Source organism: Choloepus didactylus, chromosome 21 (genome assembly GCF_015220235.1).
Source record: "Choloepus didactylus isolate mChoDid1 chromosome 21, mChoDid1.pri, whole genome shotgun sequence".
Classification (NCBI taxonomy): domain Eukaryota; kingdom Metazoa; phylum Chordata; class Mammalia; order Pilosa; family Megalonychidae; genus Choloepus; species Choloepus didactylus.
This window is the reverse complement of record NC_051327.1, coordinates 22,478,895-22,550,816: the sequence shown is the minus strand read 5'-3', so window position 1 is coordinate 22,550,816 and position 71,922 is coordinate 22,478,895. Positions and strand designations below refer to the sequence as shown.

Here is a 71,922-nt window from a genome sequence, read left to right as displayed (position 1 = left end):
TTTAGGTCTCCGAGTTGGAGCTGCATGGAGTACATGTTTTCCATCCCGGGCTGGTCCCACAGCGCCTAGAGCGGCGGCCCTGGCCTGTTCTGGAGCCCTTCTGCTGCAGATCCCGAGAGGCGGTCCCCTCTGCCCCCAGGCGACAGGGAGCGCAAGTGTGGCCCGAGTCCGCAGGGGTGGTTGCTGCGGGCTCCGCGGGGCATCTCCTGCGGGGCATCTCCTGCGGGGTGTGGGTTTCGTGACCAGTTGAGGGAGAGGGGCAGCGGGCCGACCTGGCCACTCACCGCGTCTCTCTCCTCCCGCTGCTGTGCCTCGGCAGGGCGGGGAGGAGGCCCATGGTGTCAGGCTTGGCCCAGGCGAGTGGGGGACTGTTTGTCTCTCCCGAAGACCAGCCCCCTTTCCTGACAGATTTGTTTCCATCCCGTGACCTGGCACTTCCCTGCCCATCCAGGTCCCTGAAGTCCCCTTGGGCCTCCCCTGGGCCTCTGCTGAGGGAGGAATCGCTTGTAGCATCACCCCTACCCCCACCCCCAGCTTCTCTCCATCCTTCCTTTGCAGCCTGCTGTAGGCTCCGGACTAAGAAAGGGTGGAAGGATGTGAGGTGATTATTTCGGGGATCTCCCGGCCTCTTGAAGAACAGTACCTGGGTTCGCTCACGAGCATCTCTTCTGTGCCTGTGTCAGATATTGGAGAATAAAGTGTGGGCTCCGTCCTCGGCTGGAATCCTGTGGAGACGTTGGTCGCGTTAACACATGAGGGCAGCCAAGATACAGGTGCCCAGATGGTCACCCCTGCTGGACGGGCGGGAACCCAGGGGAGGGAAGGTCAGTTCCTTCAAATTAAAATAAGGTGTGTCTGGTGACGGGGCCAAAATGGTCTTCTGGGATAGGAAGATGGCGTATGCAAAGGCTGAGGGGCGGAAAGAGCTGTAAATACTTTAGTCTTGCCAGGCTTAGCGTTAGGAAGGAGCCTCCAGGAGCTGCGGCTCCAACCAGGACCAGTTGAAGGGACGGAGGGCTTGAGAGCTACCGTGAGGATTATAGTTTGGGTTTTAGAAAGTACTGGCAGCGAGTGAAAGCTGATGAGGGCTAAACTGAGGTAGTGGGGAAAGGACTGGGGGAATGGATCTCAGATACATAAAGTCAAAGCACGGGCTTTGGTGAGGATGGTGGGACTCTGGGTGGGTCTGATGGAGAAAGAAGGCAGTGGAGACAGATCCCAGTATAGACTCCAAGGCCTTGGTGAAGAGGGGCAAGCCACAGTGAGGGTCGTAATGGATGCAGAGTTGGAGGATCTCCAGATGAGACAGGCTTTGGTTGGCGATGTAATGAACTGGTACTGTATCCAGAAGTTTAAAAACTTGATGAGGCCAAATGTTCCTTTTTTTCCATTATGACTTGCACTTGGGTCTTAATGAAGGAGGTTTTTCCTACTTCAGGTCCATAATTCATTTTTTAAACACTTTATTTCAAAATAATTTCAAACTTACAGGACAGATGCAAAAATAATACAAAACCCATACAGAGATGGTGACATACCCCTACCCAGGTACCAAGACCCACCAGCTTTTAATGTTTTGCCACAATGTGCCTTTTCCCCCTTCTATCTATCTGAACATTTCCTAAACATTTGGGAGTACGTTGTAGGCATTATGCTCCCTGAACGTGTAATACTTCAATGAACATTTCGTAAGAACGGGATGTTCGTTTCTGTAACCATCTTCAGTGTATGTAAAAGTTAAAAAACTTGGTATATAAAGCTTTTAGTCTGTATTCCAGCTTTTTCCATATGTCCCAATAATGTCCTTTTAGGCCTTTTCTCCTCAATTATTAGATCTATTCCAGGATCATATATTGCATTTAATTGTCATTGTCTCTTAAGCCACTCTTTTGTTTTTTTTTTAAATTGTAGAAGCTTGTATACAACATAAAGTTTCCTATTTCAGTCCTTCTCAAGCACACCGTTCAGTGGGATTATTCACATTCACACTGTTGTACTGCCCTCACCACTGTATATTACTGGATCTTTTCCGTCCCAAACAGAAACCCCACATCTGTTTTGTGTTAACTCCCCATTCCTCTTCCCCCAAACCCCGTTTCCACCCCTGGTAACCTGTACTCTACTTTTTGTCTCTTTCAATTTGCATATTCTAGCTGTTTCATGTAAGTGGAATCATTCAATATCTGTCCCTTTGTGTCTGACTGATTTTGCTAAAGATGATATCCATAAGGTTCACCCATTAACCTTAAAGACGAAGTATCAGGACTTCCTTTTTAAGGGTGAATAATATTCCACTATATTTACAAAGCACATTTTGTTTATCCATTCATCTGCTGATGGACATCTGTTTGCTTCCACCTTTTGGTTATTCTGAGTCATGCTCCTGCAAGCATCAGTGTAGAAATATCTGTCCACGTCCCTGCTTTCAATTCTGCTGAAAAGTGGGATTGCCAGGTGTTCTGGTTTGCTAAAGCTGCTGTTGTGCAAAATATAAGAAATGGATTGGCTTTTATAAAGGGGATATATTAGGTTACAAATTTACAGTTCTGAGGCCATAAAAGTGTCCAAATTAAGGCATCAACAAGAGGATACCTTCACTGAAGGAAGGTCAATTGTGTCTGGACACCTTTGTCACCTGGGAAGGCACGTGGCTGGTGTCTGCTGGTCCTTTGCTCCTGGATTCTGATTTCAAAGTGGTTTTCTCCAAAATGTCTCTGGGCTTCTGTCTTTCTTAGCTTCTCTCTCTTAGCTCCTGTGTATCCTTGCTTGTTCTCCCAGGGCGTTTCTCTCTAAGTGTCTGGGGGTCCTCTCTTAGCTTCTCCAGAGTAAACCCTGGGCTTCATCTCTTAACTTAGCATCTCCAAATGTCATTCTGTCTGCATCTCCAAGCATCTAGGTCTGTGTTGGCCCCAGAGCTCTCTTAAGGACTTCAGTAAACTAATCAAGACCCATCCTTCATGGGCAGGGTCACACCTCCATGGAAATAATCTAATCAAAAGGTCTTACCCACAGTTGAGTGGGTCACCTATCCATTGAAACAGCCTAATCATAAGATCCCACTCACAATAAGTCTGAACCCACAAGATTGGATTAAAAGAACATGGCTTTTGTGGGGGACAGAATATATTCAAACCAGCATGCCTGGTCACATGATAGTTTCATGTTTAACTTTTTGAGGAGCCATCAAACTGTATTCCGCAGGGCTGTACCATTTTACATCCCTACCAACAATGTACAGAGGTTCCTATTTCTCCACATCCTTGTCAGCACTTAACTATTTTCTGTTTTTTAATTAGTAGTCATTCTTGTGGGTACAGAGTGGTATCTAGTGGTATTGATTTGCATTTCCCTAATGTCTAATGATGTTGAGCATCTTTTCGTGTGCTTATTGGCCATTTGTATATCTTCTTGGGAGAAAAGTTTATTCAAGTCCTTTGCCCATTTTTTAATTGGGTTGTTTTCCTTATCCTTGTTGAGTTGTAGGGGTTCCTTATGTGTTCTGGATATTAAACTCTTATCAGACATGTGGTTTCCAAATATTTTCTCCCATTCTGTTGGTTATATTTTCACTTTCTTGATAACATCCTTAGATGCATAAAAGTTTTTAATTTTCATAAAGTCCAATTTATCTATTGTTTGTTTTGCTTGTGCTTTTGGTGTAAATTCCAAGTATCCATTGCCTAATACATAGTCCTGAAGATATTTCCCTATGTTTTCTTCTAAGCGTTTGGTAGTTTTAGCTCTTACATTTAGTTCTTTGATCCATTTTGAGTTAATTTTTATATACAGTTTGAAGTAGTAGTCCACTTTCATTCTGTTGCATGTAGATATCCAGTTGTTCTGAACCATTTGTTAAAGTATTCTTTCCTTATTGAATGGACTTGATTTTCTTCTCCAAAATCAATTGGCCATGTTTCTTCACTCTCAATTTTATTCTGTTTTTGAGCTCTGAATTTTCTGTCCCTGTGCTAGTATCACATGGTTTTCATTACCGTAGCTTTGTAATACATTTTGAAATCAGGAAGTGAGTCCTCCAACTTTGTCCTTTTTCAAGATGGTTTTGGCTCTTCGGGGTCCCTTGCCCTTCCATATGAATTAGATGACTAACTTTTCCATTTCTTTGAAGAAGACTGTGGGAATTTTGATTTGGATTATGTTAAATCTGTAAATCTCTTTGGGTAGTGTTGATATCTTCATGATATTAAGTTTTCCAATCCATGAGTTTGGAATATCTTTCCATTTATTTAGGTATTTTAAATTTATTTCAGTAATGATTTGTAGTTTTCTAAGTATTTTTATCAAAAAGGAGTGCTGAATTTTGTCAAATGTGTTTTCTGTGTCTATGGATATGATCGTGTTTGTTTTGTTTTGTTTTTCTTTCATTCTGTTAACATGGTGTTTTACACGGATTGAATTTCTAATGTTGAACCACCTTTGCAATCCTGGGATCAATCCCACTTGATCATAGTGTATAACCCTTTCGATGTGTAGTTGGATTCCATTTGCTAGTTGTAGCAACCCATGGCCTGAGGAAAACAGGCCTGCAGATCTTTGGTGCACAGCAGTCTGCATGACCTAGGCAGCTAAATGTTTAACCTATTGTCTTTCTAAGCCAGTAAAGAGAAAAAGGGTAAATTGACCTTAAAATGTAACTATGCAAGCAGGCAGGAAGTGAGAGGCTCTTAGTCTCACAAAAAGAGCAAAATGTAATTGTTCAAGTGTCATTCTAGTCCTTCCTGCACCACCCCCCAGGTCAGAATGACCTCTTCCTGCATCTATGCTCCCCCCAGCCTTAGGAAGGCCTTTTGTCTTAAACCCTTATAAAAGGCTTTCTGTCCTTTTTGCATGGCTCGGTTGTCTTCTCTGCAAGTGCGATGCCTACCCAGCCTGAGAGAGCCCCATGATCTCCCCACGACTTCTCACCCTATAAGTAAGCCCTGAATAAAGGTTCATGTATCAGAAAATGCTTGTTGTCATCTTTGGTCTTTGGACTGGCATGGCCCTCTTGGGCTGCAACACTAGTATTTTGTTGAGGATTTTTGCATCTCTATTTCTAAGGGATATTGGTCTATAATTTTCTTTCCTTGTTTATATCTCTACTTGACTTTGGTATTAGGATGATGCTGGTTGTAAAAAGTGAATTGGGAAGTCTTCCTCCTCTTCAATTTTTCTGGAAGGGTTTGAGCAGGATTGGTGTTCATTCTGCTTTGAATGTCTGATAATATTCTCCAGCAAGGACATCTGTTTCTGGACTTATTTTTGTTGTCGTGAGGTTTTTGATTATTGATTCTATTGTTATTGGTCTGTTGAGATCTTCTATTCTTGAGTCAGTGTAGGCAGCTTGTGTGTTTTGGGGATTTTGTCAGTTACCTACGTTGTCTAATTTGTTGTCAAACAATTGTTCTGTTAAAATCCTTTTTATTTCTGTAAGGTTGGTAGCCATCTCCCCTTTTTCATTTCTGATATATTTTTAGTTGCATCTTTCTCCTTTTTTCTTTGTCAGACTAGGGAAAGATTTATCAGTTTTTGATCTTTTCAAAAAACCAAGTTTTGGTTTCATCGATTCTCTCTATTGTTTTTCTATTCTATTTCATTCACCTCTACTCTAATCTTTATTGTTTCCTTCCTTCTGCTCACCTTGAGCCTGGCTTGCTTTTCTTTTACTAGTTCTTCCAGGTGTGAGATTAGGTCTCTGACTGGAGATATTTTTTTCTTTTTTAATGTCAGCATTTAGAGCTAAAATTTCCCCCTCATCACAATCTTTGCTGCATCCAATACGTTTTGGTATGTTGTATTCTCGTTTTTTTTTTTGTCCAAAGATATTTCCTAATTTCCCTTGCAGTTTCTTCTTTGATCATTGGTTGTTTCTTTGACCATTATTGTTTCATTTCCACATATTTCTGAATTTCCTGGTTCTCTGTCATTGATTTCTAGCATCATTCCCTTGTGGTTGGAGAAATACTTCATGTGATTTCAGTATTTTAAAATTTATTCACAGTTGTTTCATGACTTAACATATGGTCGATCCTATGGAAGGATCCATGAGCACTTGAGAAGAATGCATAGTCTGCTGTTGTTGGGTGAAATGTTCTGTGTATGTCTAGTATGTCTAGTTGCGGTCGCAGTTGATTCGTCTGGGGGGGGGGTGGCGGCCGGTAGCTAAATCCTAGGCTCCCAGGCTTGCTCTGAGGGTACCGGCGGCGGGGGCTCTTTCCCGGAGGCGAAGGCGAGGCGGGGGACTTGGCCAGGTCCCCGGCGGGGGGGCGTGCAAGGTGTGGAGGGCGGCGAGAAGGAACAGGCAGGACACGGTTCTTTGAGGGTGAAGAAGCTAAGAGAGCGTTTATTAGGGGTGAGCACAGGTTATATAGGCTGGCATAGAGGGCGGGGGTTGTTACAAGTCAATACTGAGGGGATAAAGGCTAGGATTGGTTCTGAGAGGGTGCGGAGGTTAGGATTGGTTCTAAGAGAGCACGGAGGTTGTTTGAAAAGGGGCGGGAGTTCCTCTGGCAACGGTGTCTGGCAACAATGTATGCGCACTGGTGGTGATGGGAGTTGCACTGGCAACGGGGAGTGTCCGGGCAAGATAAGGGGGTGGGGAAAAGGCGGTTCCTCCGGCAAGCCTCCCCTAACGGTGGTATTTTGGGTGAGGAAATGGGGCCTGCCTCCGGCCTCACTTTCTCAGGCCTGGGGGGCAGTGGAGGGCGCTGTCGCCCGTGCCCACCACCCTCCCCAGGGGCTGATCAGGTCCCCCAGCCCAGGCCCGCCAAGTCAAAGCACGTAATCAGTGTCCCGCACTAGTTGGTTTATAGTATTGTTCAAATCCTTTATTTCCTTGTTGATCTTCTGTCTAGATGTTCTGTGCATCATTACTATAGTCTCCTACTTTAAATGGAGCATCTTCTCCTCTTTTCAAACCTTTCAGTGTTCGCTTCATATATTTTGGGGCTCTGTTGTTAGGTGCATATATGTTTGTGATGGTTATATCTTCTTGATGAATTGACCCTTTTATCAATATAGAGTGCCCTTATTTGTCCCTTTTAACAGTTTTGACTAAAAGTCTATTTTGTATTAGTATAGCCACTCTGCTTGCTTTCAATTGCTATTTGCATGGAGAATTTTTTCTGTCCTTTCACTTTCAACCTACTTATGTCTTTGGATTCCAGATGAGTTTCTTATAAACAGCCCATAGTTGGGTCATGTTTTTTTTAATCCAGTCTGCTGACCTCTGCATTTTGCCTGGAAAGTAACTACTGATAATGCAGGACTTTCTTCTGCAAATTTGCTACTTATTTTTCATAAGTCTTATACATTTTTGTCCCTCAATTCTTCCATTACTGCCTATTTTTGCATTTAGTTGATTTTTGTAGTGAACCCTTTAGAATCCCGTATTATTTCCTTCCGTGCATATTTTTCTGATATTTTCTTTGTGGTTAACATGGAGCTTAAATTTAACATCCTAAATCTACAATAATCTCTTTTTTCACTGTTTTTAATTGTCAAGATCATAAAATATCTCAAATGCATTTTAGAATTAAAAAAATAACAGAAACCTTTGGATGTATCATCCAGATTGCACAAATATTAAAAGTTTTCTTCATTTGCTTCAGATGTTTTAAAGAACTAAAACTATAAAAATACTGTTGAATCCCTCTTTGCAACTGTCCCTCTTCCATTTCCCTTCCTTTCGCTCCAGAGATTAACAACTCACCTGAAATTGGTATATATCCTTCCTAACCATGTTTCTGTTTACTTACTAGATATGAATGTGACCATAAACAATATAGAGGGTTGTTTAATGTGTTTATAACCATTGCCTAAGTTTTCTTTGGGACTGTCTTTTTCTTCTTAATTTTTAGGATTTTTTTTCTTATGATATCAATCACGGTTTTCCAGAGAAAGAGATCCAATAGGATATATGTATATATATATATATGTAATTAAGAGATTTGTTTTAAGAAATTGGCTTACACGTTTATAGGGGCTGGCAAACCCATTATCTGTAGGGAAAGCTGGCAGCATAAGAGCTGCTACAAGAGTTGACATTGTAGTCTAGAGGCAGAATTTTTTCTTTTCTGGGATCCTCAGTTTTTGCTCTTATAGCCCATCCACATTATCAAGGGTAATCTCCTCTTTTAATTAAAGTCAACTGACTGTAGATGTTAATCAGCAATATCTAGACCAGGGTTTGACAAAACAACTGGGCACCATAGCCTAGCCAAGTTGACATGTCAAATTAACCACCACCCGTATATTCTGGATACAATCCATTTTGATATATAACATTGCAAATATCTTTAATAGAATTTTATAAAATTTCTAAGAAAGCATTTGGGGCTGGTGTGTCCTTGATGAGTATATTTTTGAGTGTGGATCCATTTCATTTAATCAGTCTTGCCTGAAGTTTGTTTATTTTATTAGTGTTAAATACAAACCAGTTTATTAGTTTTAATCTTTTTCAAATATTGATTTTGAGTTTCTCCTTTTAACTTTTTATTTTGGCACAATTTTAGACTTAAAGAAAAATTATAAGAATACTGCAAAAAGTTTCTAAATACTCTTCATCTAGATTCCCCCCAAATTAGCACTTGATCGCATTTGCTGTATTCTTTTCTCTCTCTGTTTCTCTCTCTTGCTACACACAGACAGGAAAACACATACACATTAGCTTTTCCTGGACTATTTTGAAATTAAGTTGTACTTAATCCCCAATACTTTAGTGTGTATTTCCTCAATAAAAGGGCATTCTCTTATACAACCATAGTATAATGATTAAAATCAGGAAATTAGTATTGATACAACACCATAGTCTAACACACAAATCTTACTCATATTTCACTAGCTGTTCCAATAATATCCTTTCTAGTAAAAGGAAGTCTCGTTTTGTGCATCGTATTTCTTTTCATGTCTCTTGAGTCTTGAACAGTCTTTCTTTATCTTTCATAACATTGACATTTTTAAAGAGTTCAGGCCAGTTATTTTGTAGAACGTGAATTCTCAGTTTTGCTTTGTTTGTTTCATTACAATTGGATTCAAGTAATAAATTTTTGGCAGGATTTTGTTTTTCTTTTATCTGCTCTATTATTTCTTTGGTTTCTTTTTAAATTTCTGTTCATAATTGTTCCTTTTCTTTTACTCTTTGTATTTACTCTTTTTTTTCTCTGATAGCCTCCTGATTTAAAAGGGTTGAATGTCATTAATTTCAGTCTTACTTAATATGTATCTTATGGTTATAGTTTTTCTTTACTTGTTTGTAAGTCTCCTACAGTTCTGCTATATAGCATTTTTGTACTCATTGTTCTAAATACTTTTGTATTCTTTTTATTATTTTCTAACTTAGATTTTAAAGTGTCAGAGTGGGGTCTATGTGATACTAATTTTTTTGTTATTTGTTTTTTAAGCTTATTTGTCAATTTTTATAAATATTCCAAATATGCTTAGAAAGAACATATATTCTCTAATTATTGAGTGCATTCTTCTGTATATATTTAATAGATAAAGCTTTCAAGTTATTATTCATAGCTTATATATCCTTACATGTTTATACTCCAGATCTTAGTTTCTAAAAATGGGTATTTCACTTTTTACTATGACTGAAGATGTCAATTTATCTTTCTCATTGTGTCAGTTTTTTGTTTTATATACATTTGAGTGCATATACATTATATACATTCATTGGTGCACACAGGTTTAAGATTGAATTGGCTTCTATTAATAGCTTTATTTCTCTACAGTAGGTTGTTTTTATTTCTTTGTGGCTGTCTAGTGTTTTTTGTTACATGGTAGACATTGTGTGTAGGAAGTGAAGACTGAGCATATGGCAGGACTCTCCTGCTAGGCTGTTAATGTGTGTGGGTGAGGAGGGGAGGGGGGTTGGTTGGGACAAGTCTCCTCAGGGGTTGAACTGGTCTGGGCTTTGTGGTTGCCATGGTTACCTTCAGTGCCCCACTCGCTTCATTTTTCTCTGGCATTACTTGGTGCTTAGGGTGGGCTGCTTGACAGAGGGGTTTTCCTCCGTGTTACCGTTGCCTCCTCAGCTTTTGGCCTTCCCCTCTGGTCTTCTCCTAGTGTTGATTGCTATAGCTTGCTGCAGCAAGTGGAGAGGGAGGGGTGCTCTTTTTTGTCCCAGACTTGGGTGGATCCTGGGTCCCTGGGTCTGGGGGTGGGGTTGCCTTCTCAGTGATCCGGTGCCTCCACCAATGGTTAGATACAGTGACAAGTCTGAACCCAGGATGTACACCTGCCCCTCTCCCGCAGTAAGTGGATTTTCTCCTTGTCGTTTACTCCAGATACAGTAGGTGTTGCCCGTGCTCTGGAAGCAACAGGGCTTGCTGCCCTCTGCCAGCTGCGTAAGGCTTTTGTTCCTCGGAGGCACGTTCAGATGGGGCTCCATGTGTTTCCCATGAGAGCAGCCACTCTCCGTCTGCAGACCTGCGCTGTCGAGCGAGTCTTTCTCCAGTCTCCTGGCCCACCCTCATCTTTCCTGTGAGTGTCCAGTGGAGTCTGATTTCGGTTTCTGTTGCTTTGTAACGAATCACCACAGACTTAGCAGCTTCTGTATCACTCACTGGTAGCTCACAGTTCTGCATGTCAGAGGCCCGGGGGGCAGGGCTGGACGCTGTGCTCACATCACACGGCCACGGTCAGCGTGAACACCAGGCTCGGCTCCCTTCTGGAGGCCCTGGGAAGGAATCTACTGCCAAGCGCATTCAGGTTAGTGGAAGAATCCCATCTCTTGCAATTTTAGGACCGACGTCCCTGATTCCTTACTGGCTCCTGGCTGGGGGCCTCTCTTACTGCTCTAAAGCCACCTGCTTTCCTTTTCATGTGCCCCCTCCATTTTCAAAGCCAGGAATGATGGAATCCTTCTTATGTTTCTGGTCTTTCTGACATCCCCTTCTGCCTCTAGCCAAAGAAAACTGTCTACCTTTAAAGGGCTCACGCGACTATTAGGTTGGGCCTGCCTCCCTCTCTTCAGGTCGGCCGATACAGCCTTAATTACGTCTTCAAAGGCCCATTTGCCATGGGACATAACGTATTCCAGGGTGTGATGTCCATCATATTCACAGTCCCGGGGTTTAGGCGGGAAACCTTGGGGGGCCATTTTAGGATTCGGCCTCCACAGGGTGTGTGGAGAGGAGCCCCGAGTGCGTGCGACTTCCTCTTGTGTCTGGGGCTGCCAGGGTTCTGTGCTCTCACACGCGCTTGTGCTTTGCCTTCAGCAATTGTTGAATATCTTAGGTGGGCCCTTCTTACCTGTTTTGGTTCAGGTGACCTGTGCTCATGCCCCATCTCTTCTTGGAGGTGTCTGTGGTTGCCCCCAAGCCTCAGCTCTCTGATGATTTTGTGGATTATGTGGCTTTTTCTTATTTTTTAGAAAAATAAGCGTCCTAGGCAGACGCTGGCTCTTCTTCCTTTGAATTTTAAAATTCAGTGACTCACTTCTAGATGTTCTTGGTGTTTCTTTTTCAGGTCGAGTTGTTTAACGATGTCCTGTTACTGCCTGTCATTTCTGTTTCTGGAGGCTTGTTGATCATTTTATTCCTCCTCATTTTGTAGTCTGTTTCAGATTCTTTTATTATCTCAAGTTATTAGAGCTTTCTGACTCCCTCACAGCAAATCTTTTCTGGTATGTATTTTGTTGTGAGCTCATCTTCAGCAGACATGTTTTTTCTGTAAGTCCCACATGCCCCTGGGTGCTGGAGGTGTCCAAGAGAATGCCTCATTTTGCATTTGCTTCTATGGATGCCACCAGGGTTTCAGAGATTGGTACTTTCTGGTAGGACAATTCAGACTCCACACCCATACAGCACAGACTTCTGGTTTCAGTTCTACTGAGAGGTCTGTTTTCTTGTTTCTCTGCTCTGAATTCTGGGCAGAGTCAGGCTTCATTGCTCCTTCTCAAGTCCAGTGTCAGTTTACTGCCTTTTGACAAGGAAGTGGACATTCTAGCATGGAGACCTTATCCAATTTAGTTCTAGCCTCCTATCTTGGGAGACACCTCCTTCCACCCCCAGAACTGGGCTGTGTGTTAAAACATTTATATGTATGTGTAAATAAAGGTATTTATTTAAGATTTCTGCATCCAGCCAAATGCCTTTTCTCCTTCCACTTTTCTACTCATTAAAGAGCTACCAATTTGAGTCACACAGGAAGCAATCCGAGTATATTCAGTCTGGTTATAACTATTAATCATACTCTTGTAACTATGGAGACCAATCAGAGATAAAGTATCCCACCGATGCTTTCACGTGAGCCTCATCCTGTCTTTATTTCTTCCTAGGTTTTTGTAGTGTGTTTGCCGAGGCTTAGGATCAGACTTTGTCACTAAGGCGGCTCAGTCCTTTCTGCATATTCAAGCTTGTTTCTACCTCCAGAAAGTATCTAAAGCTGGTGCCGAGCCTCCAACTGAAGGTAAGTTCCCAGCAAGAGAGCGGGCTCTCGAGTCCTCGAGTCGCAGGCATCTCGGAACAGCATCATCCTTGTAAAGCAGATGACCTGGGGAGCAGGAGCCACTCTGGAAAGAGGCCCTGCTCTGGGGCCTCTTGACGTGGCGTAGGGCTGTGTTAGAGACCCAGTGGAGAGCGGCTGCCGGAGTCCACTCCCACCCCCACACCCAGCTTCTGGCCCCATGTAAGTCCCCTTGTATTTTAGTCCAGGCCCAGAAGATGGCTTAATGTACTTCCTTTTTCCTTTTTGGGTTAAAAACTAAGGAAAATGGGTGTGGGAGAGGTGTTCAGGGCCATGCGGTGTACTTGAGGCCACGCCAGCTCTGCTGTCTGGGGTTTCTGTCTGCCAGGCTGGGGCTTTCTCCCTTCTCCCACGCTCAGCACTCAGACTTGCCTCTCTCTGTCTTTTACCCCCGCGGACCTTTTTAGGGGTTCCCCTTCCTCCCCGGGGGAAGGACTCCAGGAGGAGCTCATCGTGAAAAACACCAAGACAAGGATGTTGTTTAAATATAAAACAACAAGCACCTGTTTATTGTTTAAGGAATTAGAAACTGCCACCACATTTAAAAAACCCTACCATGCAAAGATAGCCATTGCCAGCATTTTGTTTATTTTCTCCAGAATTTTTTCTTTATTAAGATGTGTTTACAAAAATGTGCAGAAGTTGGTGATCTACACACAGGAAATGGAGTGAATTGTCTCCAACTACTGTTTTGCCCACACTGTCAGGTGTGCCTTCCTGAGAGGGTGATAGCTCAGGGAGACCCTCAGCTGGGCAGGCCTGTACTGTTGTAATCGGAGAGTCTCCCCGCACCGACTGTCGTCCCCTGCCCCACGTGCGGCTGCTCCCTCTTCCCTGCGGAGGGTTAGGTCTGGGTCCCTCCTGCTACCCCCTGAGGGGCTGGGATCTGTTCTGGCTATTCCTCCTGGGTCCCTGACTCTTCCTTCTCTTCCCTGACTTGCTTCTTTCTCCTCCAGGGTCAGGGTAAGGGTAGGGGGACATTGAAGAAGAGTGAAGAAAAGTGGCCCAAACATTTTCCTTGCTTGGTGACCTACATAGCTTTCAGCTGGCTGACCCTGGCTGCCCTTGTTTACGAAGGTCAAATGATGGCACTTTTGGGGGGTTCACTTGCTAGGGAGCCTCTGCCTGACAACTACACAGCCCGGGATACCCACAGGGGACTCTCTAGCAGACTTCTGTGCCGCATGCACTCCCCCTGCCCCCGGCTCTGGGGTCCCCGCCTCTGAGGGCTGGCTCTCCCCCACCGGCGGGCAGGCTCTTTGGTCAGCGTCCTTGCACTAAAGCTCACGACCACTTAGCTTCTCTGGCATCCACTTGGCTCCTGGGCAGCTCTGTCGTCTTGTTACAACAAGTGCTGGCTGCTCAGTCGCCCCCACTCCACCCCTCTCCTGGCCTGGCTGCCGCGGGTGGCCCCGGCTGACCTTCTGACTCCAAATTCCCCAGCTCTGGAGCAGGCTCCTGTTTCTGGGTTCACGTCGGCCTGGGACTCCACAAGAGCTGCCTCCTGTTCCTCTCTGATGAGCTACAGTGTGCCCCAGAGTTTCTGCAGCTGGGCAGGGGTCCAGCTCGGGAGAGCCACCTCGGTCTCCCTGCCTTGCAGGCACCTCCAGATGCCACGAGAAGTTGTTTGGGAACTCGCATCTCCTCAGCTCGGCCCACCTTGCTGGCTCCAGCGCATCTGTTCCGGGGAGGCCCGTTCCTAGGCCTGGTGGTTGACTCTCGGCCACCGTGAGGGGGTTCAGGAGGGTCTGCGGTGACTCCTGCTGGGAGCACTCGCTCCTGAGCCTCCCTGTTCCTCATCTTGGGATAAGGAGGAGGGGGCCTAGGAGCAGTCACACTCTGTAAATGGCAGAGCCAGTCTGGGGCCTCCTCCTGGGTGGAATTCTTAGTAACAGGGACTTTTGGAAAACCACAAATGCAAGAGGACAAACAGAAAACTTAGACAGCAGGACCCGTGGATCAAGGGCCCCACGTCAGCAAACCTCCAGTTGCCTTAGCTGAGCTTCATGTAGTGAGCTCTGCCGACAAGAACCCATATTTATATTTGTCTGTGACTTTCCTCAGCTCCAGGGACAGGGCTGGATTAGAAGTTTAATAGGCCGTAGACATTTTTAAAATAACTTTAACAAATGATCATACCTGTTTGTCATAGAAGAGCTTAGAAAAGTCATGTAAGTACAAAGAAGAAAAATAATATTCTTTATCCTGCCCCCCAAAGCTAACTAGTACTAGCATTTTGTCTTAAGTCCTCTCAGATTATTCTGTGTGTGCATGTGGATATGTGTGAGTATTGGATCAAGGTGTTTTCAATTGTCAGTGTGATATCAGTAAATCATTTTTCATAATTTTATTTTTATTAGCTACTTCATATTTTTTCCTCTGGATATAGCATATTTGTTTAGTCCGCTATAGTTGGATACTTATTTCTCTTTTTTCAGAGTCTTACCAAATTGTAATGAATACCTTGGCAGCTAAATCATTGCCCAAAATCAGGACTGCTTCTTTAGAATAAACTTTTATTAATTAAGTATTTGGGTCAGGGGGGTAACAAATTGCAAATTGATTATTGGATCGCAGATATACACATTTATTAAGTAAAAAGAAAAATCCGAGTTCAAGCCTCAGAAGACCGGGTCCCTAATCCCCCTTCCACGGTGAGGACTGTGCTCTGATAACGTGGCTCCCCCGAGGGCCCCTCCTCTCGGGCGTGGGCCACAGCGGCTGACTCTGCATCTCGGGAGCAAGCCTGGCCCCTGAGGCCTCCCTCCCCTCCACCCAGTCTCTGCCTTCACAGGTGTCGGCCTTTCCCAGAGTAGCAAGAAAGGACCGTGGATCCGGTGAGTGAGGAATTTCTTTATACTGTGGTTTGTTTTCTAGGAGATTTCAGAGGCTTTTAAGAATGCATTTAATAAAATAAAAAAAAAAGAAACAGAGTTAGAAATCAGGATCAGAGAAAACACAAAGAGAACAGAAGATCAAGACGCGGGAAGGGTGGGGCTGCACAGAGTAGAGGTCACCTGTTTGGGGAAATCATATCATCTCGGGAAAAGCAAGTCTTTTTTGGGCACTTAGGAATTTATTGATGGGTCCTGTGGTTCCTCAGTAATATCGACCCTCACAATAAATGCAATGGCAGGTCTCCTGTAACTTTCTTTTTCCCGGTATAAGCAGTGGATACACCAATACAGAAATTTCTGATGACAGTTCTTTCTATTATCAAAATAATTCAGGTCTCCATAAACTGCCTTCTGGTTCAAACTGATCTCAGTATAACACCTGCATTATCTAGAGGAATGGATGAGTTCCGTGTTCTGCAGATTATTGTCCATAGTAATTTTTGACCCAGATGGAGCGTGAACTACTCAAGGTTTCGATCTTTGGCACAGATGTGGCGGAAGGTAGCATGGGCTCCCCTCACCTTTTCTTCTTTGGTCTGAGGAGGAGAGCTGCCCTCTCTTCAGAGCCGGGTCCCCACCCATCGTTGCCCCCTTCGTGTCCTAACTCACTCAGTTACTGTATTTCTTCAGACACCTGTCGTTGTCGTCTGTCAGCCTAGCAGCTTTCTCACGTTTCCCTGCTCCCAAAGTGCCTCTTTACCCTGGGTTCTCGGGGCGCCCGAGTGTGAAAGGCACTGGGCAGAATTCTTGAAGTTAAGAGCCAGAAGCCCAGCCAGGCCTAGTTTAGGAAGAACCAGAGCTAGGCGGCACCCCTGCCTGCAGGAAGAAAGGGTCTGCAGGAGCTAGGTGTCGCCAGGAGTCTTTCTTGTCCCTTGTCCCTGCGTCTGTGACCTCATTCTCTCGACTTGTTCGTGAGGCCCTAAGTAGGATGGCCGTCAGCTCCCACTCCTCACAGTTACAACTTTTGGTACAGAGGGAGGCTGAGTTTCCTTTCTTAGATCCAGTTTGAAAGGTCGTGGGTAAAGATTGAGGCTGGCCCAGCTTAGCTCGGGTGTAGGTCCCCCCTGTCTGGTCAAGATGCCCAAGTCTGAGGGGTTGGATGCTGTGACCGGCGGCTCCCAGGAGAGCCACGGGGTGGAGTGGGAGGAGGGTCTCAGTCCCCAGGGAGCGGGGAAGAGCTTCGGGGATGACGTTCCAACCGTCCGCCCCTGGAGTCTTGGTTTCTAGCCTGGCAGGGCCTCTGCTCACTGGTGCCAGGACTAGCAGGTGTTTGACACCAGAAGTACCACAGGGCAGGAGCATCGTGAGAAGCTGGAAACAAGGTGGTGGCTCCATGGGCTGCTTGGAGGAGAGCACTGACTGGCACGGGGCAGGTAGATCTGCACGGGGAGCAGGCGTTTTATTTGGCGTCTTTTGAAGCTATTGTTTTATAGGAAGTCAAGTCACATTGGGAATTTCTTCATTAGGGCTGTCTATAGTAAAGATAACAACAATGAAAGTCCTAAAACTCAACCCATTGAGCACTTTACATGCCAGTCACTCTGAATGCATGAACTTTGAGGTCTTATTATTGCCCCCATTTGACAGATGAGTAAGCTGAAGCTCGAGATGTAGCCAGAGCCAGAGGTCTCACATCTGTTAAGTGATGGAGTTGGGATCTAAATCCAGACAGACCGTAGAACTGGGCCCTGAGTGACTGAACTGAGCCGTAGTTTTCTCTGTCGGGAACGCAGTGGGGGTTCTGCCATCAGACGGTGCCGTCCAGTATAGCAGCCACGGGCCACGCATGGTCCAGGCACCTGAAGTGTGGTTAGTGTGACTCAGGAACTGAACGTTTAGTTTAAATTACATTTTACGTTTTAAAATGAATCAAAGTAAAGTGTATTTCTGTTGAACACAATTTTGTTTTGTTAGGACTGCATGTCACCTTACCCACTGAAAATATAGTATCTGAACTCAGCTGAGCTGTAAACATGAAATACTAGATTTTGATATGTGATGTGAAAAAAAGAATGAAAAATAGATGAGTAATTTTGAAATGATTATATGTGGAAATGATTATATTTTGGATATAACAGGTTAAATAAAATATTATTAAAATTAACTTCACCTGTTTCTTTTTTCTTTTTCTTTTTTTTTTAACTTTGAATTTTAAACAGCAAGCCTGGCTCTCGTGTGTCTATTGGAAGGCACTGGTTTAGTTGACCAAAGGCCGGTGGTGATGTTAAGGGGTCATTGGCATGAGCTGGCTCGAGCCTGTGGTTTCTGGAGCTGAGGGTGCTGCCCCTGGAATGGAGCACGGGCTCCTCGGCGTGGCCTGGGCCCTGCCCGCCTCTCAGGGTTGTCTCCGTCCCTCTGCTCGTGCCCAGCGCCCTGACCCGTCCACTCCTCCCAGCCTCGTGGCCTCGGCACATGCTCTTCCTGTGTCGGGAAGCCCATTGGCTCGCCCGTTTGCCACTCCCTCAGTTCTCAGCGGAAGCAGCCCCGCTTTAGGGGACCCTCCCCAGGGGTCCCCTCCCGACATCCTCCCTGGCCCCATCGCGAGGAGGAAGGCCCCACCAGCCTGCCCACACTCTTTTTCACAGCACTTGGCACAGTCTGTAGCCACAGTTACTTATCATTACTGTCAGCATCCCCCATACAATATAAATTTACAGTTTCATCTTTTTAACATTTGCATCTTTAATCCAACTTAGGTTTATTTTAGTCAAGGATCTGAAGTAGCTACCTAATTTGATTTTTCAGATGTCTGTTGCCCCAACACATTCTATTCTATTTCTGTGGTAATTTGAAATGTGTGCTTTGTCATTTAGTAAATTCCGACAGTTTCAATTTATAGTAATTCCCATATAAATTCTTATATAGTTTCTGTATTTAACTAGTTGTTGATCTGTTTATCTGTTCCTGTTTCAATTTTATGCTATTCTTGTGACTGTAGTTTTGCATTATGTTTTGATTTCTGGGAGGATACATCCTTTAAATTTTTTTCCAAAACAATTTTCGGTATTCTTGTGCATTCTTTTTGGGTTGGAGGAGTGGCTAGGCAGTTGTTTTTTAAATCGTGAAAAGTCAAGAAAAAAAAGTAAGTACAAAGGATCATGTATCATGAGACCCTATACCTGCCATTCAAAATGAATAAATGTTAGTCATGTTGCTTTCAGATCACTTTTTTTTTTTCAGATCTTTCATTCTAAAAGAGAGTTAATCTCAGATACCATTAATAGTAGTTAACACTGAGGATTGCTGTAATAAATATTCTAATTGTGTTGACCCATTTAATATTCAACATTCTACTAGATAAAGGACTTATGTTCCCATTTTGCCAAAGAAGATATTAAGGCTCAGAGAGAGAAAGTAACTTGTGTGGGAAACTGAGCCTTCATGTTGCCTGAGGCATATCTGGGGTGGTAGCTTAGAACGCTGAGCCGCAGACCTGCATAGAATGCCATGCAGGCCCGCCCTGTAAAGATGTAAGCCTTGTGACTATGATAACGATATACACCTGATGTATGTGTCTTGTGACTATGATATACACCTGATGTAACTTGTGACTATGACGTTCCTGATGGAAACAAGATGTACACACCTGATGTAAATGCATCTGATGTGAACGTAGGTATCTGGTGGGCTCTCCCGAGCCCGAGGAGCTTTAGCATATGCACGTGATCTGCTCTAATAAATAGCTGGAGCAAAGATGCATTGGCGTCCACTTAGCACGAGATGCAAGTGGGCCCCCTGCTCCCTTAATTCTTAGCTTTGTGTCCGTGTCTCATTCCTGCGTCGCCCTGTCAGCAATAAACTTGTAGAGGGTCAACGGCAGAGTTAGGATTTGAACCCTAGGTGCACTTGCCCGATTCTACCCTGCCTCTCAGCTGAGGTGCCTTATGTTCCTTTTTCCCATCCATATTTTTCTTCTTTCCCAAAGATACACACTAATGAATTCAATATTACCCCAACCAGGTTTTTAATATTCTTATTGCATATATACATATCTATAAGCAATATATAGAAAGTTAGTGTTATAAAATTTCTCCAATGGTATATTGGATACTCTTCTGCAGTTTTGTTTCTAAGAACTGTTTGCGTTTAATAGGTGAAGATTGGATCTGTTCATTTCAGCTCCTCTGTAATATTCTATATGCTCACCCCAGCCCCTCTAGACAGGCATGGTAGTCATTTCCCCATTCTTTGTTGTTACAATGCTGTAATGACCATCTTTGTTCAGGTCCCTCTTTGTGCAACTGGTGTAGAGTGTTTCGCTAGAGGATATACCTAAAAGCGGAAGCATTGGAGTTTTCGATTTTGTTCAGTATGGCTAAATTGCTCTCTGTGGTGCATGCATTAGTTTGTGCTCCCACCCACAGTGTTCGAGCGCCCCTTTTATACACATCCTTGGGGACCCTTGGCATTGTGACGTGTTTGGATAATTTACCTTTTCCTTTTCGGGCCTTTAATTCAGAGGAGACAAATTAGGGCACAACTATCATCCTCGACATGAGATATGGTTAAAATTAAGGTGGTAGCAAGAGAAATGCAGAGAAAGGGCTCTATATATACAGAAGAACAAGGCTTGGGGAACGCTTATGGGTAAGGAAAGGAAGAACTGAGGATAACCCTGGGTGTTACAGGGCGGCTTGTGATGCCATTAAGGAAACAGGGAGAGAGTAGTTGGGGAGAAGAAACACTATGAGCCCAGTTTTGAACCTGGCACATTTGAGGCATCTGTGAATACAAGTGAAGGTATCTGTAATGGGCTGACTAGCATCTCCCCAAAATCCCTGCCTACCTGGGGCCTCGGAATGTGCCTTTATTTGGAAATGGGATCTTTGCAGATGTAGTCAAAGTAAGGATTGAGCTGAGAATCTACGGGATTAGTGAGGGCCCCAAACCCAACGTCTGGTGTCCTCCTAAGAAGAGGAGAGAACAGAGAGACACACAGGGGTAGAGACGAGATGGCCACGCAAAGCCAGAAGCAGAGTCTGGAGTGATGTAGCTACAAGCCAAGGAACACCAAGGACTGCCCAGAGCCAACACAAACCAGGAAGAGGCAATGAGGGATTCCTCCCTGGAGCCTCCAGAAAGAACATAGCCCTACTGACACCTTGATTTCAGAGGTGGCTTCCAGAACTGTGAAGAATAAACTTCTCTTATTTTATTTGTGGTCATTATGGCAGCCTGTATTAGTTAGGGTTCTCTAGGGAAACAGAATCAATGAGAGGTGTCTCTGATTATCAAATTGTAAAAGTGACTCATGCGGGACATTACGTTAAATGAAATAAGTCAGAAGCAAAAGGACAAATATTGTATGACCTCACTGATATGAACTAATTATAATACGTGAACTTACAGACATAAAATATAGAATATAGGTTACCAGGATACAGAATGAGGCTAAAGAATGGGGAGCAGTTGCTCAATATGGACAGAACGTTTAAGGTGAACTTAAATGAGAGGAAATGGATAGAGGTGATGGTAGTACATTATTCTGAGAATAATTAATAGTACTGAATGGTTTGTGAATGTGGTGGAAAGGGAAAGTTTAGAGTCATATATGTCACCAGAAGGAAAGCTGGAAGTTAAAACATGGAATTGTATAACACAGTAAATCTTGTGGTGGACAATATCCATAATTAACTGTACAAATATAAAAAATACAAAAAAGTTCTTTCATGAATTAGAACAAATAAACAACCCTATTATAAGGAGTTAATAGTAGAGGGGTATATGGGAAAAATATATACCTATTGCAAACTACGGACTAGAGTTAATGGTAATATTTTAATATTCTTTCATCAATAGTAACAAATGTACCATACTAGTACCATGGGTCAGCAATGGGGGTGTGGGTTAATGGGTATGGGAAGATTTGGGTTGTAGTTTTTATTCTTATTTCTTTTCTGGAATAATGAAAATGTTCTAAAATTGATTCATGGGGATGTATACACAACTATGTGACGATACTGTGAGCCAGTGATTGTATACTTTGGATGGTTTGTATGGTGTGTGGATTTATCTCAATAAAACTGCATTAAAAACAAAACAAAACAAAAAAAAAAGTGACTCATGCAACTGTGGGTATGCACGAGTCCAAATTCTGTAGAGCAGTCAGCAAACTGTCAACTCCAAGGAATATGTCCGATGAACTCCTCAGGAAATGAACCGGCAACTTCGACGAACACCTCAGGAAATGAACGAACGTGTTCAATGAACTCCTCAGGAAACGAACCAGCAACTTCGACAAACTCCTCAGGAAACGCTTCGCTGGGCAGCTGAAGAAGTGAAGGTCTTCTAACTGTCTCGCGTATAAGCCTTCAACTGATTAATTGGATTAAATCCAGCCAACTGCATTCTCTCATTGTGGAAGACACGCCCTTTGGTGAGTCATCAGTCACAGCTGCAGTCAATTGACTGATGATTTAATAAACCAGCCTGTTGTTTTATTAACCAGCCACAAACATCCTCGCAGCAATTGTTAGGCCAGTGTTTGCTTGACCAGACAGCTGGGTACTATCACCTGGCCAAGCTGACACATGAACCTAACCATCACACAGCCCTAGGAAACTAATCCAAGATCCAATAAGCTGTGGGATGTATGGGTCTGCATTTGGAGAGAGTTCTAGGGTGGAGATTACTTTAGGGGAGTCTTTGGCACAGAGTTAGCGGATAAAACCTTCAGGGTTCATGAAATCACTTACTGGAATGATACAAATTAAGAGTGCAAGGGACGGAAACTGAAAAAGTACAATCGCTCTCCACTAAGTTCATTAAAAGTTATGCAAAGATATTCCAAGAATAGCTGGATTTTGTCCTGAGCCTAAATTCTGTAAGAAATTCTCTCTAAAGGCAGGCTGAAAATACACAGAACATTCTGGAATGATGGTGGTCTGAATAAAAGTATTTGACTCCCTCCCTGCCCCAATTCTTTCTGGAACAACCCCAAACCCCAAATGCATATATTTGTGGAATTTGAAGTTCTTCTAGGACCCCTAGTTGAGAAAAGCTGACGTGGGGCTTCCTTTAGATGCTTTCCACCCCCACCCCACCCTGGGACTGGGGCAAAGAGATCCAAAGTCATGGTTCCCCAGGTGACCCAAGCTGGGTGTCGAGAGGGGATACAGATTCCCTTGGGAGGGAGGCTGTCTGACCTCACTTAGGGGTGACTCCAAAAGACCACAAAGAAAGGAAATCATCCATCGTATCTTTTGTCTCCTGTAACTGAAAGGACAGCTGACCTGAGCGAGGTGCAGGTCCTCAAGGACTCACAGGCAATGGCTAATTGTGTGCTCACGTGGTCACAGTCTTGGAAAGATGAAACAGAAGACTGGCGTTGAGGAGCTGGGGGAAGAGGTGTGTGGCTGGACTTCTCGGAACGGGGCCAAAGTAATTGGCCACGTGTGTCCCATTTGAATGAGCACCAAAAGGCTCTCACCGCAAAGGAGACACAACAGTCAGGCAGGCAAAATGGTCCACGAGATGGAGGAGAGCTTCTGCCCCAGTGGCCCCGGTGCCTGCTTAGTGGGGTTGGGGGTTGGGGTGGGGGAACTTCCTTCCCCTGGCCTCGTGCATGCCTGTGGAGGGGCAGCCACTGCAGTGAAACTTCCAGCCCCCTAAACTGCCCTCACGAGCTCCTTCACACAGAGGAGTAACAGCCACGGCCCCCTTCTCGACGGGGTGAGGTTAATCCACTGAAAGGCTCGTGTACACAAGCCCCAGAGGTGGGAGCAACCCAAGTGCTTACCAGTGGATGAACAGATCAACCAAACAGGGTCTAGCTGTACAAAAGAACATTATTCTGCCATAAAGAGCAGAGTCCTGGTAACACACGACAACTTGGATGAACCTCGAAAACATGCTAAGTGAACAACGTCAGACACAAAAGGTCATGTATTGTCTGATTCCTTCTATATGACATCCAGAAGATAAAGAAAGCAAATTAGGGGTTGCCAGGAAATGGGGAAGGGGGTACTGGGGAGTGATCACTTGATGAGTACAAGATGTTCTTCTGGGGTGACGAGGAAATTTGAGACTAGAGAGGAGCTGGTTGGACAGCGTAGTGAATGTACTAAATGCCACAGAATTGTCCCTTTAAAATGGCTAATTGTCTGTTTGGTGAATTTCACCCCAATTTACAAAAAGAAAAGGGAAAGAGGGCTACAAGCAACGGAGTTGTGCCTTTTGTCTTGATTCTTTGCGCTAGCCTCCACATGCCTCCCTCTCATAGTTCATCGCTCAACTGCACCTTGGGGAACAGAACGGTCTTCTGAAAACTCAGTGATGATGGCAACCAAGAGAAAACTGCTTTTGATTTGGGATGCTGCTTCCAGAATCTAGATTACGCCCCCCAAAAAACGTTCTATTTCTCCCAAACCTGGAACACACGAATCCAGGAACTAGGCATGGACGCGAGAACTGCATCGCAGAGAAAAGAACAGAGCCTTTGGCTCCTGCTCCTCCTTCCCTGCTTGGGATAACGTGGTGGAGAAAACGCTACCCATGGAGCTCACCTTGTGACCAGGGGGTAAGAAGAGTCAGGACAGAAAGCCAATACCCCGAGGGGGACAAAAGGATGGAAAGGGCCTGTGTCCTTGACAACACTGAAGCGTCACTGAAGGACGCCTGCAACTGCCCACAGGTTCCGCCGTAAGTGCACAAGCAATGCCCAGTGCCAGCTGGGCTTTCAGTGAGCTCAGATGCACACACTTGAACTGATGGAGCCACGGTGTTTAACACCGTGCAGCATGGATGCAGGGACGGGCTGAGAGATCGAAACAGAAAAATAAAATCAGATCCTTACCTCACATACACGTGCGCACACACACACACACAACCAACACGCGCATTCTCTCTCCTCCTCCCCTCCCTTCCTTCTCTCTCTGTATTTGCCCTTCCAGAGATTACCCACCTTTCATCTACATCGAATCATCTTTCTGTAGTTTCTCTCTTTGAGTACTGTGATGGCATCCCCATTGCCAGTAGGAAAAAAAATCTTAATTTGTCCTGTGATCTGATTTCCCTCTCAATCTCTCTCTCTCTACAAACACACATGCATGCACACACACACACGTATACACACACACACACACCTTGTACCCCTTTTTGTTATTCTCAACTATTTGCAGTTCCTTAAAATTACCAGACTTTCCATGACTTGTCTCTGCTCATGCTATGCCTTTTGATAGAAATATCCTTCGGACATGAGTACACTTGGGTAAACTTTCATAATTCTGTTCCTCCATGTCCTCCAGGAAGTTTAACTTGGCATCAGTAAGTTGAATTCACTGTTGTCTTCTTAGTGCCCATTCTGTACTTACATATACTTCCATGGTAGCCTTCAATGTAGTCTTCTAATATACTCTCTTTCTTCTCCTCTGGGCCTCTCACAATGTATATATTGGCACACTTGATGGTGTCCCACAAGTCTCTCAGGCTCCGTTCACTTTCTTTCATTCTTTTTTTTTTTTTTTCTGCTCCTCAGACTGAATGATTCTGATTGTCTTATCTCCAGTTCACTGATTTTTTCTTTTGCCAGCTCCAATCTACTGTTGAACCTCTCTAGGGAGTTTTTTATTTCTGCTACTGTGGTCTTCAGCTCTGCTTCCTTTTCTGATTTCTCTCTCTCTATTGATATTCTCTTTTGTCCATTCATCATTTTCCTGATGTCCATTAGTTCTCCGTCCATGTTTTCTTTTAGTTCTTTGAGCATATTTAGGATCATTTTTTTAAAGGCTTTGTCCAGTATGTTCTAGTCTGGTCCTCCTCATTCATGGTGTCTAAAGCTTTAATCTTTTCCTTTGCATAGGTCATTATTTTCTGTTCTTTGTATGTTTTATAATCTTTCGTTACAATCTGGACATTTTGGTATTTTAATGTGTTATTTCTGGAGTTTGAACCCTGAGACATCTGTTCCTTAAGTTTGTATACAGCTAGTATTATGACAGAGATTTCCTTGAAAGCCAGGAGCTAAAAAGAAAAGAAAAGAAAGGAAAGGCCTTTCCCAGTCTTTGCGGATGGGTCTGTGGGAGTGTGTTCCTTCAGAGCTCTGCCTGCCTTACAGTGTACCCAGAGTTCAGCCTGGCGCACACACATAGGGCCTTCCCCAGGCTTTACTGCACATGCGTCCTGTCCTGGGTCTGCCTGCATGGCCCTCGAATTCCCCTATTTATTCAGATATGAATGTCCCCATTCCCCTGAGAAACTTTCCTCACGGTCATGCATGCTACTATAAATCCCACAGTCAGCAGTCCTTTGCCCCAGGCAGCTGCACTTTGACTGTTCTACAGCATTCTGTAGGATATTTCTGTGAGCTGCATCTGCTCACAGGGCAAGCGTGAGACAGTGAGCCAGTCCTTCAGGCTGCCACCAGACAGCTTGGCACAGATACCCACGCTCCCAGTGAGTGCACACAAGTTACTCTGCACCCTCGGAACTGGGACCGGGGGCCCACACTGGGAACGCTGAGCTGGTGAGGGAACAGCCGGGCACCATGTAACGGTACCATTTTAAAATTGCCTTTTCCTTGATTTGGCGCTCACCCTGTCACTGCAACTTTTAACTGTTTTCTGGAGCACTGAGAAAGAAGTTTCTCCCAGTTCTTGTTTGTTGCTCAAAGCTTCTGCAGGGGTGTGGAACCCTGGAGTGTCCCACTCTGCCATCTTGATCAGACAAGCCACAGTGTAATCTTCCTGTAGGGTGGATTTTATAGGTTCAGCTCACTCCTCCAGAGTATAAGCACCTTTAGAACAGGAACAATGTTGCATTTTGATCCCAAGTACCAGGCAGTAACATTGTTTCAGGCAACTGTTCTTATAAACCTTGGATCTTTGCAATGTGACCCTGCACAAATCCTATCACTGTTTCTCGTGAACAGGCTTCAGTAAATACTTGCTCACTGAAAGAATGAATGGAGATAAAAGAGGGAGATCTCAGGAGTGAAGTCTTTTCTAATAATCTTTTTTTTTTCCCTCCCACAAAGTGTATACAAAATTAGGGGCATGTTAAGCTTCCTGTATAACTTAACCCAGGGAACTTAACCTCTGAAGGTGGGAAGGTCAATTTCCTCGACACCTTTGCACCTTGCTCAGTGCCAGCAGCCCAGGGTAATGGGCACTGTGCTGTTCCAGGGGTCAGTGTCATTCAAGGACATGGCTGTGGGCTTCACCCGGAAATGAGTGGCAGCAGCTGGACCCTGCACAGAGGACCCTGTACAGGGACGTGATGCTGGAGAAGTACGGGCACCTGCTCTCCGTGGGTGAGGAGGAGCCCGTGGTCCTCAGGTTCTTTTGGGGTTCTCTTCTGGTTCTCGGTTATGTAAAACTGTAAAACCTTGTAAGTACCACAAGTGTTTGGCCTTGGATTTCAGTGGTCAAAGATTCTTAAGATTTTGTTTAATTATGGTAATATAAATATAACATAAAGTTTGGCATTTAACCACTTTTTTTTTAATCATCATTTTATTGAGATATATTCACATACCACGCAGTCATACAAAACAAATTGTACTTTTGATTGTTTACAGTACCATTACATAGTTGTACATTCATCACCTAAATCAATCCCTGACACCTTCATTAGCACACACACAAAAATAACAAGAATAATAATTAGAGTGAAAAAGAGCAATTGAAGTAAAAAAGAACACTGGGTACCTTTGTCTGTTTGTTTCCTTCCCCTACTTTTCTACACATCCATCCATAAACTAGACAAAGTGGAGTGTGGTCCTTATGGCTTTCCCAATCCCATTGTCACCCCTCATAAGCTACATTTTTATACAACTGTCTTCGAGATTCATGGGTTCTGGGTTGTAGTTTAATAGTTTCAGGTATCCACCACCAGCTACCCCAATTCTTTAGAACCTAAAAAAGGTTGTCTAAAGTGTGCGTAAGAGTGCCCACCAGAGTGATCTCTCGGCTCGTTTTGGAATCTCTCTGCCACTGAAGCTTATTTCATTTCCTTTCACATCCCCCTTTTGGTCAAGAAGATGTTCTCCATCCCACGATGCCGGGTCTACATTCCTCCCCGGGAGTCATATTCCACGTTGCCAGGGAGATTCACTCCCCTGGGTGTCTGATCCCACGTAGGGGGGAGGGCAGTGATTTCACCTTTCAAGTTGGCTTAGCCAGAGAGAGAGGGCCACATCTGAGCAACAAAGAGGCATTCAGGAGGAGACTCTTAGGCACAAATACAGGGAGGCCTAGCCTCTCCTTTGCAGCAACCGTCTTCCCAAGGGTAAAACTTATGGTAGAGGGCTCAACCCATCAAACCACCAGTCCCCTATGTCTGTGGTCATGTTAGCAACCATGGAGGTGGGGTAGGTGAATACCCCTGCATTCTCCACAGGCTCCTCAAGGGGGCACTACATCTTTTTTTTTTTTCCTTGTTTGTCTTTTTTCTTTTTTTTTTTTTTTTTTAACTTTCCCTTCTTTTTTAAATCAACTGTATGAAAAAAAAAGTTAAAAAGAAAACAAACATACAATAAAAGAACATTTCAAAGAGACCATAACAAGGGAGTAAGAAAAAGACAACTAACCTAAGATAACTGCTTAACTTCCAACATGTTCCTACTTTACCCCAAGAAAGTTACATAATATAGCAACATTTCAGTGAACTTGTTCCTACTACATCCATCAGAAATTAACAGACCATAGTCATTTCTGGGCATCCCCAGAACGTTAAATAGCTTATCTGTTCTTCTTGGATTATTGTTCCCCCCTTCCTTAATTGCTCTCTACTGCTAGTTCCCCTACATTCTACATTATAAACCATTTGTTTTACATTTTTCAAAGTTCACATTAGTGGTAGCATATAATATTTCTCTTTTTGTGCCTGGCTTATTTCGCTCAGCATTATGTCTTCAAGGTTCATCCATGTTGTCATATGTTTCACGAGATCGTTCCTTCTTACTGCCGCGTAGTATTCCATCGTGTGTATATACCACATTTTATTTATCCACTCATCTGTTGAAGGACATTTGGGTTGTTTCCATCTCTTGGCAATTGTGAATAATGCTGCTATGAACATTGGCGTGCAGATATCTGTTCATGTCACTGCTTTCCGATCTTCTGGGTATATACCGAGAAGTGCAATCGCTGGATCGAATGGTAACTCTATATCTAGTTTTCTAAGGAACTGCCAGACTGACTTCCAGAGTGGCTGAACCATTATACAGTCCCACCAACAATGAATAAGAGTTCCAATTTCTCCACATCCCCTCCAGCATTTGTAGTTTCCTGTTTGTTTAATGGCAGCCATTCTAACCGGTGTTAGATGGTATCTCATTGTGGTCTTAATTTGCATCTCTCTAATAGCTAGTGAAGCTGAACATTTTTTCATGTGTTTCTTGGCCATTTGTATTTCCTCTTCAGAGAACTGTCTTTTCATATCTTTTGCCCATTTTATAATTGGGCTGTCTGTACTATTGTCATTGAGTTGTAGGATTTCTTTGTATATGCAAGATATCAGTCTTTTGTCAGATACATGGTTTCCAAAAATTTTTTCCCATTGAGTTGGCTGCCTCTTTACCTTTTTGAGAAATTCCTTTGAGGTGCAGAAACTTCTAAGCTTGAGGAGTTGCCATTTATCTATTTTCTCTTTTGTTGCTTGTGCTTTGGGTGTAAAGTCTAGGAAGTGGCCTCCTAATACAAGGTCTTGAAGATGTTTTCCTACATTATCTTCTAGGAGTTCAATGGTACTTTCTTTTATATTGAGATCTTTGGTCCATTTTGAGTTAATTTTTGTGTAGGGGGTGAGGTAGGGGTCCTCTTTCATTCTTTTGGATATGGATATCCAACTCTCCCAGCCCCATTTGTTGAAAAGACCATTATGGCTCAGTTCGGTGACTTTGGGGGCCTTATCAAAGATCAGTCGGCCATAGATCTGAGGGTCTATCTCTGAATTCTCAATTTGATTCCATTGATCTATATGTCTATCTTTGTGCCAGTACCATGCTGTTTTGGCAACTGTGGCTTTATAATAAGCTTCAAAGTCAGGGAGTGTAAGTCCTCCCACTTCGTTTTTCTTTTTTAGAGTGTCTTTAGCAATTCGAGGCATCTTCCCTTTCCAAATAAATTTGATAACTAGCTTCTCCAAGTCTGCAAAGTAGGTTGTTGGAATTTTGATTGGGATTGCATTGAATCTGTAGATGAGTTTGGGTAGAATTGACATCTTAATGACATTTAGCCTTCCTATCCATGAACATGGAATATTTTTCCATCTTTTAAGGTCCCCTTCTATTTCTTTTAGTAGAGTTATGTAGTTTTCTTTGTATAGGTCTTTTACATCTTTGGTTAAGTTTATTCCTAGGTACTTGATTTTTTTAGTTGCTATTGAAAATGGTATCTTTTTCTTGAGTGTCTCTTCAGTTTGTTCATTTCTAGCATATAGAAACATTACTGACTTATGTGCATTAATCTTGTATCCCGCTACTTTGCTAAATTTGTTTATTAGCTCTAGTAGGTGTATCGTTGATTTCTCAGGGTTTTCTAGATATAAGATCATATCATCTGCAAACAATGACAGTTTTACTTCTTCTTTTCCAATTTGGATGCCTTTTATTTCTTTGTCTTGCCGGATTGCCCTGGCTAGCACTTCCAGCACAATGTTGAATAACAGTGGTGACAGCGGGCATCCTTGTCTTGTTCCTGATCTTAGAGGGAAGGCTTTCAGTCTCTCACCATTGAGTACTATGCTGGCTGTGGGTTTTTCATATATGCTCTTTATCATGTTGAGGAAGTTTCCTTCAATTCCTACCTTTTGAAGTGTTTTTATCAAAAAGGGATGTTGGATTTTGTCAAATGCTTTTTCAGCATCTATTGAGATGATCAATTGATTTTTCCCTTTCGAGTTTTTAATGTGTTGTAATACATTGATTGTTTTTCTTATGTTGAACCATCCTTGCATGCCTGGAATGAACCCCACTTGGTCATGGTGTATGATTTTTTTAATGTGTCTTTGGATTCGATTTGCAAGTATTTTGTTGAGGATTTTTGCATCTATATTCATTAGGGAGATTGGCTGGTAGTTTTCCTTTTTTGTAGCATCTTTGCCTGGTTTTGGTATTAGATTGATGTTAGCTTCATAAAATGAGTTAGGTAGTGTTCCATTTTTTTCAATGTTTTGAAAGAGTTTGAGTAAGATTGGTGTCAGTTCTTTCTGGAAAGTTTGGTAGAATTCCCCTGTGAAGCCATCTGGCCCTGGGCATTTATTTGTGGGAAGATTTTTGATGACTGATTGGATCTCTTTGCTTGTGATGGGTTGGTTGAGGTCTTCTATTTCTTCTCTGGTCAGTCTAGGTTGTTCATATGTTTCCAGGAAATTGTCCATTTCTTCTACATTATCCAGTTTGTTGCCATACAGTTGTTCATAATATCCTCTTATAATTTTTTTAATTTCTTCAGGATCTGCAGTTATGTCACCTTTTTCATTCATTATTTTGTTTATATGGGTCTTCTCTCTTTTTGATTTTGTCAGTCTAGCTAGGGGCTTGTCAATCTTGTTGATCTTCTCAAAGAACCAACTTTTGGTGATATTTATCCTCTCTATTGTTTTTTTGTTCTCTATGTCGTTTATTTCTGCTTTAATCCTTGTTATTTCTTTTCTTCTACTTGGTTTAGGATTGGTTTGCTGTTCATTTTGTAGCTTCTTCAGTTGATCCATTAGTTCTTTGATTTTGGCTCTTTCTTCCTTTTTAATATATGCGTTTAGTGCTATAAATTTCCCCCTTAGCACTGCTTTTGCTGCATCCCATAGGTTTTGGTATGTTGTGTTCTCATTTTCATTCGTCTCTATATATTTAGCAATTTCTCTTGCTATTTCTTCTTTAACCCACTGATTGTTTAGGAGTGTGTTGTTTAACCTCCAGGTATTTGTGAATTTTCTAAGTCTCTGATGGTTATTGACTTCTAATTGTATTCCATTGTGGTCAGAGAATGTGCTTTGAATAATTTCAATCTTTTTAAATTTATTGAGGCTTGTTTTATGTCCCAGCATATGATCTATTCTGGAGAAAGTTCCGTGAGCACTAGAAAAGTATGTGTATCCTGGTGATTTGGGATGTAATGTCCTGTATATGTCTGTTAAATCTAATTCATTTATCAGATTGTTTAGGTTTTCAATTTCCTTATTGGTCTTCTGTCTGGTTGATCTATCTATAGGAGAGAGTGATGTGTTGAAGTCTCCCACAATTACTGTGGAAACATCAATTGCTTCCTTTAGTTTTGCCAGTGTTTCTCTCATGTATTTTGTGGCACCTTGATTGGGTGCATAGACATTTACGATTGTTATTTCTTCTTGCTGAATTGCCCCTTTTATTAGTATGTAGTGGCCTTCTTTGTCTCTCAAAACATCCCTGCATTTGAAGTCTATTTTATCTGAGATTAATATTGCTACACCTGCTTTCTTTTGGCTGTAGCTTGCATGAAATATTTTTTTCCATCCTTTCATTTTCAGTTTCTTTGTGTCCCTGTGTCTAAGATGAGTCTCTTGTATGCAACATATTGATGGTTCATTTTTTTTGATCCATTCTGCGAATCTATATCTTTTAATTGGGGAGTTTAATCCATTTACATTCAACGTTAAAACCCTGAAGGCATTTCTTGAATCAGCCATCTTATCCTTTGGTTTATGTTTGCCATATTTTTCCCTCTCTCTATTAATATCCTTTATTGTACCCATACCGAATCTCTTTAGTACTGAACCTTTCTCCAAGTCTCTCTGTCCTGTCTTTGTTTCTCTGTCTGTAGGGCTCCCTTTAGTATCTCCAGTAGGGCAGGTCTCTTGTTAGCAAATTCTCTCAGCATTTCTTTGTCTGTGAAAAATTTAAGCTCTCCCTCAAATTTGAAGGAGAGCTTTGCTGGATAAAGTATTCTTGGCTGGAAATTCCTCTCACTCAGAATTTTAAATATATCGTGCCACTGCCTTCTTGCCTCCATGGTGGCTGCTGAGTAGTCACTACTTAGTCTTATGCTGTTTCCTTTGTATGTGGTGAATTGCTTTTCTCTTGCTGCTTTCAGAACTTGCTCCTTCTCTTCTATGTTTGACAGTGTGATCAGTATATGTCTCGGAGTGGGTTTTTTTGGATTTATTCTATTTGGAGTTCGCTGAGCATTTATGATTTGTGTATCTATGTTGTTTAGAAGATTTGGGAAGTTTTCCCCAACAATTTCTTTGAATACTCTTCCTAGACCTTTACCCTTTTCTTCCCCTTCTGGGACACCAATGAGTCTTATATTTGGACGTTTCATATTATCTATCATATCCCTGAGGTCCATTTCGAGTTTTTCAATTTTTTTCCCCATTCTTTCTTTTATTCTTTCATTTTCCATTCTGTCATCTTCCAGGTCACTGATTCGTTGTTCAACTTCCTCTAGTCTTGTACTATGAGTGTCCAGAATCTTTTTAATTTGGTCAACAGTTTCTTTAATTTCCATAAGATCATCCATTTTTTTATTTAGTCTTGCAATGTCTTCTTTATGCTCTTCTAGGGTCTTCTTGATTTCCTTCATATCCCATACTATGGTCTCATTGTTCATCTTTAGTTCTTTGAGTAGCTGCTCTAGGTGCTGTGTCTCTTCTGGTCTTTTGATTTGGGTGCTTGGGCTTGGGTTATCCATATCGTCTGGTTTTTTCATATGCTTTATAATTTTCTGTTGTTTTTGGCCTCGTGGCATTTGCTGAACTTGATAGGGTTCTTTTAGGATTTGTAGACCAATTGAAGTCCTTATCTCTAATTTCTCAGATCTACAGCTTCGTGGAGTACACTTTCTCTAACTAACCAGCAGGTGGCGTCCATGAGCCACCTGTTCTCCACAAGCCAGTTCTCCCCTGCTTAGCCTTTTTGGTGAGTGGGGGAGTGAGTCTTGTGGGGCCCAATTGGTGTACCAAGCTTGCGTGTGTAGTTGGTGTTGCCTGCCCTGTATGTGGGGCGTGTTTCTGGGCAGTCGGGGAGGGGGGGTGGCCCTAACAATCAAATCTCCCTGATGATCCTAGAGTTTTAAAGCTGCTGCAATAGTCTAATCCTTCAGTTCAGTCCTGCCACAGTTTGTCTCTGCCACTGACCCACAAGTCTTTGCTATTGGCGTATGGCTCCTGAGACTTGCAAGTGGGCCCCTCTTCCAGGCTGTGCACCCCGGGTCCTCTGTTGAGGGATGACTGTGCTATGTCACAGGTGAGTGCTGTCCCCCCAGGGCAGTTCTGGGCTGCTGGGCTGTGTAGGGAGGCTCCCAGTCTGCTCAAATGATAGCTGAATGGGGCTTTGTTAATTCACACTGCTCCACCTTCCCAGCTCTGGGACATTCAGCTGAGGTTGCAGGGAAGGCTAATGTCCACGCCCAGTTTTGTGGTGTGTGCCTGTTATTTGAAGCACTTCCGTCACACTGGGTTGTCTGGGGCAGCTCTGGGCTATGGGGCTGGCGATGGGCAGGAGCGTTTCCTGTCCACCAGGATGATGGCTGTGAGCGGACACCCCCCTTTTCTTGGGAAGTTGTGGTGTTTAGTGGATTTTCTCAGCCACTGGATTATTGCCTTTTGTCTCAGAGCTCTCTTAGTTCTGCTCTTGACTTGACGTGCCCAAATTTCAATTCTTTGAAGCTTTCTGTATTGGGCTTCTTAGAGTAATTGTTTTAGAAAAAGAAAAAAGGATTTAAAAAAAAAAAAAAAAAAAAACGGCCCTTCTCAGAGATCTAATGGGTTATTGAAATGCTAATAGACAAAGCAACCAGGGCCATTAAGGAAAGGTCCACAGGGCAGAGAGATCAGCTTTGCTTCGGGATTTGCATATGCACCTCAAGGCCTGAGCTCCGCCCTTCCCCTTTCTGTGTTCACCAGAACTCCAAAAATCCTCTGCTTTTATTTTGGAGTTTTTCGTGTTGTTTTTTTTCTATGCCTGTCTCCTCTCTGCTGGGCTGGCTGCTCTCAGAGTCTCTGGTGTCTGGTCTCAGTCTATCTATGGTTGGAGTTTGAATCAGTAGAATGAGTTTCCGATAAGAGCAGCCACTGCAGTTCTCCCTTCTTCTTCCCGGAGCTGACAGCCCCTCCTCCCCCGGGACTGAGCCTGGCAGGGAGGGGCGCGGGTCCCCTGGCCGCAAAAACTTACAGATTTCGCTGATCTCAGCAGTTCCACGTTTTCATGAGTGTTGTATGAAGTATGCCCAAAGACAGATTGCTCTGTGGTGTCCAGTCCACGCAGTTCCTGGCTTTTTACCTACTTTCCTGGAGGAGTAACTAAAACTTACAGCTCACCAGTCTGCCATCTTGCCCCGCCCCTTAACCACTTTTAAGAGTCCAGTCCAGTGGCATTCATCACATTCACAGTGTTGTGCTCCCATCACCACCATCCATGACCAGAACTTTTCCGTCCCCCCAAACAGAAACTCTGTCCCCATTAAGCAGTAACTCCCCTTCCCCAACTTCCTGGCCCCTTGTAGCCCCTAATCTACTTTCTGTCTCCAAATTTGCCTATTTTAGATATTTCATATAAGTAGAATCATACAATATTTTTCTTCTTGTGTCTGGCTTCTTTCACTCCACCTAATGTTTTCAAGGTTCATCGATGTTGTCATATGGATCAGAACTTCATTCCCTTTATGGCTGAATGATACTCCATTGTGTGGATAGACCACTTTTTCCATTAATTTGTCGAGGACACTTGGGTTGCTTCCATTGCTCCCACCTTTTGGCTATTGTGAATAATGCTGCTATGATTATTGGCGTACAACTATCTGCGTCCCTGCTTTCAGTTCTCTGGGGTATATACCTAAGAGGAGTGGAATTGCTGGGTCATATGGTGGTTTCATGTTTTGCTTCCTGAGGAACTGCCAAACTCTTTTCTACAGCAGCTGCACCATTTTGCATTCCCACCAGCAGTGCATGTCGGTGGTCCGAGATTCTTGATTACTCGTGGATAGTTTGTTTTTAAATTTACCTCCCAAGTGAAATAATCTGTTCTTTGGCTGAGGTGGAAATGTTCGTGGTGCACCTGAACCTTTTGCTTTGTGGATGTACCCGGCAAGGTGACCCTGCACAGATCCTATCACTGTTTCTCGTGGACAGGCTGTGAAGTCACCAAGCCAGCCGTGATCTCCAGGTTGGAGCAGGGGGAGGCACCGTGGATGCAGGAGGAGGACGTCCTCAGGTGGAGCTGTGCAGGTGAGGGGGAACCAGCCTACAAGGGGACAGTGCAGACAAGGTCCCAGAAGTTCACAAAGCAAAACCTTGAAAGTCATTTTTGTTTCGGGCAACTGTTCTTATAAACCTTGGATCTCTGCAAGCAGCTGTGGGCATTTAGTCCAAGACCTCGAGAGACCCAAATTATTCCCACCTCCTCCACACGTCATCGATCACGCATGACTGCTTTCCCTTCCCTCACTTTTAGCAAAAGACCTATCTTTTTCATTCTCCTCTCCCATCCAAAAGTTACTAAGACGTTGCTTGTTCAGTCTCTCTCTAAAATCTTCAGTCTTAAAATATTTTCCCCTGGTTACAAAATAGGCATTCGCATGCTTTCAGGGATTCCTAGATTTGCCCTGTTTTCAACATAACTTTGTTATTTTGTGCCACACAATTTCTTTTGGTTATCTTTTATTTTCTCTTCTTTCTTTTACTGGGAAGTGCCTCAAAAACTGATTTTCTGCACCTATATTTTGCTCCCCATCCCCTCCTTATCACTTGCCAACAGATGGAAGCCATTTCCATGCTTCAGTATAAATTGATAAGTTTAAATTATTGTAGTCTCCCATAGAGTTTGTCTTTGTATTGCATTTATTCATTTTGATCACCTAGTTTCTGCTGTAGAAAATGAAATGGCTGCGTTTAGAATTGGTGTAATCTTTTCTGTTAAATTCTAATTCATTCTCACATACCCTTTTGGAAGAGTGGCCATTTCTAGTTTACTTCTAGTTCCGTGGCCTGGTTACCATGAATCACTGAATCTTCTCGTTCTGCTACCTTCTCTTTGATCCATTAGGTCTTTTTTTTTTTTTTTTTTTTAATCTTTTTAGAAATTCCTTTTTTTCTCCCTCCAGCTTTTCAGTTTTGTCTAACATGATCCCCAAACATATTATATGCTTGGATTGTCTAATAACTTGGCTTTTCCTGTTCCATTATTGGTTGTAGTTGATCCTAGATGTTAATGCTGATTTTATTTACTTAACACATCTGGTTACTCTTATAACCAGCCTTACTTAATAGTGCTTTTTATATGACTCTTAAATTCCTCTTCTTTCAAAACCATGCAATATGGCCCCATTTTGCATATCAAATATTATTCTGTTCCCCATCCTCCTCTAGTGTTCTCTGTAAATGATATTCTCCCATTTTCCTGTATGTGTGGTATGCCCTACTTAACAACTATTCTCTGCTTGTATGTGAGCTTAAATTTCACTTCTTCCATGGAACATTTCCAGCCTTGATCATTTTTTTCTCTGAACTCCTGACTTAAAGTGTGTCACTTAGGAACTCACATGTGATTATATGTTTTCTATATTATATAATAGGTTAAAACAGAAGCCACCCCCCCTCCCCATCTCAATATAATCCCATAGGAAGAAGAGCCTTTATTTCATTCTTCTGTATTTCTGTGGGAAGCATGTGGTCAGCCTTCACTGCATACGCTCATCCTTTCAGGACCAGGATCCTTTATCAAGCATTTGTTTAGGGCAGCTGTTATTAACCAGAAAGACACATCAAAATGAGGGGCTTCTGGGGAGCTTTAAAAATACACCTGGCTGGGTCCCACTCCAGAGAATTCTATTGAAGGACATGAGTAGGCTGATGGTTTTACCTGTTAGGAATTGATCCAGTTGGGCTCAAGGGACTTACAAATTTCTAAACAAAGGAGTTACATTGTTGCATTGACTGTGTATGCCAGACATGAAACAATGGTTTTGATCTAAAATCTCCACGAAGAGATATTCTAATAAGGATCTAAGCACAGGATGAATAATCTGACATGTATGTTTCTCAAAGTAGATAGAACACAGCAATGTGGAAACCAGCACATACCAGGAGAGCTTTCCTATGGGTTCATTGGGAGGCTGGTCTGGAGACAGTTCCATGAAACATACGGAAAGGGCAAAAATAAGGCATCAGTGGCCAGCTGGATTTGGTATTGAGGAACTCTGACTGAAGCAGATGATGATACAAACAATCAGGATACAGCGGGAACTCGGATCTGCAGGCAAGGATGGCTTGCGTTTTGGCCTCATGCACTTGCTCTGTTGGACATAAGTCAGGTCTTATAGATCAGATAAGAATAAAGCACTGCAGAATGGGCCTCTGGTTCTGAGAAAGTCCCTCTAACAATAAAGGATGTGATGCTTTGAGAAAATGAATTTGGGATTCAGAATGAAATGGAATGTAAGATGGGAATGACACAGAAGTGCAGATCTGTGAAGATTCTATTTGTAACACAAGAGTTAATGAGGAGAACTCACACTTGCTTTTACTTCTTTCAACCTTAGTCCTTTGCTCATATTTCCTAAACATCCTTATCTTCTGATGGGCCCTCCTTAGTATGTCTTCCCCCACTTATCCAGATATGTACCAGAGTGGCTGGTACTGGCTTGTGATAGCCAGCCGTGCCCGAATCTTCCAGTTATACATTCAGTCACGTCATTTTAGTAGCTGGAAATCAGCCCCATAGCAGGTATTTTCACCCTGTAAATTGCATATGCTACAAATGAGGGTTTCCCCAACCCTGGAGAGTTCGTTCACCAGCTCACCAGTGCCCTCAGCCCTTAATATGCTACCTTTCCGTTTTCTCTCTTTCTCTGACTTTTACTTGTGTCTATTTTCACCTCTCTCTAATTTTCCATGTCAAATTTGTTGATACCAAAGTTGCTTGTATTCACTGTCCATATTTTATCCTCATTCACACATCTCAAGTTTTTAAAGGCCAAGGGACTAGGAAGTGTCCCTAGTAGGATTATTATATTTTTAGGCTGTGTGATTAGGTTTGAAACCAAAAGTTAACCTCCTTCCTCCAAACATTTCTGAAGCAATCTAATTCTATGATATGATACTGGAAAGATTAACATATTTGTACTATTATTTCTTTTTCCTAGAAGAAATTTGGCAAGTTGTTAACCAAGTAGTTAGACAACAGCGACACCAACACATTTCATTCCTAGATAAGAAATCATTGACCAAAGAGGGGCACCATGAATGTAAAGCATGTGGAAAAACATTCTGTCAGAACACAAATCTTGTTTCTTCAAGACCGTCAGTCTATCAGTGTGACTCATATGGGAAAAGTTCAAAATGTCATGCAGACTCACTTAGCTCTGACACCTACCTTGCAAGAAAGAAATTTGAGTTTAATGAACATGGGAAGTTATTTCTCTATTCTAAGCTTGAAAATGCACATTCTGGAGTGCATCCCTGTGAGTGTAGCCTGCGTATAACATCTTCCACCTGTGACTGAACTCTCAATACAAATCAAGGAGGTGACAGTGGTGAGAAACTCCGTGAATGTACTAAATGTGGGAAAGCCTTTCCCCACAGGTCAGAACTCATTTTCCATTACGGAGTCCACAAAGGTGAGAAAGCCTTTGGATCCAGGGAATATGGGAATGGCTTCAGGGAAAAAGTTGCCCTCAGTAAACATCAGGGAAATCACATAGAAAAGAAACCCAGTGAAATAGAAATTGCGGTAACATGTTCTCCCAGAAGACAGGCCTCTCTGTACATGAGACAATTCTTGCCACAGATAAGCCTTATACGTGTTCAGAATGTGAAAGAACCTTCTCCCACAAGTCACATCTCATTGAGCATCATAGATCTCATACAGGAGAGAAGCCCTATGGATGCAGAGAATGTGGGAAAGCTTTCTCCCGAAAGTCGTGCCTCATTATACATTATAGAATCCACACAGGAGAGAAGCCATATGGATGCAGTGAATGTGGGAAAGCCTTTTTTCAGAAGTCACACCTCATTCTACATCAGAGGACTCACACAGGAGAGAAACCCTATCGGTGCCGTGACTGCGGAAAATCTTTCTCCCAGAACTCCTGCCTTATTATTCACCAGAGAACTCATATGGGAAAGAAACCCTATGAATGCTCTGACTGTGGGAAAACATTTTCCCAGAAGGCAAATCTCATTAGACATTCTAGAATTCACACTAGAGAGAAACAGTATAGATAAAGTGAGAGAAAAAGTTTCCATCAGAGAGCCACAGCGCATCTGGAAATAAAAACCTATGGATATTCTGGATGTGGAAGAGCCTTCAGGAAGCAACCCAGTGCTACTGTCTACAGAGATCCGTACTCAGAAGAAATTCTACCAATTTAGTGAATTTAGAAAAGCGTGCTTTCTTCACACTAATGGTAGGGTAATGATGCTCTAACGTGATATATTTTCATAGTATATACTTAATTATAGAGTATTTATATTCACTACGTTTACTTTGCTTTTTAATATGTGAACCAATTAAATCATTAAGACAATATGTCTAGTAAACCTCAGAATAATTCCGGAGACATATAGGGGTTGCTACATGTCATGTATGCTACATAAAGATAATATATATCTTTTTTGGGACTGTGTTGGTGAACTGAATATAATTATGAATTTGTGGACACATATACACATAATATATAATATAAAAATATATATATATATATATATATAATGACATCTAAGATTTTTTATGCAAAAATTATATCCTTTGTCTTCACAAAATACATTATAACTGGAACAATATGAATTTATTATTAAACCAGAAGTCTAAATACCATACCATTTCTTCTATTCTTTTCTGGCAGATATTACAGAGCACCCCTACTTGGATCAAGAAACCAATACTTCTTTGACATTTTCCAGTATCTTTCAATCAACCAGTTTATAAGTTTTATTTATATTTCCATTAAATGTAGGGTAAAAACACAGGTTGGGACTTCTTATTCTGACAATTTGATGAACTAATGTGAAAACCTTTCCAATATATCACCTAAAAATAATGGACAATAAAAGACTAATATTCTTTTAAATCCGTAATTCAGCTTTCAAGGAAATAGAAGTTTCCAGGTGCCAGGTATGTAGAGGGAACTGAGAGCAAGAGATAAAGCTTATGAACTGATGCTGTAGTTGCTGTGGGTTTGATGTTGTTTATGCAGAGCCTTGAGTATTAAGGACCTCTAAGGACAAGAAACAAGGCTTTGAGGCCACACAAGGCAGAGAGTTGGCACTGAAGAAGGGTGGACTAGAAAAATATCCACTCATTTGCACAGGAAGCTTGTCTGTCACTGCTTGGACTCTGGATAGGGAAATAGTTTAGCCCAATGATTCATAAGCACTGACTTGCATCTTACATGAGTTAGAATTTTGACTTTACCCTGTTCATGTGGTCCTTGTTGAAAAACTGAACAGTTAACACAGTCATTGGCCCTGGTCTTTGAAACAACGTACAGATGCACACACAAAATAATTTTGGAGTAAGACACCCTTAACTCATGTTTTTCAGGATTCTGATATCTAAATCCAAGATGAGTTTATAATCCAAAATTACAAAACATGTGTGGAAAAAATCCACAATGAAAGTCAATTGACAATTTAGCAAAATAAGAACCCCAAGTATTTTAGGTAATAGAAAAACCTAAAAAGTAACTATCTTTAATAGGATTGAAGACAGAAGGATTGGAACCATGTGAAAGCAAGGCACACAGAAAATAACTGGCTTATTTTAAAAAGAACCAAATAGAGTGTCTAGAAATGAAAAATATAGTCACAGAAATTTAAAACTCAACAATAAAATATTCGATGAACATGGTAAACAGTAGATTATACTCAGCTGAAGAGGAATTATTAAACAGGAAGATAGAGCCAAGCAAATTATGTGGAATTCAATATAGAGAGAGATGAAAATTCTGAAAGAGTGGGTGAAAGACATATAGATTCAAATAAGAAGAGCAAACAGGTTTAACTGGAGTTCCAGAAAGACAAATAAGAGAAAATATAAGAAAAGCCAGTATTAAAATATGTAATGGCTGAAATTTGTCAGCTTTAAGCAATTATCAGCTTTAGGCAGCACAATATATGCCTACTTGGAAAAACAAAAATAAATTCACAAATCAGAACATATTGGGACACTAAAGACAAAGAGTTTAAAAATACAAAGGAAAGATATATTTCCTACAAAGAAATAGCAGTTAAACTGAAGCAGACTTTCCACTACCACAACAGAAGTCAGAAGTCTTTGGAATATTATCATCAAAGTGGTGAGAGCACAATACATCAGTCTACATTGGCTTTATTAGGGATAAAGATGATCATTTCATAGGAATAAAAAACCAATTCATTAAAAAATGTAAAAGTCGTAAAGTTTTAGCACCCCCAAAACACATGGCTTGAAAAAAATAAGGCAAAATTTGAAAAAATTAAAAGGGTGGATTGACAAATCCAGTCATAGTGAGCTAATTTTTTTTTAAGTTTTACACACCATACAATCCATCCTAAGTGTGCTCAATCATTGACTCCGGGTATAATCACATAGTTATGCATTTACCACCACAATCAATATGAGAACATTCCCATTTTCTTTTGACAATGAGCTATTTTAACACAACTTGAGCAAACTTTGTTAAATAGACAAAGAATGCACAGTCTTTTCAAGCACATACAAAACAATCAATATAGAGACATTGGCCACGCTGCAATTAAGTTGGAAACAATAATAAAAGCATAACTAAACCATCTCCATCCTATGGAAAGTTAAAATCACTTCTAGGTAATCATGGTGTTATGGGAGAAATAAAAATGGAAAGTAGAAAATATTCAGAACAAGAACAGAAATGTATTACTTAGAAAAGAAAATAGACTAGAACTAAATACATTTCTTTAAAGAAAATAAAATGAATAAAATTGGCAATCCCCAGCAAGATTAAGGAAGACGAAAGAAAGAAGGTGAAATAAAACAGGCAGAGATAGTTTGATAAAAGGGCCATGGATAAGTAGAGATGTTGGAAATCATAAGTGAAACCTATTAATGTTATGCCCGTAAATCTGAGAATATTGATGAATTATGCAATTTCTTAGAAGAAGACAACTAAATAAAAGTGGCCCATGATTAAGTGAGGAACCTTAAAAGACCAATAACTATTAACAAAATTGAATTGGTAATTAAAAATTTACCCATTACCAAAACAAAATAAAAAATCATCCCAGATTCAGGTGGTTGTACAAATGAATTCTATCCAAACATTCAAGGAACAGATAAACCCAATTTTATATAATTGCTCCAGAGCAAAAAAAGAAGAAAAGTCCCCACACTCATTTATAAAGCTTGATTTTATAATCTTGACATTAAAGCCAGACAGAGACAATATAAACAAGAAAATAGTATGCCAGTTTCACTTGTAAACATGGATGAAAAAGTCCTAAGTAAAATATTGGCCAAACAATTTCACCGGTATATAAGAAAATACCTCATGACCATATTAGTTTTATCCCAGGAATGCAGGTTTAGATTTCAAAAACTTTTAAAAATATAGTGCAGTATGTTAACAAAGTAAAGGAATAAAACCACTCAGTCATCTCAATGGAAGCAGAAAAAGCATCTTATAAAATCAAGACCCATTCATGATAATGACTCATAGCAAACAGGAATGGAAGACAACTCACAGCTCAGAGAGTATCTACCAACAACTTACAGCAAACATCACATTATTGGAGAAGTAATAGAAATTCTCTTTAACGGCAGGGATAAATTAAAGATGTTACCTGTCACTACTTCCAGTAACAATTGAACTGGAGAGCCCAGCCAATAAAATAAGAAAAGAAAAAAATATAATTTTATAAGAATTGGAGGGAAAGAAGCCATCTTAGATAAAATGATATTCATTATAGACAATCCAAGAGACTCCACAAACTGATCTAATTAGAGAACCCAGGAAGGTTGCTGGATACAAGATCAATATACAAAAAGCAATTGTGTTCCTATGTACCAGAAACAAAGAATTAGAAAAATATAGTTTAAAAAAAGAGAAATAAACAATAACCACAAAATCTCTATGGTGCCTAGGGCTAAACCATATTTTTAAAGTATGAAATCTTTATTTTAAAAAAGTAGGCTACTTTATTGAACAATGTTGTTTTGTTCCTATTACCTTGTGTAAGTTATAGTAAGGCCAGATGCAGATCGAGAGAGAAAGAGAGAACTGGAAGAGGTTTGAAGATTTTTCATACACACAGTCCCCTGGGGAGGACCCAGCAGGCCATGGAGGGCTGCCCAAGGGAAACAGAGGTACGGTCACAAGGCAGAGAGAGCCGGAGCGGAGCTGAGGACGGACCTCTATTGTGGTTTCCCGTGGGAATCGTCTGAGGGTGAGGCAGGCGTATGCTGATGTGGGATTGGTCGGCTATATTTGAAAGTGGCAACCCCACAAGTCTGAGGTTGTTTACTTGTAAGCAGACTGAGGTCTGAATTACTTAGGAGTAACGATGTATAGGTGGAGCTTGGTCACCTGGGAGCACCTGCAGACGTTGAAGCATCAATTTACGGAAGCTAGAAAACATGGTTAGTTCAGTTGGCCCTGCGATGCTTTAACCTTCCAGTCCTAGTGTGAGTATCTGGTGGATCTCTGAGTGTGATCATAGATATCTGTAAAGGAGACCTGTACGATGGAGGATACTTGTAAGGGTTAGGGAATGAAGTGACCCAGAAGACGAGTGCAGCAGGGGATTAAAATTAAAAACCACAGAGTCCCATTATAATGAAGCATAGTCCCTTGCAACCCTTTCTAAGCCAACTTGTCCATTTATCTAAGGATAACCAAGAAAACAAATCAGAAGATTTAGGGGCTAGTGAATTTGCTGAATAATTTAGTAATAAATGAAAAACATGAATATCATTCTTTAGCTGTTGTTGGATCTTGGAGATGAGTCTAGTATTTTAACCTGCATGTAGCCAGTAGTTCCACTGATTGGGCATTGTCCCCTTGTGTGGCTAAAATGTAATCAAATGCCAATCTGTTATCTAGTACCATATGGGCCAATGAATCATGTCTTTGACTGGGTAAATTTAGGGCCATATATTCCTTTTGGGCAAAGGAGACGAGTGTAACTGACATTTGTTTGTTCACTTGAATAATCTGGGTTTGCCTGGCCAGACTGGCATTCCAGCAGCTAGTCCTGCCACCTCGCAGGGTAGTGATTCTGTAACAGTGGGACTAGGAGGGGGACCTTTTGTGTGGTGAACAGTGTGGGCATCTCCAGTGATGTGTTTCTGGGCTGGTCAGTGTCATCGGGGTGATGTCATCCGTCTGTATCCAGGAAATCCTTCCCAAGTGGCTAATCACTCAGGTTGTTTGGGGCGTCCGGCTTTAGGGTCTATGCGTTTAAAGCAAGTTTGAGCAGTTTGGAGGACCTCTGCATCTCTTCACCTGGGAATTAGATTTGCATTTTTCTGATAGCTTTTACGGTTCATTTTCTATGGTTCATTTCTCTGTCAAAAATTTATTAAGAACTACCAAGTTCATGGATCTTGAACTATATGAATAGGGTCAGAGATCTGCCTTGAAAGCACTCACAGTTTAATTGTGTGTTTGGAAGATGTGGGGGTGGGGGAGAGATGCTAAAATTATTTTAGAATGATGGTAATTATAAGTGAGAGAGGGAAGAGGGAGGTACCAAGGAGGGCCTCACAGAGAATGTGGTATTTGGGCTGATCCCTGAATGATACAAGGGTTTTTTTTTTAGGAGGAAAGAGAGAAGGTGTTTATCAGAGAGACGAAACGTCATGAGCAAAGGCCTGTAAATGTGTGAAGGTTTGCCTTAGTTTGTGAATAGCTTGTCTCAGCTGCAGTTCATTTTACATATGGTGTAATGTGCAAACCTTAATTGTGCTTCTCAGTGAGGTATTTCATGTGTATCTATTCATGTAACTACCACCCCGCTCATGATACAGAACATTTATAGTGCTCAAGAAATTCCCCTTACACCCCGTCCTGATCCAAACTATTTTCTCAAGAAACCACTCTTATGACATAAACCACCATAGATTAGTTCACATTGACCTTTATTCAAATAAAACCATACAGTATATACTCTGTGTCTTGCTTCTTGTAACTCAATATTATGTCTGTGTTGACTCTCTATATATTTTTGCTGGTAGCAGTAGTTCTTTCTTTTTCATTACTGTGTTGTCTTCCATTGCATTAATATACCACACGTTGTTTATATCAAGTCTATGTTGATGGACATTTGTTGTTTTCAGTTTTTCTCATAAATGGCGCTGCTATAAACTTCCCGTACATTAACAGTCGTCTCTCTTTATAAGATAGTGTGTGGCTGTAACTTAGAGCAGTGGCTCTCAGCTGGGGGACATCTGGCATTGTCTGATGACGTTTTTGGTTGTCATGACTAGAGGCAGAGGTGTGTGGTGTCTAGTGCGTAGAGACCAGGGATGCTGCTTGTGCCGGTTTGAATGTATTGTGTCCCCCAAATGCCATTTTCTTTGTGGTCTTGTGTGGGGCAGACGTTTTTGGTGCTGGTTAGATTTGCTTGGAATGTGCCCCACCCAGCTGTGGGTGATGATCATTTTGATGAGATGTTCCCGTGGAGGCGTGGCCCCGCCCATTCGGGGTGGGCCTTGATCAGTGGAGCCATATAAATGAGCTGACTCAGAGAGAGGAAACTCAGAGAGTGCAGCTGGGAGTGATGTTTTGAAGAGGAGCAAGCTTGCTGGAGAGGAACGTCCTGGGAGAAAGCCGTTTTGAGGCCAGAGCTCTGGAGCAGACGCCGGCTGCCTTCCTAGCTACCAGAGGTTTTCCGGAGGCCATTGGCCATCCTCCGGTGAGGGTACCCGATTGCTGATGTGTTACCTTGGATGCTTTGTGGCCTTAAGACTATAACTGTGTAGCGAAATAAATCCCCATTTTATAAAAGCCAATCCATCTCTGGTGTTTTGCATTCTGCAGCTTTAGCAAACTAGGACAAACTAAAACACTGCTAAACATCCTACAATGTACAGGACGGACCGCCACACGAGGAACTATCCAGTTCTTAATGTCAGCAGAAGCAGAACTAAGCAGGAACCTGATTTTGGGGGCCCTTGTCTGCCATGCTAAGGATTACAAGTCCATTTGGCCTTGGGGAGCCATAGATGGGACTGTGATGGTGAGATTTCCATCAGAGGGGGAGATTCCACCCAGCATTAGGTGAGCTCAGCTTGGGGGACGATACCCGGTGTCCCCTGGCTGACCGCGCGTTGCAGCGCACCCTGCATGTCCCGGTTCCGCAGCGTGTAGATGGCCGGGTAGAGCAGTGGTGTGAGGTTGATGTAGACGAGAGAGACCAGCTTGTCCTCCTCCAGGGAGCGGCTGCGGAGGGGCCTGGCGTACATGGCAGTGGCACTGCCATAGTGGAGCACGGCTACCGTGAGATGGGACGCGACTGTGTTGAAGGCCTTCCGGCGACCTGCGGCCCCGCCGACCCCCAGGATGACCACCAGCACCCTGGTGTAGGACAGCAGGATCAGGGCCAGAGGCAGCACCAGCAGCAGCAGGCAAGCGGCCAGGAGGACGTGCTCCTGCAGCAGCCGGTCCCCACAGGCCAGCACCAGCACCGCCGGGAGGTCGCAGAAGACGTGGTTGACGAGGCCGCCGTGGCAGAAGGGCAGCTGGAATACGGCGGCGGTGAGGCCCAAGGCTAGGATGGAGCCACCCACGCAGCAGGAGGCCAGAAGTCTCCAGCAGAGTCCGGTGGTCATGAGCCGCGGGTAGGCTAGAGGGCGGCAGATGGCCAGGTAGCGGTCCAGTGCCATGGCGGCCAGCAGGAGGCACTCAGAGCCTCCCAGGGCCACGAAGAGGCTCATCTGGGCAGCACAAGTGGAGCGGGCCACCGCCTGGCCACCGGGAGGCAGGAGGAAGCCGGCAAGCATGCGTGGCGTCAGCACCAGTGTGTAGGCCACCTCGACAGCAGACAGTGCGCCCAGAAAGAAGTACATGGGGGTGTGCAGGGCAGGGTCCACGACAGCCAAGCCCAGGATGAGCAGGTTTCCCGCCAGTGTGGCCAGGTAAAGTGGCAGGAGGAGAGCAAAGAGCAGCCCCCGCAGCCCCTGGGACCACCCGGAGAAACCCAGGATTATGAACTCCCGCGGGGTGGTCCAGTTTGACTCAGGCCAGCAGCTCATGTTGGGACCTGGGGAGGAACGGAGTGAGGCTGGAGAGGGGAGTCACAAGAAGCCACCCCTCCCTGAAGACAGACGCCTCCTACCTGCTCTGGACCCACGAACCCAAGCCCCGTCTTCTGGATTCCAGCCCTTGCTTCCCATACCTCCTCTCCACCACTTCCCCAGGAGCTCTAGAACTTTCTGTCCCTCATTTCTTGAAGTTCGATGTCCTGACCCGTTGTTCACTCTTTCTTCAGGCTGCCCCTGCCCCGTGCCCTTCTTCGCGTTCCTGCCCAACCCCTCTCCATTCTACCCAGCAATCCGAATCCCACGGCATCCGTACCTAAGGACCCAGGCACCTGTTTTCCAAGCCTACAGTGTGGGAAAGGGACTGAAGGAATTCAGATTTCTCCCTGACCACTTGTTTATTCAGTGGTCTGGTTCTTAGGGATGGAGATGGTTAGTCCTGCAGACAAAGCCACGAAGACTAAGGGGCTTGAGTAGTATTAGAATCTGCTGTTCCCAAGAGGCCCATCTTACTCCCTCGAAGTCTTCCACTCCTGGGGGAGCTAACCCCCCCCCAGCTCTGTGCCCAAAGACCGCTTGTATCCCTTTTCTCACCTGCCTTGACCTTTGCTTTTTGTTTTATTTATTTTTTTCCATTTCTTCTTTTCAGCTGGATTCAATTCCATGGCAATCCTGAGCCTGTCATCTCTCTCTGGTCCACTTGTAGGGGAAAAAATACTACAAGGAAAGATGGTCTGCCCCTCTGTAGGGGTGGACGACCACCCTATGATGAGCAATCGCTTGCCTGAGGGACAGCTTAGGCAACCCTGATAGTTCCTAAACCTATCTCAAGACCCGATCCCTCCTCTTCGCTGCAGACCCATGTGCATCTCCACCCCCATGTGCACCAAGACTTCCAGTTCAACCTGTCCCAAACAGGTTGTGAGATTAGGCATAGCATAGTTGGTGTGCATTTACAGATATTAGAAGGGCCTTACACCCATCTATGGTGTGCTTGTCATTCCACTCTGGAGTAGCCTCTCAGATAACGGGGAAGTTTGAGGTCTGGAGTTTATTATTTCTAACCCAGACCTCCTCTTCCTCCTGTGAATGGAGCTAACTTGGTGCTGAAATCAGAAATCAGGAAGTCATTCTAGATTAATTTCCTCTCCCGTGTCCTCAGTCACATTTGGCACCGCATCCTGCCGAACATGCCTGATACCCCCAGACGTTCTTCCCTTTCCCCCATGCCTGGCGCTGACTCGTGTTTTCTCTTCCCTGAATGATGATGGTAGATACTAACTTGTCCTCCTGCCTCTGCTCTGCTTCCTTCTAATTACTTTTTTATACCACCTACTAGAATGATTTTTCTAAGCTGCAGGTATCAATTCGTTGTTTAAACATCCCTTCTTTACCTTTAGCAGTAAGTCCAAATCCTTAGCACGGCACTCAAGTTCCTTCACGATATGTCTTCCTTCCTCTTACCCAGCTTCGTCTCTTGCTACTCTTCAAGCTGGGGTGAGAGGCTCCCCTGTCCTGAATGCATGTCTTTGCACATGCTTCTCCCATTCCCTGGAATCCCTTGGAATCCCATATGTGGAAAGATTTATTCATCCTTCAAGGCATCCTTTAAGGTTGATCTCATAAGCCACATCCTGGGAGAAGACTCTTCTCTACATCTACAGTTGTTAACGCCAGTTCCACCAACCACGGTTTTCTGGAGTCAGATTTGAATTGTATTTGTTTCGTGCTGCTGAGTTATTGTAAGGGAAGGAATTAATGACTCAATCCTCATTTGTCCCCAATTTTCTTTCTTCTCAGTTGTCCCCACTACCATCCCTAACCTGGGTTTCTGGTCCCGAAACAGCAATCCAGGATCCTCACCCCTCTTCTTCCTGTTGGTGCCACATCTAAAATGCCCTTTGGTATTTACCATCAATCTCAGATGCCCCCAAACTATCAGAATCACGTGCGTCTCCCCACCCAGCCCCCAAAGGTCAGTTGCCCTTGACTTCCCCTTAACTTGCCCAACTAAAAGATACATTTTGTTTCTCTTTCTGCACCCAATTCTTAAAACTTTACTCCTTTAAGCCTAACTCAAGCTCACCTTCCCTAAGAAATCTCTCCTGGCTCAGCCACATCACTGCTTCAAGGCACTTCCATACCTACCCTGGTGATATCCATCAATGTCCATCAAAGGGTTCTTGATATTTAACCAATGGTTCCTCTTCTCACTGGAAGCTGGGAATGCATTAAGGTCATTTTCGTAGAGCATATTCCATTGTGGACCATGAAACCCATCCTCGAACATCGCCTCTGTGACGTTCAGCTGGTCATGATATATCAGAGCCTAATTTTCCTCCCCTGTGAAATGAGAAAGCTGAGTCAGACCATCTTTAAGGTTTCTTCCAGTTCTGATATTTTATGATTCTATTGAAAATTTTGCTTGTGTTTATGCTTTTAGTCCCAAGGTTAAGATATGTCAATGTCTCAAGAGCCCTTAAAGGAGTCTGAAGGCATTGGGTTAACATAGAATTCAAAGTCGCTAAGGGAGGTGTGAGATTAGGCATAGCATAGTTGCTGTGCATTTACAGATATTAGAAGGGCCTTACACCCATCTATGGTGTGCTTGTCATTCCACTCTGGAGTAGCCTCTCAGATAACGGGGAAGTTTGAGGTCTGGAGTCAGGAGTTTTGGTCTCTGGTCCTTCTGTACCTGTGATACTACACGATGTTGCCCAAGTCACGTTTTCTCTCTGGGTCTCAGATTCCTCATCTATCCTCTCTGATGCGGAACTCGGGCTCTTTTGGCCCCCAGGAGTGCCCTAAGATACAACTGTCCAGTTTCCTGAGAGCAGGAGCCCATCCTTTGCATCTCTTGGAGCTAGTATGATGCGGTGGGACAAACAGAGGCACTGTGTTTGCACACACCTGGGTTTTCATCTCAGCTCTTCCACTTACTAATTGTGGGAGCTTGGAGGAGTTCTAACCTTTTGAGCATCATTGGCATCCTCAGTCCCATAGGATTGTCTTAGTGATTAATTGAAATGATGAAGGGAAAGCATCTGGGCCAGCAGTCCCTGCATATAGGAAAAATTATTGAATGAAAAATATCAAAATATCAAGATTTGCTTAGTCCTTTCACTCTGCGTCCTGCTCCATGTGTACTCATTACATTATGTCTACCTTGGCTGAAACTCTTTGGGTGGAAGACTTATCTGGAAAGATTGAATTGCTAGTGGGAGAGAGAGGGAGGATGTGCGTGGACCCCAGGGGCAGAGGCCGTAGACCAGTGTTATCTTTACTCGTTACTCAGATTCCAAGGCCTGGGATGCCTTCATGTTTCCAGCCCCTGCCTCTTTTCCCTATTCCCTTCCCTCAGCTCTTCCTCTGTTCTCCTCTGGAAAATTGCCCAGAGAGGCTGACATTCCCTCCAGATAACCCTCCATTGGCAATATCCCCATATTCCCTCTAAACCCTGATGGGAGTGGGGTGAGAATCAAAACAACAACTATTATTATTATTACTGCCATTTATTGAGCCATTGCAACCCGCAGACCCTGTTCTAAGCACTCTGCATGCACAATATTATTTGGACTTTGCAAGACCACGATGAACTAGGCATTATTATTAATTTATAGATGAGTAAGCTGAGGCTTAAGAGGGCTTGACTTGTTCAAGGTCACACGGCTCCTCCCTGAGCTAAGATTGGTCCCCCGGTCTGACACACTGGCGGAGCTCTCTCTTCTCTGGCTCTCTCTCATCTGTCTGTCCTTCCCCTGCCAAATGAGGGAAAAATAGAAAGAGAGTGAAGGAAAAGAGAAGGAAGTGGACTTAGAGGTACGCGTTCAAACAAGGAGGTGCAGAGCCAGAATGAGAGAGAGAGAGAGAGAGAGAGAGAGAGAGAGAGAGATCAACGTATACAGAATAAAAGCGATGCTCATTCTTCTACCAAAACCAACCATCTCTGCAGCCTTCTGGGCCTAGGACAGGGTTTACTGTCTCCTTCAAGCATGGGTTTCAGTTGGAGAATCCAGCGTGGACTTTGACCATGGCCTCCTGGCAGAGCAGGACCAGCACGTGGAGAGTTCATTTAAAGGAGGTGCCCGGCTCGGGGCGACCAGGCCCCAGTTGCAGCTCTCTAACTCTCAGCTCCTGGTCGGCCAGGTCCACCACCGGGCTCCCAACCTGGAGGGAACTTCAGTCCTGGCAGTGACTCCTGAGGGAGGGAGACATCAAGTCTGGGTTGAGGAGAAGATGACTTGGATTCTGGTTGGAAGAAGTCTGACTTCTAGCCATCCTCATAAGGACCCAACATACCTTTTTCAGTCTCTCCACCGTCCTCTGCCTCACTCCTTACAACTACTCAATAACTGGATATGCCATGGTTACTCCTTTCTCCCCGAACTTACCTATTCTTCTCCAATATCAGAATCTTCTTTCTCCACCCAGAATTCTACTCAATCTTTGAGGCCCAGATCAAATATCAGCTCCTCTGTAAATAAAAATATAAAGCAGCAGAGTGGATTGTAGAAGGATTTTGTAGAAAATGAGGAGTGGGAGGACTCTGCCGTATTTTTCTCCCTGTTCTCCCCTCCTATTGCCAGGGACTCTCAGTAAGAGAAGAAATGTAATAGGTTTCCCAGGGCCCACTTAAGGGGTCTGTGGAGCCAAAGCCGCAGGGCCTCATTAGTGATCTCCCCCTACTGCGGTGCCTAAGGAGTGCGGTGGTCTCAGGAGGCTGGGGGCTGGAGGAGGGAGAGGGAGAGGAGGGCTCGGAAATCTGAATTGGGGTATCTTGGGAGAAGCTGAAATTTCTGGGCCAGAGGGACAGGCGGACCCCTCCCTGAAGGGATGATGCAGTGATGGAGAAAGAGCCGGGTAAACTGGAACCCAGGAGGACTGAGTGGCCCACAGCTGGTTGACAGTTCTCTGGAGACAGGAGAGGAAAGTTGCTTCTCTCCCCCATGTCTTCCCTAAGTTTGAACCAAGAGGTGGCTGGGAGACGGAAAGGATCGACTGGTGTAGTCGATGGGAGCAGACATCATCATCACCATCATCGTCGTCATCGTCATCATCGTCGTCATCGTCATCACTGGGAAAATACCCCAAAGTGCTAAACAACAAAACCTAACAAAGATTTTTTTGTGTTCTCGCTGCCCATTTTCAGGGAAAAAGATGTCATTGTGGATTATGTGATTTTGTATCCAGCTGTTCCCATGTGATATTGAATTATACACATTTTCCAGGCTGCTACATACTCTTCTTAACTGCCTATTTTAAGTGTGACTTTTATTTATGTCTTCAAATATGAAAGATATGGTTCAAAATCCAAAAGGTACAAAAGCACAGTGTTCTCCGAGACCCCTGCCTCCAAACTCACCCAAAGGGAACAGCTTGCATCAGGCCCTCGTTTTTCCTTACAGAGATATTCTAGGGATCTACAAGATATCAAGGTGTATACAAAGTAACATGGTTATGTTATTTGCTACTTTTAATTTACAGTTTTCAAATTATGTATATTTCTTCTTTCACTTAGCAATATACCTGGAAATGACTCTATATCAATGTATTTTTTAGTTTATTTAACAAAACACTTATGTGGTGTTTATTATCTACCAGACGCTAGTGTATGGACATACAGAAATATTAACCAATTCAATCCTTCCAATATCCTTATGGTGTAGGTACTATTATCGCCACTAAGGCAAAAAGATGGCAAGTGGGGGGACAGGAATGGGCCCAGGCAATGGCTCCTGGGTCCCTGTTTCTAGCCTCCACTGTGTTATGACCACATCGATGACCCTTTATGTAGGGGCCATAATTTATTTAACAAGTCCCCTGTTGAGGGACATTTAGATTGTTTCTAGTCTTTGGTTATTACAATCAATTCTGCAATAAATACCCTTGTTCCTGTGTTATTTAGCATATGTGCAATTACTAGGTCAAAGGGTCTTTGCATTCTTAATTTTGCTGATATTGACATGCTGCACTCCACAGTCACTGTAGAACTTTATGCTCCTACATGGAACATATGAAAATGCCTGTTTCTCCATCCCTTCTTCTACACAACGTTGTCAGATTGCTTCGTCATTAGTTTGACAGAAATGTGGTGTTCCAGTTTACTAATGCTGCCAGAATGCAAAATACCAGAAATGGATTGAGTTTTATAAAGGGACTTTGTTGGGTTACAAAGTTACTGTCTTAAGCCATAAAGTGTCCAAGGTAACACATCAACAATCAGGTACCTTCACTGAAGGATGGCCAAGGGCATTGGGAAAACCTCTGTTGCTGGGAAGGCAGATGGCTGGTGTCTGCTTGCTCCCAAGTTGTGTTTCAAAATGGCGTTCTCCAAGGTGTTACTCATGGGGCGTTTTGTCCTCTCTTAGCTGCAGCTGCTCTTCAAAATGTCACTCTCAGTTGTTCTTGGGGCATTGGTCTTCTCTTTGCTTCTCCGAGCAAAAGTCTGCTTTCAACAGCTGTCTTCAAACTGTCTCTCATCTGCAGCTCCTCTCTCAGCTCCTGTACATTCTTCAAAGTGTCCCTCTTGGCTGTAGCAAGAGTCTGGGCCTGTGTGGCTCTTTTTAAAGTACTCCAGTGATCCAATCAACACCTACCCTGAATGGGTGAGGCAACACCTTCATGGAAATTACCCAATCAAATGTTTCACTCACAGGTGATTGAGTCATATCTCCATAGAAACACTCAATCAAAGGATTCCAATCTAATCAATACTAAATACATCTGCCCGCACAAGATTACATCAAAGATAATGGCATTTTGGGGGACATAATACATTCAAAGTGGCACACATGGTATCTCAGAATAATTTTAATTTGGATTTCTTTTATTTGTGAAGTTGAGCTTCTTTTCATATTTTAAAAAGCTGTTTATATATTTTACATGTTATTCATCTTGTTTACTAACTTTTTCTATTTGCTTTTGACTCCTTTTCTTATTAAGGGAATTAATCTTCCTCTGTAATAGGAGTTGTAATCATTTTCCTGGTTTGCTATTTGTCTTTTGATGTTGTTCATAGTGGGTTTTGCTCTGCGGATTTAAAAATTTTCAATGTTGTCAGATTTATTTACATTTTCTTTTATGGCTTCTGGGCTGTGGGTCATACTTGAAACGTTGTACATACTATAAAGTTAAAAAGCATTCACCTATTTTTTCTTCTTAAACATTTATGGTTTGATTTTTTTTTTTTTACAATTAAATCTTTGATCCATATGCAATTTATCCTGCTGTAAGATGTGGGATAGGAACCCAATTTGATTTTTTGCATAAGATAGCCATCATTTAAAACTAAAAGGACACAAATTAACTGTACAGTTGAATGAATTTTCAAATTGAAAAAAAAACAGAATGTTACCAGAACTCCAGAAGCCCCCCTCATTCTCCCTTCTTATGACCACTTTCCCTCTCATGCAAAGGAAGTTAGTATTGTTTTCCAACACCTTATGTTACTTTTTGCTTGTTTTTGAACTATAAAGTACCTATTCTTTTATGCCTGGCATCAAAGAAAAACTTAAAGACATAAAGTTTATCATCAGCATGATTTTTGCTTGTATGTAATGGAGATCAAAACCATGACCGACTTCTAATCAGGTAAGAAACAAAAAGAGGATTTAAATAAATAAAAGAAATAGAGGAGATGGGAGAATAAAAACTGCAGAAAGTCTGGGGAACAGTGAATCTTGTTTGCACAATTTTTTTTCATTTTTTGTTGTGGAATATAGCAAATATACATAAGTGATAACTTTCAAAGTACGATTTAACAAGTAGGTAGAGAGCAAATTTTGAAGAATCTTCCGGGTTGCAGTTCCACAGTTTCAGTTACTTCACATAAAAATGTACAACCATTCTTAGATCAGCAGTGGGACAGAGACAGGCGCTGGACTGGATTTATAAAACAGGGTGCAGTTTGCTGACAGCACAACTGGTTTAAAGAGAAATTTATAGCACTTAATTCCTATGTTAGAAAAGGGAAAAGTTCTAAAATCAATGACCTCAGCTTCCACCTTAAGAAACCAGAAAAATAATAGCAAATTAAATTCAAAATAAGCAGGAGAAAGGAAACAATAAAGACAAGAACAGAAATTGACAAAATAGAAAACAGAAAAACAATAGAGAAAATTAATGAAACCAAAGCTGATTTTTAAAATCAATAGAATTGCTAAACCTCTAGCCAGGATGATCAGGAAAAAAGAGAGATGACACAAAGTATCAAAATCAAGTAATAATGTGGAGAAATGGAGCCACATGTTTCTCTCAACAGATGAGGAAAAGCATTTGGTCAAATCCTACATTCATTCCTGAATAAAATTCTCAACAAACTGGAGATGGAAAGGAACTTCCTCTACTTGATAAAGGGCAAAACAAGCTCAAGTGAACTTTAGTAGTCTGTGTCTTTCAAGGAATTTGTGCATCATATCGGAGTTGTTGGATTTATTGGCATGAAGTTGTTCATATATTTTAATATCCATAGGAGCTCCAGTTATGTCTCTCCTTTTGGACATTGATGATTTGTATTTTCTCTCTCTTTTTTCCTAATTAGTCTGACTAGAGGTTTATTAAATTTTATTGATATTCTCAAAGAATCAGGTTTTAGTTTCACTGATTTTCTCTATTGTTTTTATATCTTCTGTCTCATTTACTTCTCCACATGTAATTGTTATTTCATTTCTTCTTACTTTTTAATATTTGATCTTCTTTTTCTAGTATTTTAAGGTGTCTTTAATTTAAGAACATTCTTCTTTTCTAATAAAGGCATTTAATACTATAAATTTCCCTCTAAACACTGCTTTAGCTGCATGGTACAAATTTTGATAGATTGTGTTTTAGTTTTCATTCAATTCAAAATATTCATTAATTTCCCTTTTAATTTCTTCTTTGACCAATAGGTTGTTAGAAATGTATTATTTTGTTTCCAAATATATTATGGATTTTTCAGGGTATCTCTCTGTTATTGATTCACATTTAACTCCTTTTTATCATTTGAATCCTTTAAAATTTTTTGAGACATGTTACATGGTCCAGAATATAGTCTACAATGGTAAAATAAAGGTAAAGATAATTATTTTTTCTTGCAGGGCTTTTCAGAGCTTTTACAGAACCATGGATCTCTGAGAGGGGGAAGGATAAAAGATGCTGACTTTCCCCTAACCATTTAACCATAGAGTCCACCATTTAAAAACCATTTAATGGACTGTGATGCCAAGAGCAGACACTATGGGAAATGGTGTGTGGTATCCTGGCTCAGCCAGAGCCACAGCCCAGGGTGGTATTTTTAAGAGCACAATTCCCTCCTGGGTTAACTTTCTCCATTAGAATTTACTGGTAAAAGGAAGACTTCGGGAGCTGACTGTGACCCCGGAGCTAATTTGTATGACATCGTCTGAGGCTCTGACAGGTCACCTGACTTCCTTATTTGTTTCAGAGAATGAACTCTGGTTTCATCCATTTTCTCTATTGTCTTCCCATTCTCTACCTCATTTAGTTCGGCACTAATCTTTACTCCTTACTTCTTTCTACTTGCTTTGGGTTTTGTTTGCTCTTCTTTTACCATTTTCTTTGGTGGAAGGTTAGATTCTTGATTGTTGATTTGAGATCTATCTTCTTTTTAAATATAGTGTTTGCAACCATACATTTTCCTCTAAGCATTTTTTAGCTGCATTTTTGAAATGTTGTCTTTTCATTATCATTCATCTGAAAGTATTTTCTAATTTATTTTGTGATTTCTTCTTTGACCCATTGGTTATTTAGGAGTGTGTTGTTTGATTTCCACATATTTGTGATTTTCCAAAATTTCCCTCTGATGTTGATTTTAAATTTAAATCCTTCGAAAACAATAGAAAGAATCAACAAAACCAGAAGTTGGTTCTTTGAGAAAATCAATAAAATTGATGGACCACTGGCTAGGCTAACAAAAAAAAAAGAGAGAGCAGATGCAAATAAATGCAATCAGAAATGGGAAAGAAAATATAACTACCGACCCTGCAGAAATTAAGGAGATAATGAGAAGATACTATGAGCAACTATATGCTAATAAACTAGACAACTTAGATGAAATGGACAACTTCCTAGAAAAGCATAAACAACCAACATTAACTCAAGAAGAGATAGATGACCTCAACAAACCAATCACAAGTAAAGAGATTGAGTCAGTCATCAAAAAGCTCCCAAAAAGGAGAAGCCCAGGACCAGATGGTTTCACATGTGAATTCTACCAGGCATTCAAGAACAAATTAGTACCAATCCTGCTCAATCTCTTCAAAAAAATTGAAGAAGAGGGAAAGCTACCTAACTCTTTCTATGAAGCCATCATCACCCTAATACCAAAACCAGGCAAAGATACTACAAAAAAAGAAAATTATAGACCAATTTCTTTAATGAATATAGACGCAAAATTCCTCAACAAAATACTTGCAAATCGAATCCAGCAGCACATTAAAAGAATTATACACCATGACCAGGTGGGATTTATTCCAGGTATGCAAGGCTGGTTCAACACAAGAAAATCAATTAATGTAATACACCACATCAATAAATCAAAGCAGAAGAACCACATGATCATCTCAATTGATGCAGAAAACGCATTTGACAAAATTCAACATCCTTTCCTGATGAAAACACTTCAAAGGATAGGAATAGAAGGGAACTTTTTCAATATGATAAAGGCAATATATGAAAAACCCACAGCTAACATCACACTCAATGGGGAGAGACTGAAAGCTTTTCCTCTAAGATCAGGAACAAGACAGGGATGCCCACTATCACCATTGCTATTCAACATTGTGCTGGAAGTTCTAGCTAGAGCAATTAGGCAAGAAAAAGAAATAAAAGGCATCCAAATTGGAGAGGAAGAAGTAAAACTCTCACTATTTGCAGATGACATGATTCTATATGTAGGTAATCCAGAAAAATCTACAGCAAAGCTACTAGAACTAGTCAATGAATACAGCAAAGTAGCAGGCTACAAGATCAACACGCAAAAATCTGTAGTGTTCCTATACACAAGTAATGTGCAACAAGAGGAGGAAATCAAGAAAAAAATCCCGTTTACAATAGCAACCGAAAGAATCAAGTATTTAGGAATAAACTTAACCAAGGACACAAAAGACCTTTACATAGAAAACTATAAGAAACTGCTAAAAGAAATTGAACAAGACCTGAAAAAATGGAAGAACATACCATGTTCGTGAATTGGAAGACTAAATCTTTTTAAATTTATTGAGGCTGATTGTTTTATGATCTAGCATATGGTCTATACTGAAAAATTTCCATATGCACTTAATGTGTATTCTGCTGTTGTATTGTCAGTGTTCTATAGATGTCTGGTTGGTTTTGAGTGTTGTTTAAGTTTTCTGTTTCCTTGTCGATATTGTTTGCTTGTTCTATCCATTATTGAAATCTCCAGCTATTACTGTTGAACCCTTTCTCCCTTTGATTTTGTAAGTTTTTGCTTCATGCATTTTGGAGCTCTGTTTCAGGGTGCATCTATATTTATACATCTTCCTGGTGGATTGACCCTTTTATCAATATAAAATGTCCTTCTTTATCTCTAGTGACAATTTTGGTCTTAAAGCCTATTTTGCCTGATATTAGTGTAGTCACTCCAGCTCTTCTTTGGTTATGGCTCTCATGGAATATCTTTTTCCATCCTTTACTTTCAACCTATTTTTGTCTTTGAATCTAAAGTGAATGTGTTATAGATAGCTGTAGTTGGATCTTTTCAAAAATCCATTTTGCCAATCTCTGCCTTTTGATTACAGTGTTTGATCCATTTATATTGAATGTAATTGCTGAATATGTAGGCTTTATGGCTGCAATTTTGTTATTTGTTTTCTGAGTCTTATGCCTTTTTTCCTCTATCCCTCCATTTCTTCCTTCTTTTGTATTAAATAGATACTTTATAGTGTATCATTTTAAATCCCTTGTTGTTTCTTTTACTATATATGTTTTGAGTTATTTTCTTAGTGATGTCCTGAGGGATTACAATTATCATCTTAATTAGAACAATATAATTCAGATTAATACCAACTTAATTTCAGTAGTATGAAAAAACTGCTCCAATATAGCTTCATTCTCTTCTCCCTCCTTTGTGCTATTATTGTCACACAAATTACATCTTATAAGCCCATTAACACAGTTTTATAATTATTGCTTTATGCAGTTGTCTTTTAAGAGTTACAAACAAAAATACATTTATATGTTAATATTTACCTACGTAGTTACTTTCACAAGGGCTCTTTATTTCTTCATGTGGATTTAACTGAATGACCAGTATCCCTTCATTTCATCTTGAAAGACTTCATTTATTATGTCTTGTAGAACAGGTTTTCTAGTGATGAATTCTTTCAGTTTTCCTTTATCTGGGAATGACTTAGTTCCCCTTCATTTTTAAAATAGCTTTTTAATTGTGGTAACATATATACAACTCAGAATTTTCAGTTTTAAACACTTTTAAGTGTACAATTCAGTGGCATAAATTACATTCACAATATTGTGCTATCATCACCTCCATCCATTACTGAAACTTCTTCATCCCTCCAAACAGAAACTCTGTAACCACTAAACAATAACTCCTTATTCCTACCACTACCATTCCTTCCAGACAGAAAGTAATCTACAGAAAGTCTGTATTTTGCTGGATATAAAATTCTTGGTGGATACTATTTTTGTTTTAGCATTTTGAATATGTCATCCCACAGCCTTCTGGCCTCCATGGTTTCTGATGAGAAGTCAGCTGTTAATCTTATTAAGGATCTCTTGTACTAAATTGTTTTTCTCTTGCTGCTTTCCAGATTCTTACTTTGTCTGTGGCTTCAAAAGTATCTAAGATCTTTTTTAGTTTATCCCACTTGGAATACATTGATCTCTTTGAATGTGTAGATTGTTTTATCAAATTTGTGGACTTTCTGGCCATTATTTCTTCAGATATGTTTAGTGTCCCTTGCTCTCTTTCTATGCCTTCTGGGACTTCCATGTGTATGTTGGTATGCTTGATGATGTACCACAGGTGTTTGAGGCTCTGTTCATTTTATTTTCATTCTTTTTCTTCCTGCTCGGCAGACCACATAATCTCACTTGACCTTTATTTGGGATGGATTATTCTTTATTTTGAGAGCTCAAATCTGCTGAGTTCTTCTTTTGAAGTTTTAACTCCATAATTTGTTTGGTTCCTTTTAATAATTTCTCTTTATTGATGTTTTATACTTGATGGAACATCATTGTCATACTTTAATTCTTTATATATGCTTTCCTTTAGGTATTTAAACATATTTATAGCAACTTATTTAAACTCTTTGTCCAATTAGTCCAGTATCTGTGCTTCCTCAGGGCCAGTTTCTGTTGATTGTGTTTTTCTGGGTCTTTGCACATATCATGTATTTTTTTGTGTAAAACTGGGCATTTTAAATAATATAATGTGGTAACTCTGGAAATTGGATTCCCTCCCCCATCTTCAGGGTTTTTTGCTTTTGCTATTTGTTGAGTCATTTGTTCAGTGATTTTCTCTACTTCTAGAACATCTGTATTTTTTATTGTGTATAACCAATGAAACCCCTGTTCAGTTTGCTTAGTGTCCACCTAGTGACTGCACAGAGCTTTCCTTATTGGGAGTGATGGGAGACCGTCACCAGGTATCACAGTGAGCAGCCCCCACCCAGGCTTGGCTGCCAAGCAGATGCTGGCCTAGAAGTTTCCATCATCTCTTGTGGTTTGGACCTCAAATCTGCACTTTCTTTCCATACCCAGCTTCCTGGGTCCTCTTGATCTTAGAGAGAACCCTGAGCCCAGAGCCTGGCCCTAACCTCAGGGACAGAACCAGAGAGCCCAGAGCTCACCCAGGTGTGGGGCTCACACAACCCCCCGAAACACAAAGACCCGGATAGGGATGGAGCCCGCACACAGCCCGGTGCTCAGAGTCTTGAATGAGGAACGAGAGATGGGAATGAGGAGCCCAGCTAAAACCCTAGCTCCACAGCCCAGACACATGGCCTCAGCCACTGGCACTCCTGGGGCATCCTTCAAATCTCCTACCAAATGCTTCATCACAGAAGCTATCCCTCTCTTAAAACTCCCCCAGCCCCTTGTTCCTTCAGAGCAGTAATTATTTTATAATAATTTCTGTCTGTGTTCCCTATTAGATTGTCAGCTCACGGGGCACTTCTTTCACCCCATCACAGCTCCTGACACAGAGGCGGTCCTCAGGGATCATTTCCGGACTAGAACGATCGGGAGTCGTTGGTGCAGTTCTGCGCGCCGCCGCGAGAGGGCAGGGCGGACCCAGCCTTTTCCTCGGGGGCAGAGGCGGGACCCCACGTGCAGCGGGCAGTCCTTTCCCAGGTGGGTCCGCTTGTCCGCAGAGGAAAGCTCCGTCCTCCTGGGCGCGGTTCTGAAGATGCCGGCTCTGGGAGGTGAGCAGGGGAAGGCGCTGTCGCCGAGACCCCGGTCAGTGTTGAAGTCCCAGTTTTCACTCTGCGCCTTCAGCTGGGACGTTCTCTCCAAGCTCAAAGCGTTTCTTTTCCGTCCCGTCTCAGGCTGGGCTGGGGGCCGCTGGCGGAGCGGTGTTTGAAGGCGACCTGGGTGCCTCTGCTCCTCGCTCAGCTTCTCAACCAGGCCTCCTGTTTTATTTTAATTTTTTTTAAAATTTTATTTATCTTATTTTTTCATTAGTAGACTTTTTATAGAGCATTTTAGGTTCACTGAAAATTGATCACGTGGTACAGGTTGCCCTACACCCCCTCCTCTGCAGTTTGCATTGGTGTGGTAAGCTTGTAACAACTGATGGAGCAACAGTGATACAGTATTATTAACTAAAGTCCATGGTTCACACTGAGGTTCACTCTCTGTGTTGCCCACAGTTCTGAGGGTTTTGACAAATGCATCATGTCACACATCCACCATTATCATGTCATGCAAAATGGTTTCACTGCCCTAAATAAAGGCTGGGTGCTCACCTACTCATCTCTGCCCCTGAACTCCTGGCAGCCTCCGAGTTTTTACCGTCTCTATCATTTTGCCTTTTTCAGACCTAGTTGGAACCACACTGTATGTGACCTTTTCAGTCTGGCTTCTTTCACTTAGTAGTGCGCTTTTAAGATTGGTCTCCTGTTCCTCATCTGCCGGGTTACCTGATTCCTCCAAACCCTGAGCCTTTGCTTGCCCCGAGTCCCCTACTTCTAGTGAGTGTTGACCTTTGCAGGGACTTGAGGCCTCTGCTGGTTTGGCTCAGCAGTTGCAGTCGCACAGATGTGTGGGCATCTGTGCTGGTTTGAATGTATTACGTCCCCCAGAAAAAGCCATATTCTTTGATGCGGTCTTGTGGGGCAGACATAATAGTGGGGATTAAGTTGGAACGTTTGGATTAGGTTGTTTGCATGGAGATGCACCCCACCCAACTGTAGATGATAACATGGGATATTTCCATGGAGGTGTGGCCCCACACATTTAGGGTGGGCCTTGATCAGTGGAGCCATATAAATGAACTGACTCAAAGAGAAGGAACTCAGTGCAGCTGTGAGTGACGTTTTGAAGAGGAGCAAGCTTGCTAGAGAGGAACGTCCTGGGAGAAAGCCATTTTGAAACCAGAACTTGGAGCAGACGCCAGCCATGTGCCTTCCCAGCTAACAGAGGTTTTCCGGACGCCATTGGCCATCCTCCAGTGAAGGTACTCGATTACTGATGTGTTACCTTGGACACTTTATGGCCTTAAGACTGTAACTGTGTAGCCAAATAAACCCCCTTTTTATAAAAGCCAATCCATCTCTGGTATTTTGCATTATGCAGTGTTAGCAAACTAGAACAGCATCTCTGCTTTCAGTCATTTTCACGGTTTCTTTTTCCTTGCGAGTGCAAGCCTTTAAAGAGAGTCCTCGTTGTGGGTTTTGAGATGGAATGGCTTCTCAGTCTCCCCCAGTTTGTTATAGGCTGCTCAGTAGGTTTGGGGGAAGGTTAGATATTGCATCCTGCAGATTTGGGGGCAGTTATGGTTTTAATGCTATTTTTGAGAGACAGTGGGATGGAGTAGAAAGAGAATAGAGATTGAAGCAGACACATTCAGTCACATATGAGGTTAGTGTCTACACCAGTGCACATTGCTGGGGTTTGTGGAAGGCACTTGGTAGAACCCCTTTGCTCCTTCTTAAGCTTGTAATCCAGTGAGAAACAGACATAGGAGTCAGACACATGGCAGTAAAAATACAAGTTTTATTATAACTCACTCTGGATTGGAGGAAGTAGCACATGGCTACTCAATACTTCGCACCTGCTGGTGCCAGAGAACATTAGAAAAAGACAGGTGGCTTCTGTTAGGAAAGAGCGAGGAACCTGAGGGCAGGCTGTCCTGGAGAGATGGGTGGGCAGGGTTTGCTCGGCTTACTGAGATCCTTCTCTAACTCACTAGTCTGGTGCATCCATGGCAAAGGGTTACGGGAGTGGGGAGACATCCATGCATCTCGGGTGTGAAAATCCCTTCCTGGAAATGTGAGGAGTGGGAGACAAGTGTCCTCCATGACATAAGGTTTTTCCAGATCCCAGTTTATTTCCTAATGGTAAAACCTGGGGAACCCACTTTTGGAAATAAAATAATGGAATCCCTGGCAGATTTGGGGCCGGCCTTCTCAGATGACTGGGCACCCTGCCTCCCAAATACAGTAAATGAAAACTGTGATGTATAGCAAATAGTAGCACTGAGGGATTTAAACAAATAAACAAAAAAAGGCATAAAGATAGCTGACGCCACAGTTAGACTGGCCAGGTGAATGCCAAGGATGTAAAAGTCATCGATGATGTGCCCCCGTGGTCTCAAGTATGTGTGTGTGTGTGTGTGTGTGTGGGGGGGTCCGTTCCAAGGAGCGGAGCGTCCCGAAGCCCTCCCTCTCTCCTTTAAGCCCCGTAGGAGACTCGAGGCAGGGATGGGCGGGAGAGGGAAGGCCCATCCTGCGGGTCTGCAGGGCTTAGCCCCCTCCCTCCCCAGTGACCCACTGCGGACAAGAGCCAGGTCCTCAGGGGATCTTATATTCGTGCCATGTTTCTCGCTTCTGTGCTTTGCCTGGTGGTTTTGCTTTACAAATGGCACCTGAGCAGGACACCAAAGTGCCGTCCAGGGTTCCCCAGCGCACCAAGCCGTGATGCGCCCTGTAAGGGGAAACCCGTGTGCGCGAGTTGGCTGCTGCTGGCCATGGCTTGAGTTAACTGAACCAGGTTGTGACGGATCAGGGGCCAGGGGCCGGCGGGAGCCTGACCCTGCGTTTCCCCAGAGGCGGGGGCCCGGCCGCCGCCAACTCCGCGTCCCCGGCGACTTCATAGAGCAGGACTGTGGCGAATGATGAGAATCAACGGTATTTTTACTGTGAGTTTTTGCCCGCCTTCCCGGAGACCGCTTCCAGGCTCTGATGATGTCCTTCCTTTGCCCTCTCCTGTTCCTGAGAGCACCCCCTCCCCCGGTAAGTCAAGTGCACCCGAGTCCCCTTCTCTGGTCCGTGTCTGGGGCCCCGCCTGAAGGCACCCCCTGCCTCCCCCCAGTCCCCAGCCCCTTCCCGGGCTCCTGGTGTGGACTGAGACTGTCAGGCTCCAGCGTCGCTACCCTCTCCCCTGCGCCCTCTCTGTTCCATCTCTTTTGGACTCTGTTCCATGTCACTGCAGACAGGAGTGGGCTGATTGCCTCGGTCGCGCTGAAAGTGGGGAAGATCCATACCCACACGCAGGCCTCAGCGCGGACTTTTGGATTTCTGTCTGCGGAGGGCTGTGCACAGGCAGACTCAGGTGCGATGTTGTGGTTTGTGCTGCAGAACGGTGCGAAAACCATGCGGCTGTTTATACTGGGAAACCCAGAGGCCAGGGCACCGTGGAATCCCACGCAGCTGTGTAAAGCGGTGCAGAGACCGAAAGGTTTCTCGGATAGACGGTTACCTGGAAGCAAGCAGGTGGGTGCGCGGGGAGGTAGGAGGCGTCCAGGCTGGGATCAGGGACCGGGTCTGAATTCTGAACCCCCTGCAGTGGCCTCACGGTCTCAGTTCACCTAAATAACCCCAGTCACCCAAGAGTACGGCTCAGCTGCCAGTTACAGAAACCTGCGGCTGCGTGTGATCGCATGGGGCACCCCCTCCGTGGCTCCCGCCCGGGTCCCCGAAGCAGCCGAGGTGCGTCATTGACCTGCAGCCTGTCCCCGCTTCCTCCAAGCCTGCCCCAGCCGGTCACTGCACATCTGACATTCGGTTCAGGTTCAGACAGCGAAGCACGCGTGTGGCCTCCTTGTCCGCAGGGGGTAGGTACATTCAGGTGACATTTTGCAACAGTCTGTAATCGAAAGAAGGAATTGACCAGCAAAGATGAAAGTGCAGCAGAGAAATGGAGAATAACACAGGAAGTGAAATCAGGAGTGACTAGAAGGTTTGAAACAGGAGACAGCAGAGCAAAGCCAGGGCTGGGCCTAGGCCCGGATGAAGCCAGGGGTGGGAGATAACTGCAAAAGGCCGGATGAATGTAAGACACAAGGCTCAGTGACTTCAACATCTTTTAATTGGCGCCAGGAGCCTGAAGCTGCTTATGTTGAAATGGTGTGTTTACTTCTACTTTGGATTGGAGACTGTGAATTAAAAACAAAAAACAAAAAAAAGAACTCCCCCTGGGTTTGGCTAGCCAGGGTGTTGAACTTGGTTGCCACATGGAAAAAGGAGACTGAGGAGCATATTGCTGAGAGTCAGGGCTCGTTTCTTCATTCCAGAAGTAGGCCTGAGCTGATTCATGTTCAGCCGTCTGCTGAGGCGGCTGTGAAATCTGCACCCAGATTCGAAGGAGCTCTGGAAGGAATCGCTGACGTTGCCCCCAGGGGCGAGGCTGGAAACACGGCCGGAGGACTGGAGCGAAGGTGACAGGTCGACATAAATGAGGAAACTGGTGACGACCCAAGGGATGAAAATGCCCTGGAAGGAGAGACGCTGGTGAAATGCTTCACGTTACAGGAATCCTGGAGGTGTTTCAGGATAAGCTGTCAGAAGCTGAGCCACGCTCAGGAAGGAGTGTGATGATTCCCCAGGGCTCAGAGAAGCCGCTCGCTCCATATGGTGAGATACAAGCTGAGAAGGCAAGCACTGTTCTTCACAAAGAAAATATTTCAGTGCTCAACGTTTCTGAGTGTACTAGATTAATGTTTACTAGTTTTTTCATTTACCTAGGCATTCAAAACTGACAGAGAGTTTTTATTTTTTTGATAAAAAACGTTTAAGGTCCTGGGACAGTCAATGTCCCCATGATTATCCAGGTCACCTTGCACAGGCTTGGCTTGCACGGTCATTTTTACAGTCCCCTGCTACTGTGCAAGGCGAGGACTGACTGGACTTTGGACCAGTTTGCTCTTAAGCAAGTTACTAATTCTCTTGGACTCTGAGTTTCCTGATTTGGGAAGTGGTGGGTTATTGGAGGGGGTTAGGTGAGACGGTGCCTGTGAAGCGGTGGCCCGATGTGCGATGCCGACTAAGTGTGCAATAAACACCACCTAAGAGAGTGATGCACCACGAGTGCTTTCACACAAACAGGGCCACACTCTACATATGACACACGGAAGAAACACGCAGGCGGAAACGCCCAGCAGAGGAGGGCCAAGGCCTGCGTGTCCACCCTGCTGCGTGAGGCCTTTGGCTGCCCTCCAGGGAAGGCGGGCGCCGCTGAGGGGCTGGAGCAGTAGGGTGACCCGACGGCTGCTTGAGAAGTCGCTGTAGTTTCTCTGTGGGGAATAGATCGCAGGGGCAGGGGGTGAGCCGGGGGGCCCTTAGGAAGCTCCTGGGGTATTTCAGGGGAGAGAAGATGGTGGCTTAGACCAGGGTGGTAGCAGTGGAGATGATGGCAAGTGTTCTCAATCCAGAATCTCCTCCTACTTCCCAAATGAGAGAACGTGTGAGTGTAAGCTGGACTTCAAGCACTGTTTTTGCTGCACCATCACATCCACTTGATGCTGATAGGTTTTAACTCTACCTTTGTTTTAACTGAGAAAAGGCACGTCTATCAGCAGGGGTCAGTTTCTGGAGAAAATAGATGGCGGGTCTGGAAGTACAGCGGGTCCATGAGCACATGTCGTGCTTGAGTCCTCTGCAAAGCCCACCCTCTCCACTGAGTGTCCGGCTCTCTTTCACCACGTCGGGCCCAAGGATACCATTGCTTTCACTCTACGTAAGGAAAAAAAAAAATTCCAAAGATAATTGGCAGCAAAAAAAAAAAAAAAAGAGAAGAACAAAAACCTTCATAAAATTGCTGCCTTATATATGTTTGGAGAGCTGGCTAAAAAAAAAGTCTGTCATATATATCTTTTTAGAGTCATCTTTTCTTGAGGTGTAATTCACATATAATTAAACACATCCATTTAAAGTAGTCCCCCCATCCCCAGTCCTAGACAGCCACTGATGTGCTTTCTGTCATTTTAAATTGTGATGAGACATGAAAGGTCTGTTCAAATATTTTGGCCATTTTTTTTAACAGCCGTGTTGTAGGCATGACGTAGGATAAACTGCACAATCTGATGGGTACATGGGTCACCTATGAAACCATCACCACAATCAAGATAGTGAACATCTCCATCACACCCAAAGTTTCCTTGTGCTCCTTGTCACCCCATCTCCTCCCCCACCTGCCCCCAGTCCCACACAACCACTGATTTGCTTTCTGCCATTAGATTGGTTTGTGTTTTCTACAGTTTTATATAAATGGAATTTTTATCTAAGTGGCATCTTTCACTCAGCATAATTATTTTGAGATTCATCCAAGTCATTCATGTATTAATAGTTCATTCCTTTTGATCATTGAGTAGATTTCTTTGAATGGATGTACCCCAGTTTGTGTATTCCTCTGTTGATGGATTTTGGGGTTGTTTCCAGTTGTTGCTTATTCCAGATAAAGCTTTTGTGAACCTTTGTATACAAGTGTTTTATGAATAGATATTTCATTTTCTCTTGAATACAGATCTAGGAGTGGAACAGCTAGATACATGGTAGGTAACATTTTTTGTAACCATTAATAACACTTGATTTATCTTAAAAATGTGTATTTCCTATGTATAGTGATGTGTTTTTTAAATGTGTTTTTTAAAAATTGTGAACTTTAACATATATCCATAACAGTGATAACCTTCAAAGTAGGATTTTACAAGTAGTTAGAGAGCAAATTTCAAAGAATGTTATGGATTACAGTTCCACAGTTTCAGTTCTTTCTATTATTGTAAAATATATGTAAAATACAGAAAGGTGATAACTTCCAAAGCACAATTCAATGAGTAGCTATAGAGCAAATTTCAAAGAATGTTAGAGGTTACAGTTACACCATTTCAATTATTTCCTTCTAGCTATTCAAATACCTTAGCATCTATAAAGTTTCAGTAGTGGTAATCTTTTGTTAAATCCTATCTTTTCTGTTGCTACCCCTTCCTCTTGTTTAATCATTTTCTCGATCTTCAGGGATGTCTAGGCAGTGACCACCCTAACTTGTTCATGTTGAAATGAGGTGTTGACAGTATGGGGAAGGGGGCTGCATCTGATTGTTGTTCCTAAAGAGGCTGTTGCCTCTGGGTTTTAGGACTTGTCTGGCATAGGAACATTCTGGAGGAATTAAGTTTCTGAGAGAGATAACTTAGTGAGTGAATCTTTCATAGAATCTCAGATAGGGACCTAGGTATTTGGGGACTACTGTGGGTTGGGGCATGCCATGCTGTGGACATTTGGAATATCTAGCTGGAGCTTGCATAAGAGAAACCTTCAGGATTGCCTCTCGACTCTATTTGAGATCTCTTAGCCACAGTAACCTTATTTTGTTACCTTTCTTTTCCCCCTTTTGGTTAAGTAGGCATTTTCAATCCCTTGCTGCCATGGCCAAGCTCATTCCTGGGAGTCACGTCCGACATTGCCAGGGAGATTCATTCCCCCGGAAGTCATGTTCCATGAAGGGGGGAGGTAAATGAATTTATTTGCTGAGCTGGGCTTAGAGAGAGAGAGAGGCCACATCTCAGCAACAAAAGAGGTTCTCTGGAGGTGCCTCTTAGGCGTAATTATAGAAGGCTCAGCCTCCCACTTACAGCCCTAAGTTTCACAAGAGAAAGCCTCAAGATCAAGGGCCTGGTTTGTTAAGTAGGGGGTTCCTAATTTCACATAACATATTTTCTGTCCCAAGATAAACAGTCAGTTTCTCACATTACCTTTACTTAGTTGTACAATCATCATCACTCTAAATTTTAAACAATTATAAAAACATAAAACATCCCAGAGCTCTTATCAGCCACTAACTATTCATCCCCGGTATTAGTGTAGTGCTGGTAAGATATTCCTATTAAATACAGTCTGTGATTTGTAATGAGTAGTTTTTCTGTATAGCATTCTGTCGTTAATTCTTTTTACCAGTGTCATATCTTATAAGTGTATCATGCTAACATTTATATTTGTAGGGCTACTCTCTGGGTTACATGCCTTTAAACAACCACTTTTGAACATGTTCACCTTCAATGCAGCACTGATAATTATAATCCCATTAACAAACCATAATCATGCCTGGCCATTCCCATACTATTGTCATTGAGTTATTATCATGTCTGTACATATTAAATTATCATTTCCCCTTCACTAGCTTCTGTCTGTCTCTAGGTATGCTATATTCTACATTATAAGACACTGATTTTACGTTGTTCAGGGAGTTCACATTAGTGGTAATACACAACATCTCTCCTTTTGTATCTGACTTATTTCACTCAGCATTATGTCTTCAGGGTTCATCCATGCTGTCATATGTTTCAAGACCGCGTTCCTTCTTACTGCTGCATTGTATTCCATCATACGTATATACCACATTCTGTTTATCCACTTGTCTGCTGAAGGACACTTGGGTTGTTTCTATCTCTTGGCAACTGTGAACAGTGCCACTATGAATATCAATGTGCAAATGTCTGTTTGTGTCACTGCTTTCAGACCTTCTGGGTATAAATACTGAGAAGTGAAATTGCTGGATCACAGGGTAACTAGACACCCAGTTTTCTGAGGAACCGCCAAACTGTCTTCCACAGAGACTGTACCATTATACATTCCGACGAGTCTTCAATAAGAGTTCCAATTTCTCCACATCCTCTCCAGCATTTGTAGTTTCCTGTTTAATGGCAGCCATTCTTATTGATGTGAGATGGATATCTCATTGTGGTTTTGATTTGCATTTCCCTAATAGCTAGTGAATCAATATTTTTTCATGTGTTTTTTAGCCATTTGTATTTCATCTTCAGAGAAATGTCTTTTCATATCTTTTGCCCATTTTATAATTGGGCTGTTTTACTATTATCATTGAGTTGTAGGATATCTTTATATATGAAGTTATCAGTCTCTTATCAGATACATGGTGTTCTAGTTTGCTAATGCTGCCGGAATGCAAAACACCAGAGATGGATTGGCTTTTATAAAGAGGGTTTATTTGGTTACAAAGTTACAGTCTCAAGGCCACAAAGTGTCCAAGGCAACACACCAATACTGGAGGATGGCCAATGGTGTCTGGAAAACCTCTGTTAGCTGGGAAGGTATGTTGCTGGCATCTGCTCCAGAGTTCTGGTTTCAAAATGGCTTTCTCCCAGGACATTCCTCTCTAGGCTGCAGTTCCTCAAAAATGTCACTCTTAGTTGCTCTTCGGGTGTTTTTCCTGTTAGTTTCTCTGGAGCAAAATTCTGCCTTTCAACAGCCATCTTCAAACTGTTTCTCATCTGCAGCTCCTCTCTTCTCAGCTCCTGTGCGTTCTTCAAAGTGTCCCTCTTGGCTGTAGCAAGCTTGCTCTTTCTGTCTGAGCTTATATAGTGTTCCAGTAATTTAATTCAGACCCACCCTGAATGGGTGGGGCAACACCTCCATGGAAATTATCCAACCACAGGTCTCATCCACAGTTGATTGAATCATATCTCCCTGGAAACATCCAAAGGATTCCAAAATCTAATCAACATTAATACGTCTGCCCACACAAGATTGCATCAAAGATAATGGTGTTTTGGGGGACATAATACACCAAACTGGCACACATGGTTTCCAAATATTTTCTCCCATTTTTCTTCAACTTTTTACAAATTCCTTTGAGGTACAGAAGCTTTTGATTTTGAGGAGTTCCCATTTATCTATTTTTTTTTCATTGCTTGTGCTTTGGGTGTAAGGTCTAAGAAGCTACTTCCTAATACTACATCTTGAAGGTGTTTCCCTACATTATCTTCTAGGAGTTTATTGGTACTGTCTCTTATATTGAGGTCCTTGATCCACTTTGAGTTAACTTTTGTATAGGGTGTGAGGTAGGGGTCCTCTTTCGTTCTTTTGGTTATGGCTATCCACTTCTCCCAGCCCCATTTGTTGAAGAGACTGTTATGTCCCTGTTTAGTGGATTTGGGGGCCTTATTGAAAATCAGTCAACCAAAGATCTTGTGGTCTATTTCTGAACTCTCTATTTGATTCC

The 71,922-nt window shown here is 42.7% G+C and overlaps 3 protein-coding genes across 3 annotated transcripts; 2 read left to right on the top strand and 1 right to left on the bottom strand.

Moving 5' to 3' along the window:
• Positions 1 to 26,464: 26,464 nt before the first annotated feature.
• LOC119517186 (zinc finger protein 568) lies at positions 26,465 to 38,817 on the top strand. The gene is given in 4 exon segments (XM_037813755.1): positions 26,465 to 26,530; positions 26,532 to 26,613; positions 35,409 to 35,504; positions 38,420 to 38,817. Coding segments are annotated over 4 exon segments (603 nt in total). The 3' UTR covers positions 38,779 to 38,817.
• A 185-nt stretch (positions 38,818 to 39,002) lies between these two features.
• LOC119517952 (zinc finger protein 300-like) lies at positions 39,003 to 39,888 on the top strand. The gene has a single exon (XM_037815031.1). The coding sequence runs from the start codon at positions 39,012 to 39,014 to the stop codon at positions 39,498 to 39,500; it is 489 nt and encodes a 162-aa protein (XP_037670959.1). The 5' UTR covers positions 39,003 to 39,011; the 3' UTR covers positions 39,501 to 39,888.
• A 6,618-nt stretch (positions 39,889 to 46,506) lies between these two features.
• On the bottom strand, positions 46,507 to 47,484 carry LOC119517185 (olfactory receptor 10AC1-like). Its single transcript, XM_037813754.1, has one exon. The coding sequence runs from the start codon at positions 47,482 to 47,484 to the stop codon at positions 46,507 to 46,509; it is 978 nt and encodes a 325-aa protein (XP_037669682.1).
• Between the last annotated feature and the right edge of the window lie 24,438 nt (positions 47,485 to 71,922).

Excerpts from the sequence above, each read along its gene's own strand:
- LOC119517952 (XM_037815031.1), top strand. The coding sequence starts at position 39,012 with ATGTTCTCCCAGAAGACAGGCCTCTCTGTACATGAGACAATTCTTGCC.
- LOC119517185 (XM_037813754.1), bottom strand. The coding sequence starts at position 47,484 with ATGAGCTGCTGGCCTGAGTCAAACTGGACCACCCCGCGGGAGTTCATA.